The sequence below is a fragment of the Protopterus annectens genome, chromosome 1.part1 (assembly GCF_019279795.1).
Source record: "Protopterus annectens isolate FY-2018-M chromosome 1.part1, PAN1.0, whole genome shotgun sequence".
Classification (NCBI taxonomy): Eukaryota; Metazoa; Chordata; order Ceratodontiformes; family Protopteridae; genus Protopterus; species Protopterus annectens.
Genome location: NC_056726.1, coordinates 348070552 through 348142640, shown reverse-complemented (window position 1 = coordinate 348142640; position 72089 = coordinate 348070552).

Genomic DNA, 72089 nt, shown 5'->3' with positions numbered 1-72089 from the left:
CTGAATATTCATAAGCTTGGGCTTGATAACCTTAATTTACGATTCTGTAACAAGAAACTACAATATTCTTCTAAGATCAGCTCCTGTACACCACTAAGATAATTACAAGGGGTCAGAAAAATGTATAGAATAGAAAAGGATGGTGCGGAATGCCAAGATAATACTTTAAATGCCTCCAATAAATAACTTTAACCACCAAGTCATAGCTAGTTATAGAACACTTTTTATGTCCCCATCTGAGCATTATAACTATCCTAATGCCTTAGCTGAAATACCCATTAAACCTAATACCTTTTTCCTGGGGGGGAGCTTCAACTATCCATCAGTAAACTGGATGACCTGAACCACAATGGTCAATATGTCCAGCACTTCACTGACATTATAAATGCTAATTACCTTGTACAGATAGTTAACCATCCTACTAGGGGCTGCAATACCCTTGATCTTGACCTCACCAATATGGCCACGTCTTGTACAACTCCATATGTACCATCTTTCTTATAGCGGAATACTCACATAAATAAATTATATTACAAGAGAAAGAAATTATTTGGTGCTTATGAGAGGTCTCATTCTACCTACCTTAAGAGTACACTTAAACAAATTAGCAAACAGCTTTTGGAAACCATTAAATAGCTCAAAGCAGAATATGAGCTTAAAATAACCACTAAAATAAAAACGTGTACATTTCATTCTTTATCTTTACCAGGAAGTTAATAACTAACACCCAACAATGTCTGAAGTTAGTCCCAATAATAGTACCTACTCTGACCCACAAGATATAGCCAATATCCTATGATAAAATTAGTGAAGTTTACTCTGCCCATATATTCCACAGATTCCACATTCCCAGCCAGTCTCTTTAATTACTATGGAACAAGTCCTCTCAGACTTCTGAAAAGTTAAGAACACCATCTCCATGCACCCTGTTAAGAACACATCTCTGTGGACACTGAAAACATACCAGGTTGCCTGATTATTAGTGCCAAATATGTCCTGTCTAAACCTCTGTTTAAATTCTTTAATTTAAGCCTCTCAGTAACTATCCCAAAGCCTGTAAAGCAGCCATTGTAAAGACCATTTTAATGTCATTACACAAGGATGGCTCAACCATGGACCTTGGTAACTATAAACCTATTAATCTCACTAGTCTCATATGTAAAGTTATGGGGTCTACTAACTCAGAACTCATTAATATGGAGAGTGAAAAATCCCTTAGCCCTGGACCCTTATCAATTCAGCTTTGTCAAAAGAAGATCCTGACTCTTTAACTGTATGAATTGCTTTAAAAAGTCACAGAAGTAGTGGATAGTGGTTTTGCAGTACATACAGTGTATTAGGACCTGGTCAAGCCCTTTGATCCTATTCCTACTGCAGACATTATTAAAAGATTGTTGTACAGTGGCTAGCTAACCCATGTGGTTAAGAGTCATGGGTGCCACTTTTAAAAGTAAAAAAGGTTATCAGTGGTGTACCACAGGTCTCTGTATTAGGGCCTTTTCTATTTGTCATATAATTCTCAGACCTTTAGTCCAACACTCCTAGCCTATACATAGGTTAGACTATGTTAACAAATGATACAACAGAAATGGTCTCTAATTAAATAAGAAAAAATACAGTAAAGTTAATTTTTGTAAGCAAACATTTCTACATCATGCCATTTAGGTGATACCCCTCAAATCAAACCTTTTTTTTTAAGGGATCGAGACACCCTTTTTGATAATTCCTTATTGCTTGACCATCATGTCTCCTAAGCTTTTTATTTAGCTCATCTTATTTCCAAAGGCGTCTAGATCCAAAGAGGTTTTAATTCACCTTTGCTCATATCTCATCAGACCTATTCCCTTTTGGCATGTATTTGTCTAAACATATCAACTCCACTTGACAGAACTCAGAGAATCCTAATTAAAACGAATAGCGTCTTACGAAATCTTAGCTATGAGGACAGAGTGGCAGCCCTCTTTCTATATTCCACTGGGAGATCTTTGTCTAGCCTTTCAAGGTCCACCTCTCTTTGACCTTATTCTTTCATAGAGCAAATGGTTTCTCAAATACGATGCTAAAGGAACTAAACCTTTCTCAGCACATAAATAGATAAACTAGCATGACAGATTCATATCCTGACAAATCCGCCACCTCTGGAACAAACTTCTACTAGATATCAAGCAAACAGCACCCTTGCTACCTTCAAGGAAAAACCTAAATATTTGGATGGGCAGCTTCAAATTCTCTTTTGCCATATCTTGTGTTGCCCTCCTTGATGCTGGAAAGAACTTCCACACTCACCTATGAGCCAATACATAAAAATGGGAGGGCAAGTATGGAAAATAGTGTTAACAGCAGTATTTCTATCCTCACATTAGGTCCTAAAATGGAGATACTATATAATTCTACTCTGAAATAAAAGTAGTACATATCATTAGCACATAAATTATTCACAACAAACAAAGGTCAAATTTACTGCCTGTGAGGGGTGCCCGAGTATCATGCATTTTCACTATACACAGTGTTTTTTCAACATGCTTCTTTACTATATGCAAAGAGTGTTAAAGTAATATGCATTGATATCTAGTAACATTCATACCTGTGGGGAGTGTTCTAGCAACATGCATTTTCAATCGATCTACTACCAAACCTTGAACATCAACATGCAGAGGAATAAGAACATCAAAATCAAATGCCCAAAACACAGAATGGCAAAAACAATAACTGTAAGTACTTTTTTACAGGGGGAAAACCCCCTGCACCCTGATGTTGGGGGCAAACTCCACCATACCTCCAAAGCTTATATCCACCAACTCCACAGTCACACCAAATTGAAGAAGGCATAAATCTCCCAAAACAAAGGAATCTGCTGGCACACATTTATAAATCACACCAGCAGTGACTTCCTCAGGAGCACATCAGCATTGCATTCCTTGGGTGTCTTGTGCATCGGGCAAACTGACACTTGGTGAATTTCATTTTGGCTACCTTGTAGATATTACCGTTTTCACTACACAGAGCATTTTTGTAATATGTGTCTACATTACCTACAAGGATTGTTGTAGTAATATGCATTTATACTGCCTATAAGACAGTTCTAGTAATATGCATACCTACCTGTAGGGAGGGATTTATACTACACATACAGCCAGTTGTAGTACCATGCACACCTGCGAAGAGTGCTTTAGTAGCATAGATTCATACTACTTACAGGGATTATTCCACTAAAATGTATTTTATACTTTTATCAAGGAATGTTCTAGAAACATAAATTCATACCACTTGTGGTAAACTTCTAGTAAAATGCATTTACACTCCTTACACAAAGTGTTCTAGTGCAACACATTACACATACTTGTAGCATCCAAACTGCTACATGCTTAGAGGACACCTTACCTGTATGCACTCACTATTTCATTCTGTACGCTACTGCTCATGATACATGTCAGTGTGCTGATACCTCAGCATTGCATTTCTTGAATTAAATATTGTAATAATGGAGTAACATATGTTTATGCTAACAGTAGTTACAGATCATGGTAACATGCTTTGCACTGGGAAAATGCAGTATATGTTACCTGGGCTACTGTTATATGGTAGCACTGTAGTTCATGTAGGAATGGCACATAGTATAACACCGCATTGCACTTATGGGACTGTAGTCAGAATGTAACATACACAGTGGTATATAAGGCAGAGTCTGACAGTTCATGACAGCATGTCCTGTCACGGCTTGTCCTGTCACAGCATGTCCTGTCATGGCAAGTCCTGTCACGGCATGTCCTGTCACAGCCTGTCCTGTCACTGCATGTCCTGTTATGGCATGTCCTGTCACTGCATGTCCTGTTTAAGCCTGTTTGGATGACTACACTATGTTGAGTATCAGATTTTGTAAATGCAAGTTCTATGAATCCACATTCAGCATGGAGTGGATTTGCCAAGCATTATTGTGACAGTTTCACACTGACAATGGTGATTTTCCAATTATAATGTGAAGCAAAAGCAATTTTATGGAGATACAGGGGCTTGCCTTCCACATAAAATACAGTTCCTTAGTGTTTGTGTAAAGCAGCTTATCTTTCACATAATGTGTGTGGGTGTGTGTGTGTGTGTGTGTGTGTGTGTGTGTGTGTGTGTGTGTGTCTATATATATATATATATATATATATATATATATATATATATATATGTGTGTGTGTGTGTGTGTGTGTGTGTGTGTGTGTGTGTGTGTGTGTGTGTGTGTGTGGATGCCTGAGTAGAAGTCTTTGGTATATTGTAGGATATATTAAAATGGGTGTAAAAAGGAAGTGTTTTTTAATGACTGTTCCAGCTTCCTGTGACCTCAGACTGGATAAAGTGGGTTTTAAAAAAGGATGGGTGGATAAATAGATGGATGAATGTTTGGATGGATGGATGGATGGATGGATGGTCAAAGACACAAAACTGCAAAGTTTCTGTATGTTATATTCAAACGTATGCTTTGACAAACCTTACCATATTGTAGGAATTAAAAAACAGACATCATTTGTCAGTGTCTATGTTAGTTTGCCCTGGCACTGAAGTATGTAATATATGCTTCAATATGAAAGGCTGGAAATAAACAGTTGTGTGAACTGTGAGGGCTCCCATTTATTCTATTATATAGATAGATATAGATGTAGATATAAATATAGATATAGATATATAGATATGTATACAGAGCAATATGGACTTATCAAGAGGAAACTTTGCCTTTTTAATCTCATGGTATTCTCTGAAAGGTAACAGCAACACTTTATAAAGGAATAACAATGCATGCTGTTTATCTTCAACTTGTTAAGAGCATTTGAAAAAGCTGACCACAAAGGAATAAATGCATTAAATGTCAGTCAGTTTATAAGGAGTTCAGAGTATATAAATGATGCAGCAGTAGGTCAAACAAGCCAGGCTAGTAGATTACATGTCTATTCTGACTGGATTACCAGTGATGTCTAACAGGGTTCTGTATTAAGGACACTTCTTTTTTGGACTAGTCTTCTCAGGGATAAGCTATCAGAAGTGCTTTACCCAAGAGCCGAGGCATTCTCATTTTCCATTTTAAGATCACAACAAAGTTTTTAAATGATTATAGGGATGAAGCTTACAATATTTTGTTCTGATTATAAATTACACTGCTTTCATAAGCTGTCAGAAGTGCTTTACCTGAGCTGAGTTGAAAGGTTTTTGTTTGCAGTTTATTACCATGGCAAAGCATTTTAAAATGATTGCAGCAGAGAAGAGTGTTTTGTTCCAATTAAAAATGACATTCCTCTCACAAGCACTGACAAGTGTTTTCACTGAGCTGAGTTGAGGCGTTGCTTTGTAGTTTAGAGCCTTGAGAAACCATCTTAAAATGCTTGCCGGGAAACAACATATTGCATTTTGCTCTTGATTTAAACAATAAAAAAACTGTTTCCATAAACTGTCAGAAATACCTTACGTGAGCTATGTTGAGATATTGTTTTTAATAGTTTATGATTGTAACAAAGCATTTTAAAATGGTTGCAGGGAAGCAACATACCAACCTTTGCTGCTAATTTAGTCAGAAGTGCTTTACCCTATTTCAACTGATTTAAGCTGCTCTTGTTTCAGACATAGGACCAGTTTCCAACATGTCACATGACTAAAATCTCCAGCTACATTGACAATTATGATATTTTATCACGGTGCGAGCATGGCTTCTGGAACAAATATAGCACCCTCACAGCCATCTATTCATTGAGCCTGGGATTAAAATAATTAAGCAATAACCCATGCCTGGGTGTGGGTAATGCTGGATTTACCTACAGTTGGTGTGGTTTGGTCACGAGGGTGAAGCCTGAGTGACAAAACAAAGACAACTGTGGGTAAATCCAGCATTACCCACACCCAGAAGTGGGTTATTGCTATTATATAATGACATTATTTAAGAAAAAAAAAACTTACTTTTCTTAAATACTTACTTTTCTTAATGCCTCCGTGCTACCTTTCTGCAGCTGTCTGGTATCCTGGGGCAGTTCTGATGTTCTGCGCATGCGTATGCTTACGCAGTACATCAGAGCTGTGTGTAGAGGAAGCAACAGAGAAAGGAAGATCTCCGTTCCCTTTTTCAAAGCTGTCTTGCTATGTTAAATGAGTTTAACATAGCGAGCCAGCTTTAAAAAAAGCAACAGAGAAAGGAAGATCTCCGTTGCTTTTTTTAAGATATCTCGCTATGTTAAACTCATTTAACATAGCAAGATTACAGCAACGGAGCTCTTCCATTCTCCATTGCTGCCTAACACAAAAAAAGTAAAGGCTTATACTAATGGAAAAAGTCTAGGTGACCAGACTTTTTCCATTAGTATAAGTCGGATTTACAATGGGCACGCTGACCAATCAGCGTGCACGTTTTGGAATATTAATGGGGGGGGGGGGTCATTGTATAATTTATGTTAATTGCTCTTCTAGTCACCCACCCTGCCCCTTAATAGGCTGGATAGTCTCTAAGCATATTTTAACTGGGCTAACTCAAACATGGAAAAGAAACCTCTCACTGCAGTATTATTCATAGATCTGAAAGTGTGCTTTTGAAACAGTTGACCACAGATTGCTTATTTAATTACTAACAAGCTGTGGTTTTGATGATGGTTTATTAGATGGTTCACCACTTATCAGGATGGTTCACTAGTTATCTGGAGATAAGTAAATATTTTAGGTCATATCTGGCAGCAGCAAATCAAACATTAACAGATTTTCTTGTGGGTACCTAAAGGATTTGCTCTACTGCTTTCCTCTCTATTTATAAAAACAGTATACCTGGAGTACTTCACACACTGAACTGCATTCTTTATTTTGACAACATTATGATCCTTAGATCTAGCAAAATGGCAAAAGGCTTTCAACTTATCTTATAAAATGCTTAATGCAGAAGTGAATCCATTCTACCAATTTAGTCAGACGTTGTTCAAACTCTAACATTCATGGTCTTTGGAACTTTGCAATGTCTCAGTTGAAAGTGTAGCATTTAAGGTACTGTTCCATTTGATAATCTCTTACCCCAAGTCACAAGTTAGAAATAACTGGATGCTTAGTGTTACCAAAACCTTTCCTTCCATTTTCACACTGAAAACTCAGTGGGTTGAGTCTCAGCTCAATTAAAATATGTTTAGAAACTATCTGGCCTGATAAGAAGTGGGAGAAGGGGGCTAGAAGAGCAATTCACCTAAATTATTTTATTTTCAGACTCAAATATACCTTACCCTTTTCTGTAGTAAACTCATCTTATAACACATCCAATCTCAAAGTAGCTATAATTAATATCTTTCACTTCCTTCCCCTATGCAACGATAGCCGACATCACTGCCAGTCTATTTCTAAAGCCAACTGAGTTCCAATTACACCTAGGATTACCTTTTCTTAAATTCTCTTGCATTCAAACTATTTTTCAACTACTGTTCCATGCCTGTTAAACTGAAAGTTAAAAAGTCCTGCCTGAAATTTATAGAAACACTATAAATGTGTTCCCCTGTCACAGCCTTTCCAGTAACAAAAGATATTTCTCAAAAATCTTTGGTGACTCCTGGAGTTTCTTACTTCCAAGAAATAGTGTGTACCATGTGAAAGGCTCCCCTTTTCTGAAGCAGCTGGGAAAATGACTGTGAGAGATGTTGAGAGAAGGTTAAATAAAAATACAGGAAAAGAAATTAGAAAAAAAGGATATGCTTTAAATGATAATGTCAGAGATAACGTGTCTCATGGGAAGAGAGCAATAGATACTCCTGTAAAGTTTTAGAAACAGTGGATACAGGAGAAACAGTGGCATGAAAGAAAATGAAGGAGTTGTATGCTTCGGAAGATGTGAATGATTTAAATGTGTCCTTGTAGCAAACTATAAAATGGTGAAATGGGATCCACAGGAGAAGGGCCAAGTAAAAGAGATGGTCAACTGGCTGAATGACCTGAGAGGAATTGTTTCATCTCTAAAAATGTTAATTTCTATAATATACAAGCAATAGCAAAAAATGTGAAGCAAGCCAGAGAGTAGTAAGTAGGGTGTAACCATTTGTGAGAATTGGATCCAAATTTCTCATTTCCTGAAATATACATCAAAGGTGAGGTATGTCAGGGTTTTTACATGTGAATGTCTTCATGGGTATTTAGATACCATGGCTAAAATTAATTGTAATAAAGTAGACAGTAGCTATTGCAGATGTGAAGCACTGATGTCTTGGGAATATATGTGAAGGCTTGGATGAGTTTAAAAGTAATCTTGACAATCTGATTTAAGACTTGTTTGAGGAAGAATAAGAATTAATGAAGGAATGATTTTTTTAGGGTACCCAACACTAGGCAGATAGCTAGTATATATATTGTCATTGTTATGTTTAGTTATTATATTTCAAAAAAGTAATGAATAGAAGGTTACTAGTAGACCAGCCCTGAGTGAACTTACAAACCTATTAGATGACTAAGCTAAACTCCATAAACATATGGTTGTAACACAATGATAGGAATTACTGAGGTAAATGTCAAAACTACTAACAAACATGGGTTTTAGGAAGGAAAAGCTGAATTTTTGTCTAATATTTGAATCAATATAGAACAGATAAGAAAATTATGTCACAAAGAATATGACGGCACGTATAATGGTATTGTTTGTTGTCTGCCTTAATGCCTGTATTTAGGAGAGATAAAGTTTGATTGTTTTATGTTGTAAAAAGAAACTATTGTTAGTAGTAAAATTAACTTTGTAATGTTGAGATGTTATATGGATGATGACTATGTTTAATAATGGTGCATTACAATGAAATAAATTGCACCAAAGAATAACACCCATTTTGACAATTACTGAGAAACCATTTTCAGAAACTTATAAAGGTAAAGAATTTCATAATACCCTAATCATTTACTCCATTTATAATTGTGCTTTGTTTTAAAGTCTACCCTTTCTTTATATTCAGTGAGTAATTTTACTCTGCTTACTTTAAAATGTTTGCAAAATATCTTAATAGCTACCATTTTCTATATAATACAGTAACCAAATGTGAAATCATTGTGTTACTTCACCTAAAACCTTTCTCTATGGGAATTTTTGTTGAATGCCAGTGAAATCACCATGTATTTATATTTTATGCTTATTTAACTCTGTTATATATGCTGTGTGCTGTGTTTGCCTTTGGATTTGGGTTGTAGTTGAAAAGGGTACTTAGAAGAGACTCCTTATTAGGTAACAAATGTGAATAAAGTAAAACAAAATATCATGAGAAAGCATTTATTTTTATTTTATTTATTTATTTTACATTTGTTGACCGGGATAGTCCGACTGGATGCATGTCCATTTTCAGCGGAGGCCCGGGGAGAAAAGCTCCAAGGGTAAGCAGATACAGCATTAAAATGATCAGAGAGTAGAAACATATGGCATTATGCTCTTGATTAAAATACTTTACCTGAGTTGAGTTACTAAAGTCTCATTTTTGCATTCCGTGATTTTGAGCATACATTTTAACATAATTGTAAAAGAAGCATCATACAGTGTTTTCTCTTGATTTAAAAATACAGTGTTTTTACAATCTGTTAGATGTGCTTTAGCAGATTTTAGTTGCAACATTCTTGTTTCACAGTTTATGACATTAGAAGGCATTTTAAGATGATCACAGGAAAGCAACATACAGCACTTTTGCTATTTTTAGCAGCTGTTTTCTCTACAGTGAAGCCACCTCCACCAATCCAATCATGCCAAACATAAACCCCATCCCAGTGGATCCTTTTTGTTCCCTTCACTAAGAGGGTCTCCCTATGAGTAGGACTCCTGCTTTGAGGCAGGCCATCCAACACCTCAGGCAAGTTCATCAGGGTAAGATTTTCCACAGAGCAAATGTTGGGATGGGCTGGTGCAAAAGCCGTCATTTGACTGTGTGGAAGTTTTTCTGGCCTAACCCCTCATCCTTTCTGTTGCTGCATTATGCCTGTATATGCTGGGTTGGCAGTGTGTTGGACACTATGAGACATACCCCACCCATAGCCATAGGGTGGGCTCAACTAACTCTGTTCTGTCTGGCTCCAAGACACTTCTGCAGCTCATAGGTTAATACCCCTCTACTCCCTCCCTGTCAGGATAGGAACACCCATCCTCTCTTCCATTTGTCACCTAAGGTGATAATATAACTTAGGTTGCCCTTTGCTGCTCTTAGTTATGCACTGTCCAAATTAAGTTTACCTAAGTTTAGCTAAACCATTCTTAATTTTCAATTTATAATCACAGAGAAGCAATATAGTACAGTTTACTCTAGATCAAAAATATATGTATCTATATCCACATATATATATATATATATATATATATATATATATATATATATATATAAAACATATCTTTCATAGGCATTGTCAAAAGCACTAACAAACAAGTAGTACAGTCTCCCTGAAAACCGTCACATTCTCTTACCCAGCATCTTCTTCATTAAAAAAATTATGTTGTTGAGTAAATAAAATATTACACTTCTTTCTCAAATGTGGTCAAAAATACTAACAGACAAATATGATGGGCTCTCTGCAAGCTGTGTGCATTCTTATCCCGCATGTTTTTCCTTGTAAAAATTACATTATTTATTTTAAAAACAGTGTTTGTTTTACAACTGTTCAAGTACTGACCAACAGTTGAGATGAACCATACAGTCTGAAAATAAAAGACTAATAAAGTGGCCAAAGAAGTGCAACTCATGACAGCTGTGCAGAGCACATGCCCACAAACTGTCAAAACTCTGCACACTTTTTATCTTCCTCTGCAGCTCTCAGCCATGCTGACAGCAAGGGAGCAATAAGGTTAATAAAGTAATGGAATTCATGACAGCTTAGTTGAACACATTCATTTGATGCTGAGGACATGGCCTTCTCCAAACTGACATCACTAAGCAACAGCTCATCACTGCCCATTGGAGCAACAGCACTCGAGTCAGTAGATATGAGTAGCAAACTAGCATTCCAGTTGGTTGAATGTGATTCATAAGGAGGTCAATACTAAACCTTGATGCTGACACTGAAGTACAACAATGTGTTGGCTTCCAGTTACACAAGTCAACACAAAAAATTCAAAAGTTATAAGGGCTTCCCCTGCTGAATATCTTCTTCAGTATAAAAGCATTAAATGGCCAACTGCAGTCCAGGCCACACAAGTGCTGGAGGGGTTGGGCAGGTGAAGAAACCACATTGTTATTGATGTCAGCTCATGGGGAGATGAACACTCATGTGATACACTAGAGCAGGCTTGAACTGTTAAGGGGCACATCATTCCCCACACAGCCAGCTATTGTGAGTCAAACTGATACCTACAAAAAGGAGTTAGGAGGGATGGGACAGATTCCCTCATGAAAATGGAACAATGACCTGCTCCACAGTGCTTAACAGTCAACTCCAGGGGAATGAATGGACTGATCAGGTCCTAAAATGTAAATGAATATACTGGAGTAGTGAAGGCATTGACAAAGCAAGCCATTCTACAAGGTCCCAAGAAGGGCATAAAAAAATTAAACAGTCAAAAGTAGAAAACCAGAATGTTGAAGGCCACACCACAGGTGTCAGACAGAAATGCAACATAGTAGAGACTGACATTTAAAAATACAACCACAAAACTCTACCTGGTGTGATTTGCAGTGATCCGGATTGAGGTCTGTCGGACAATTCTCCTTACTCTAAGGTATAGTGATACTGAAGTTATCATTTACAAGTAGCACAGGTGTCACAGGACAATCCCTCCATGTTCAGGGAGTGGAAAGGGTATGCTTTTAAAATGTTAAAGTACTTAATTGTCAAGGTTAAGGTGAATGGGGACAAGTTTGTTATTGCGCTTTTCAGTGTCAATTGCCACTGCATCACACTTATGTAACAGAGCTCAACATCCTTACATAGGTCCACTAATTACAGCATATACTGTTGCTGTGCTCTGTAACCCCAGACCCCAGTCGCCTACATTTAACTATTTCATAGTTATCAGATGAGCAGTAGCATATGGTAGTACAATGATACTATAATGCCATCATACGTTAGTACAATGATACTATAATGCCATCATACGGTAGTACATTGATACTATAATGCCATCATACGTTAGTACAATGATACTATAATGCCATCATACGGTAGTACAATGATACTATCATACGGTAGTACATTGATACTACAATGCCATCATACATTAGTACAATGATACTACAATGCCATCATATGGTAGTACAATGATACTATAATGCCATCATATGGTAGTGTAATGATACTACAATGCCATCATACGGTAGTACAATGATACTATAATGCCATTATACGGTAGTACAATGATACTACAATTCCATCATACGGTAGTACAATGATACTATAATGCCATCATACGGTAGTACAATGATACTACAATGCCATCATACGTTAGTACAATGATACTACAATACCATCATATGGTAGTGCAATGATAGTATAATGCCATCATACGGTAGTACAATGATACTATAATGCCATCATATGGTAGTACAATGATACTATAATGCCATCATATGGTAGTTCAATGATACTATAATGCCATCATACGGTAGTAGTACAATGATACTACAATGCCATCATACGGTAGTACAATGATACTATAATGCCATCATACGGTAGTACAATGTTACTATAATGCCATCATATGGTAGTACAATGATACTACAATGCCATCATACGGTAGTACAATGATACTATAATGCCATCATACGGTAGTTCAATGATACTATAATGCCATCATAAGGTAGTACAATGATACTACAATGCCATCATACGGTAGTACAATGATACTATAATGCCACTATAATGCCATCATACGGTAGTACAATGATACTACAATGTCATCATACGGTAGTACAATGATACTATAATGCCATCATACGGTAGTACAATGATACTACAATGCCATCATATGGTAGTACAATGATACTACAATGCCATCATACGGTAGTACAATGATACTACAATGCCATCATACGGTAGTACAATGATACTATAATGCCATCATACGGCAGTACAATGATACTACAATGTCATCATACGGTAGTACAATGATACTATAATGCCATCATACGGTAGTACAATGATACTACAATGCCATCATATGGTAGTACAATGATACTACAATGCCATCATACTGTAGTACAATGATACTACAATGCCATCATACGGTAGTACAATGATACTATAATGCCATCATACGGTAGTACAATGATACTACAATGCCATCATACGGTAGTACAATGATACTACAATGCCATCATACGGTAGTACAATGACACCATAATGCCATCATACGGTAGTACAATGATACTATAATGCCATCATATGATAGTACAATGATACTACAATGCCATCATACGTTAGTACAATGATACTACAATGCCATCATACGGTAGTACAATGATACTACAATGCCATCATACGGTAGTACAATGACACCATAATGCCATCATACGGTAGTACAATGATACTATAATGCCATCATATGATAGTACAATGATACTACAATGCCATCATACGTTAGTACAATGATACTACAATGCCATCATACGGTAGTACAATAATACTATAACGCCATCATACGGCAGTACAATGATACTACAATGTCATCATACGGTAGTACAATGATACTATAATGCCATCATACGGTAGTACAATGATACTACAATGACATCATATGGTAGTACAATGATACTACAATGCCATCATACTGTAGTACAATGATACTACAATGCCATCATACGGTAGTACAATGATACTATAATGCCATCATACGGTAGTACAATGATACTACAATGCCATCATACGGTAGTACAATGATACTACAATGCCATCATACGGTAGTACAATGACACCATAATGCCATCATACGGTAGTACAATGATACTATAATGCCATCATATGATAGTACAATGATACTACAATGCCATCATACGTTAGTACAATGATACTACAATGCCATCATACGGTAGTACAATAATACTATAACGCCATCATACGGTAGTACAATGATACTACAATGCCATCATACGGTAGTACAATGACACCATAATGCCATCATACGGTAGTACAATGATACTATAATGCCATCATATGATAGTACAATGATACTACAATGCCATCATACGTTAGTACAATGATACTACAATGCCATCATACGGTAGTACAATAATACTATAACGCCATCATACGGTAGTACAATGATACTACAATGCCATCATACGTTAGTACAATGATAACTACAATGCCATCATATGGTAGTACAATGATACTATAATGCCATCATACGGTAGTACAATTATACTATAATGCCATCATACGGTAGTACAATGATACTACAATGCCATCATACGGTAGTACAATGATAGTACAATGCCATCATACGTTAGTACAATGATACTACAATGCCATCATATGGTAGTACAATGATAGTATAATGCCATCATACGGTAGTACAATGATACTATAATGCCATCATACGGTAGTACAATGATACTACAATGCCATCATATGGTAGTACAATGATACTATAATGCCATCATATGGTAGTACAATGATACTATAATGCCATCATACGGTAGTACAATGATACTTTAATGCCATATTCACTTCTAACTTTTCATTCATTTTTTTCTTAAATGGGTAATTGAACTGCCATTTCTCTGTCCCATTACAGCTATGACCCAGTGTAGAAGAACAAGGGCAATTGCAATATATATGGATAATTTAGAGTGTAATATCAACTAGAATGTTTTGGCAGGTGGGAGGAAAATGGAGTACCCAAATAAAAACAGTGCACATTTAGGCAGAATATGCACATATACGCAGCGATTATAGATCAGGACTGAGATGGAGACCCTGCAAGTGTGAGGCAAAGATCTTCACCACTGAGCCAGTGTGCTAGCTCAACAATTCCATACATACATGCATACATACATACATACAAATATTTCAAGCACAGGCATTAATGCCCTTCTAGCCTGCCAATATACCAAAAGCAGTTGTTCCCATAATAAGTGTCCAGGCTTTTTCTTAAAATATCTAAACTAGTGCTTACTTTAATGTTATTTGGTAGTCTGTATCATACATCAGCTGCTCTCTCAGAGAACCAATTAGTACACTTCTCATTCCTATAGAATCTTCTACATAGGTTATCTGATGATTCTCTATTACTTTTTGATAACCCTAAACATTCCCAAAGGTAGTTGTCTCCAAATGCTCTATATACCTCTCCTCTTAAATATTTACATAAGATACCATGCAAGTTTAGCTATTTTAGCCTTTTATAATAACATAAATTTTCACATCCATGTATGCTTTTGGTATATTTCTGCTGTACTCTTTCCACTTTACTCATGATTGTTTTCTTATAAGGTTCACATATTGTTATTCCATACTCACGTTTGGGTGTAATGTAATTAACAAACAATGACTTCATCATTTCTGATTTCCCAGACTTTATAAATATTTTATACAACCTATAGTTCTAGAAGTATCATTAAGCAATTGGTTGATATAATAAGTACTCATAGCTGGGATTTACCCATATACCCAGGTCCTTAAATGACTCTGCAGTTTCCATCACTGTGTGCTATATTAAATATTCCAAGTAATCTGGTCATTTCTTCAAGGAATGTTTTGCTAATAAGACAATTCACTATACTTAAGTGCAAAGCACTTAAGTATTTTTCTATTGTGAACAAAATGGCTGATCCCCCTGCTTCTTAAAGGCTACATCACATGACCCATGTTTGTTGTTATACTGCTCCAGCTTCATTAGTGTCTTTAGCCTCTGATGAATTATGTGTCTTCATAAGATAACCCCACCAACAACCACTCTGGACCAAGACACCATGTCTCCCAGTAGCCTTTCCATTCTCGTCTGTCTGTTTCAATGCCTAGAAACTGTCACTGGACTCGTGCTACTTGTAAGGCAACTACTGGACACTGGAATACACTTGAAGAGATTGCATGCATACAGTACAGTATTTTTTTTATGACTTTCTTTGTACTCCTTACACGACCACCATATCAGTCACTAATACGAGCTGAAAAAAAGAAGTCACTCATGTATGCACCCATTCATATTACCATTATCTATTACTTTTTACCCATGCATACTACAACTGGGGCAGGAGGCACTTTGGCCCTAACTGATGACTCCTACATACCCACACTGAGAAAAAGAAAAAGGCAACCTGGGTCTTACCCCTTGTATGAATACAGGGGTGTAGTCATGTGATGCATGATACTGATATTCATGTAGGGGCTCTGATACCAGCTTTCTAGACATTGTTTGTCCCCCCTTCTGTTTTTCCACAACACTCTAATTTATGGAGAACTCCGAGTTCGCGACTGCTTGAAGCATGGTCACTGCCAGCTATCCGCTCTTTATGTCATTCTCTCTGTTGCTCCTCCCACTGAACCAAGAGCACTGTCTGACAGGGACATTTTCCTCTGAGGAACATATTCTTATTGGTTGTGAATAGTTGCTGTAATGCTACTTGGAAGTCATCCCAAAGGATAGGGATTGTACCAGTAGAAGAACAGAATTGCAGCCCTACCTTCATATATACAGGTGCCATAAAGCAATATCCTGTAGTGGGAACATTCTCTCATCAAACATGTATGTGTCATGTACCTGTGCTCTGTAGCAGGAAATATCTCCCCTTTACATACATAGTCATGCCTTACACTTATGTTCTGCAGTGGGCATGCTCTCCCTTCAAACATATATGTGTAGTGCTCCTGTATTCTCTCACAGAATATCGCCCCGTTACATGCATATTCATGTTTACACATATGTCCTCTTCTTCAAACATATACATTTCCTGTAATTACAACCCACAGTAGGAATGCCCTTCCCCCTTACTATATTTAAATTCTCTTCATTCTCTGACCTGTAGTGATGGTGCTTGACCAAAGTACCTTGCACTGCAGAAGATACACAAAGAGTAATTGGCTGTCCCTGCACCTTACACTTCATTCCAGTGTGGGAAATAAGCAGAAGGGACCCCATGTTTGGGCTCTGTTCATTCAAAGCTTCACCTCTGAGTGACCTACATGTAAGTAAACATCCATTGCATTGTGTTATGGAAACAATTACTGGTATTTTCTGAAGTCCATAATTCTATAACAGCTTTTCTTTAGCTCATCTGTGCTCCAGATTATTATCACATCTGAGTACAAACAGCGTGACTGCTATATCCTTTCTAAGTAACAGGAACACTTAGAAACATCAAATAAAATAAAAACGCTGCATAAAACTGTACACTGGTGTAACTTAAGGACCATTTGCCTCACTATGCCTTCCTGTTTCCCAGCCTGGTAAACTACTAGTCCTAATTAGCAAACAATAGAGATATCCAAATGCTTCACTAAATCTGTGGCCTGTGAGTTCAAGATACATGCATTCTTCACTTCTCTCAGTGCTTATGAAGTCCTCTGATAATATGACATTCTTGTGCACCACTCTATGTACATAGAAAGGTTTTCACAGATTGATCATCAGCACCTCCCAAACTAATAAAAATGTACCTCTACCAACTTTTTTTACACATATTTTCTGTACAATGTTTCCTTCTTGGCTTTGTTGATTACTTTGAGATACTTAAACATTTCTGTTATACTGCAACCCTTTCCTCACTTTTCTCTAGAACAAGCTGCACTTGGAAGCTTCCTTAGTTTTTAATTTTTTTTATGTATTCATTTTTTCATTTATTTGTTTGTTTCTATGGTTTGAAAATCAGAGTTGCATCGGTTTTCCCCTGTAGATCACACTTCAAAGAGTAATAAAACACTGTTGCATGCAAGCATGAGCCTGTCATTGCAGTATGCACTGATCCTGAGCTGAGCTGGATTCTCCACAGTCCTGAATTCTTACACCAATACCATCCTAGACTAAACAACATTGTGGACTATTTAAAGAGCTGCTGATACCACTATGACAAAATGGAAATACTGCCAGCTCAGCTAGCTGGAATTTTGTAAATAATTCTATGACATATGTGAATATTAATATGATGTACATAGAAATGTAACAGAAGGAGATACTGCCAGCACAGCTATCTGTAATTTTGTAAATAATTCTGTCATTTGTGAATAGTGATATAATTTATTAAGAAGTGTGTATAAAGTATTGAGCTAAAATGTAACCACAGCATGCCCTGCTGGCTTAGAACAGAAATGTATATGAGCAATTGTAATTCTGCAAATGTATGCTTTAACAGTAAAAACTAGAACATAGAGGGTTAACTTGCAAAACTTCAAGAAAATAAGTTGAAATTAAATACGTTTACGATTGTGCTATAAAAGTTCTCTCTCATTTTCAGTTCAGTAGCAGACACATTGTCTAGAGCTAGAAGTTTTTGTATTGTCTTGGAAGAGAAGTAATTACTAGGTTTGATGCAGAAGTGTTTTAATAGGTTCATAGGTTCATAGGTTTATACTAGGCTATCTGCCCTAAGGCATTTATAAGCCTAGCCCAAATTTTTGTGGCTTACGCCACCCCTTAAATGAAAAAATACTGTGCCCATTAGTTTGTTATGCCTCTGTCCAGCAGTGACACAGAGATGATTCCCGGGGTAAACCTACGATCTCCCATCCACAGGTCTAGATTTCTCTTGAACAGAGTCAGCGAGGTGCTCTGCCTCACATGGACCGGGATTTTATTCCACAGCATAGGGAGTCTCTGAGTGATAAATCTATCCCTCCAGCACGTCCTATTTATATCCGTGCTAAGGTTTAAGTCGCTTGCTCTAGTGGTTTTGGTGGATTTGGATTATTTGAGGTGGAGCATGTCCATTAATTCCAGGTTGGACATGGCCTTGTATGTCAGGCACATGTCACCTCTGAGCAGACGGTATGCGACTGAATAGAGCTGGAGTTTCTTCAATCTGGCAGCATATGACAGATTTTGGAGTCCCTTTATCCTTTTGGTGAGGAACTTTTGGGGTCTCTCCAATTGCTGCAGATGTCGGGTGAGATACATCCTGAATGGGGCATTGTACTCGATCATTGGTCTGATAAGTGAAGAGTACAGGGGAACAATAACCTCACTAGATCTGGATGTGAATCCCTTCATGATCAGGTGGGCAATGTAGAAGGTCTTTCTAACCACTTTAGCAATGTGAGTGTCAAAAGAAAGGCCACTGTCAACCTGGGTCCCCAGGTCCCTGATAACCTCTTCTGTGCTTAGTGGATTGCCACCTATATGGTAGCTTGGGGTTACCTTGTTTTTCCCGAAGGGTATGACTATACATTTTTGGCGTTTAACTTCAGGCCATGGCTCTGGCACCAGCTATCTGTTTCCGTGAGTCCCTTCTGAAGGATATCCGTGTCTGATGCACTTTCCACTATGGCCCAGTTTGCAGTCGTCTGCAACCTTTGTCAGCCAAAGTCCTCCTATGTTGGCCTGTACTTCTGAGAAGTAGATGCCAAACAATAGGGGGCCAAGGACCGAGCCCTGTGGGACACCACTTGTGACCGGCTTGGAGTCTGACACAGCGCCAGCAACTCTAACCCTGTGGGTTCTGTCCTTAAGCCAGTTTGCAACCCATCTTGTGACATATGGGTTTACATTTAAGCTGGTAAGTTTTTCTACAATACCCGAGTGGGGTATTGTGTCGAAAGCCTTTGCAAGGTCAAGGCAGGCTGTATGGACTGCCTTTCCCTCATCAATGGCCTTGGTGACTGTTTCGAAGAAGTCGACCAAGTTCAAAAGGCATGATCTTCCCTTGACAAAGCCAAACTGGGTTGGGTCCAATGTCTGCAAGTCCCCTATATCTTTGTTTATGAGCTCCATTATGATCCTCTCCATAGCTTTGCAGACTAGACTTGTTAAGCTTATGGGGCGGTAATTACCAGGGTCCGTAGAGGCGCCGCCTTTGTGGAGTGGGACAACAGTTGCCGTACGCCACTCCATGGGCACGTATCCTGTGGTAAGGCTGAGATTAAACAGCTGCCTTATGTGCGGGTTTAATTCCTCATTTAGCTCGTGTAGCACACAGCCGGGGACACCATCCGGTCCCATTGATGCTGTGTTTTTAGCTTTAGAGAGAGCAGCTTTCACCTGCGCATTTGAGATGTCCGGGAGGCTACACTTGGCTGGGATAGTTATCTCTCCTTTAGGGGAGAGGGGTGAAGTTTGCACTGAACCTGTCTGCCAGTATGTTGGCAATGTCTGTGGGTTCAGTGATTTTGTATCATTTTGGACTAATTCTGAGCATATCTGGGAGTTTCCACCCAGGTTCCTAACATAGCTGAAAAGGCCTTATGATTGTCCTTTGAATCCATGGCAATTTTTCTCTGCACATTGGCCTTAGTTGATTTTATGCGTGCTCGTATTTTTTACTAATAATGATCAGGGGTGACTTCCCTTTTATGGATTTTGTTCTATCATGTAATAGCTTTCTCCTCTTATTGTAAAGTTTGTTAATGGCTGGGGTCCACCAGACTGGACGTTTGCCCTTTGTGGAAAGAGTCTTGGTTTTATTTGGGATTGTCTGATCCATGCAGTCCTGGAGGTGTTCATAGAAGGCATTTGTAAGAGCTTCCCAGCTTGGGTTGTGGTTTCCACTGGCTCAGGGGCCTTGAAGGATACCACAGCAGTCTTGAGTAGTGTGAAGTTTGCTTTAGAGAAGTTCTTCACTATGGTCTTTTTTGTTTGGGGTGGGGGCGGGATGTGGATTTCCAGTGAGATTAGTTTATGATCAGATCTCACCAATGAGGGATATACTTCCAGTGTGGAGCATTTTGTCCCCATGTTTGTGACAATGAGATCTAGTATATTTTCTCCTCTCGTGGGAACAGTGACTAGCTGTTCCATGGCATTTGAATTTATGAACTCCAGGAACCGTTGGGCTAGAAAGTTAGGGCTTGAGTAATGTTCCCAGTCTATATTCGGGTAGTTGAAGTCACCCAATATGATGGTGTTTGGAGATACATTTATACCCTCCAGTGTCTTCAGGAAGGCTGTGTGGGGTTCCTGAGTTTGAGAGGGTGGCCTGTAGCATGCTACAATTTGTAGAGCAGTTTTGCCTATGGTTAGTTGCACCTGGATGGTTTCCAAGCTTCATGCGTTGCCACCAACCTGGAGGTGTGGGTATCCTTTATGAATATGGATACACCCCCTCCTTTTGTGTTGTGGTCCGGGTTTTGGGGCCGGAACGCATGATATGAGGTAAAACCTAATAGTGCCGGGATGCTCTCAGGAGCCTTGAACCAGGTTTCAGTTACAGCACAGACATCGATGTTCTCCATACTGAGAAGGGCCTCGAGTGCGTGCATTTTGAGATTTAGACTTCTGGCATTGAGCAGCATTACCCTCAGTTTCTTCCCATTTTTGTTTTCTAGGGTGGTAGGTTTAGAATTTGAGCCTTGCCTAAAAAAGGCACTATGGGGGTGGCAAGAGCCTTAGCCAATATCCGGAATCCCAGGGGTGACAGGTGCAAGCCGTCCCTTGCGAAGCAGCGTGGCTTGTCAAGCATGTCATCCCAGGCAGACAGACACTGGATCCTTTGAATGACACCAGACATTAAGCCAATTGTTAAAGCTGATCATCTTGTCTCTATATTGTGGCATCATTCTTGGTGAAGGAAGGATACTGCTCAGGGTTAGGGTCATACCTGTCTGGGCTACATAATCAGAGAGCTCCTCTATGTCTCTTTTCATGTAGTCCAGGGAGGTACGTCTCAGGTCGTTCACACCAGCATGGACAATGACTGTGTCATATTTGTACTTGCCGTGGAGTGACCAGTGCTTGTGTTATGTGGCGGATTCTAGCGCCCGATATGCAGCTTACTGTGACCCTCTCCTTGTTCAGCCTGGTGAGCGGGACGTCAGTGTGTCTGACTATGGAGTCACCTATGACAAGTATGTTTGGTGTTGTATTTGGCCTTAAGGGCTGTGACTGCTTTGCACACTGCTTTTGTGGTTTATGTGTTGCTTGTGGGGTGTCTTGAGGTAGCAGTTGTTTGGGTGTCTGCTTTGGAGGCCTCTGCTGTTTAGGTAAATTTTTACTCAGAGCCTCCGAGTATGTCTTTGTGTGTTTATGTGTTTGATTCAGTGGAGTGGTAGCATTATGTGAGGCTGGTTTTGTGGTGTGTGTAGTTGCCTTCTCCTCCTGTCTGGTCTTGCCAGTCCTGAGTTGAGAGAGCTCAGCCTCCAGTTTGGCTAAATAGCTGCATCTCTCGCAAGTATTTGTGTTATGTGGGAGGAGGAGAGGGTTATCTGTGTACATGAGGCAGTTATAACATTGCCTCAAGATTCCCAGATTCACCAGCTGGACCGGAGAGAAGATTGACAACTGACCTTTGGACATGCTAGAATAATATTGGGAATTCCTTAATTGAAAACAAGGGCCAGTGGGGAGTGAGGGTGTAGTGCTTTTAATTTTTAGTGCTGACTTATATAATTGCTTTAGTGAGCAAGTGCCAGGTAACTTGAGTGCAATGTGTTACAAGTAACTAAATGCAAAAACGACAAACAGTAACTTTCTTTCAAGTGAAACAAGGAAATAAGTATAGTAAGCAATGCAGATATCACTAGTGATCCACAGAAGCGCTGAGAAGTTGCATATTAGGTGGAATTAGCTTCCAGGGAAATAACAAGCAAACAAACAACAAGCATATAAACAAAGCTAGATTCAGCAGGCCTGGTCTAGTCTATGCTAGAGCATGCTTTTTGACTTCGTACCAGCTGCACAGCTCTGAACTAACCTCTGAAGGCTATGTATTTTTTCACACAGAAATGTTAAATTCTGTTAGTTTCTAACAAGGGAGGTTTAGCTTGGGAAGTAAAAGTCAGGTGACAGAAAGTGATGTCATCCAAGTTAACCCAGCAGTAATATTTGATAGCAATGTAAGAACTCTCTTAGAGAGAGACTGAGCATTTTGTATCTTGTCTTTGACCTAGAAACATCCACTCATCACCACCTTCTGCACTTGCCTTGCTGTAAGTTTTTAGGGCATGGTAACTCTTTTAGATTCCGATAGGAATATAGTAAAGTATAGCGTAGATGTTTTCTTAATGTATTTGAGATAGCCTGAAATGTTGTTTTAAATATTTCCTTTGATGGTGAACTCAAGTTACTGTGTAGATTTACTGAGTATTGTCTTATTTTATTATTTATTATTAAATATATTTAAACCTATCTTTGTGGCAGTTATTTGTGAGACATATTTATTCTTTATTTATTTATTTACTTATTTTTTGTTTTACATTTGTTGACTGGGTTAGTCCGACTGAGCCAAGTAGCCCTTTTTCAGCAGAGGCTCGGGGAGAAAAGCTCCATACAGATTATACAAAAAAAAGTATAAGGACATAAGAGAAAGGCAAACAGATAGTAGAAGTCTTGAATGCATACATTAACAAATTAATGAAAATAAATTAATGAAAAATAAGGCAGCCAAGTAGACATATAACAATAATTGGCAGTAGGCATAATCTACATATCAACAACACAATAAATAGCAGAAGACTCCCTATACCAAGTTATCTTTAGAGAGTAGTAGAAAGCATGAGGCTATCTGAATATGTCAAAGTAAGGAATTTATGAGATGCAGATAGGGCAGATAGTGGAGATGTACAGTAGTACTTTTGCTTAAGGGGGTGAAAACAGTGGCAAGTCCATTGATTTAGCAGGTATTCTTTAGTAATGACTTTACATTTTTTCAGTTGTTTGTTGGACCTAATTTCAAGAGGGAGGCAGTTCCATGCCTTGGTGGGGTTATAGCTGTAAAGATTACATCCAAACTTATTTTTGTGTTTGTGAGTTAATAGATGGTCTTGGGTGGACCTCCAAAGAGGTTTAGCAGGTGAATAGTAAGAGATTAGAGAAGAAAGAACTGAACAATAGAAAGATTGGTAGAGGATGCAGTGAATGATCTGGAGCTGGGAGAAAAGGAGCAGGTGAGGTAATTCAAACCAGTTTAGCTGTTTCAGAGAGAGGCAGTGATGGGACGTATAGGTTTGCTGGGCAGAAAATCTAGCTTTCTTATTGTAAGTTGATTCCAGTTTGGCAAGGAGAGTTGAGTTTAGATTGGTGAAAATTTGAGAACCATACAGTAGACAGGGTAATAGGTAAGAATGAGAAAGTGATATCTTAGCTTCCCTGGAGAGAAATATTTTGTTGCAATACAGAAGACCTAGTTTCTGATGAGTTTTCCTGATACAGTTCATAGGTTCATAGGTTCATACTAGGCTATCTGCCCTAAGGCATTTATAAGCCTAGCCAGAATGTGTTTGGCTTTCGCCACCCATTTTAAATTTATTTTGCTATGCTAGTTGTTGATCTGTATGTCAAATTTGAACTTGTCATCAATAATAATTCCTAAAAGCTTTGTGTTGGATTCACCCTCAATTAGAGTGTTATTTAGAGACTGTATTGAGAAGAGGATCTGATATGGTTAGGTTTTTGTGGTAGAAAAAGTAGTAACTTGTTTTTTTGGGGGTTAAGGATTAGTTGGTTTGTGCAGAGCCAGTTTTCAGCTGAGTTGAAGTTAGACTGTTTGGCAGAGATGAGCTCAGAGGGTGAGTTAACAATAGTGATGATGGTTGAGTCATCAGCATATTAGACTAGAGATGAGAGAGGACAGAAGGAGTAGAGATAATTTAAGCTCTTAGAGTACTTGCATAACTATATGGTGACAGTGTACAGGCCACTCCAAAACAGCCTTGCTCTTGGTCAGACTAGCATTTGGATTATTAATAACATTACACAGTAGGATTGGACACCCTTTGTTAAGGGCCTTAAGTAGCTGATAAAGAGTTGGCTGGTGGCAGTCGGAACTACTTTATATTCTGGACAGAAAGGGGCATAGCTAATAAACCTGTGCAAGCCTTTTCCAGGTGTGTGTGTGTGTGTGTGTGTGTGTGTGTGTGTGTGTGTGTGTGTGTGTGTGTTTGCATATCAATCAAATCTCAAACTGTGTGTGTAGGTCAGCTACTTGAGCAGGGACACGAAGCACTGGTTGGGCAGAGAAGGTGCTGAAGGTTTTGGCTTGACTACTCAGCTGAGATTGCAACCCTATAGCTGTGCCAGTGGGGAGTCTTATTGGGGATCTGGAGAAAGAGGGAGAAACCAGCCCCATACAGACTGACTGTGATCTCTGTGTGCTCTTAAGGGAAATTGTACTTTACTGTGTGTACGTTTCCCAGTGTTGCCAGTGGTGAGGATTGAGGCTCCTTGATTACTGGGCCAGTGCTGGAGCATCACAACCACAAATAAATCTTTTGGAAGGAATAAAAACTGCGCACGTTGCTGCTTATGCTGCATTTTTAGCTTCTTGTCCTCTTACCATTGTTTAGCTCAAATGTACAATTTCTTTTTTTTTTCATTTTTTTTTTTGCTCTTAGCACTTACTTGTGACAAATTTGTAGTAATAAAAGCACATTCTTTGCATGACAGAGCAGCTACTATGTCACAACACTTTTCTCTGACATCATAAAGCAGCTTAAGTGGGAAATTTAGTCCAGCAATAATGTCCCACTTTTATACAAAACACCTTCTGAAATAAACAGTGGAAGGAACACCTCAGTGTTTATAGGAAATACAAGGTTGAATGAATCTGAACATTATATGAAGATATGCATCCACACAATGTGTGTCTTAGTTTATCTTTGTACCATTACATAGGAGCTTTTCTCTGAAGTCTGCATGTAAAACAAGGACTGCATGCCCAGTTAGACAATCTCATTCAAAAACATAAATGAATAAATGCAAATAGTAAATATATATTATTAACTGAAATGTTCATCTGACCACAACACCACTGTTTAAGTGACTCACTTCGATTAATATTGGTGTCTGCTTATTTTACTGTATAGTATCGCTTTTAGTGGTGATGTATTTTTTTTCTGCACTGTTAGTTACCCTTGTAACGTAACACTGTGTCTTTGTACATCTGCTGACTTTTCTAGCTCTAGTTTTTATAACGCAGTGTAATCTGACATTGGTCATGTGATGCAGTGGGCAACATGCTACTTCATTGCGACATTTTGTACCAAACACTATCCTGCAGCCTTGATATCTTGTTATTCGTATCATATAATAGTTTGCTGTGTTGACCACACTATTATGTCCATCATGTTGTCATTTGTCTAAGGTCATGCTGTTTTATCTATAAAATTCTCTGTTGCAGCTGCTTCACTATATTGTATAAAATTCAGTTTATCTAATGGCATTCAGAGCTGTTTTTGCGATTTACCAGAAAACACAATACCGCAGTGGTTAGTGGTCTCATGCAGTCACCAGCCACTAATTAAGTAATTCACTTTTAGTTACTTAATGTTTAGGATCAGGTGCCATTTACTCACAGCTCTCCTTTCTAGGAATTATCTAGATGCATTTGAAGAAATTCTGTTTCTCATTCATCCAAACAGCATTTAAACACACTGAACAAGCAAAGTTGCCACAACAGCAGCCTTCTTCCTGCTGTGTAGTCAGATGTGATGGATTGGACAGAGCCTTAGTAATACATACAGCTCTGGTGTCAGAAGACAGGGTCCTTTTTTATTACTGTATAGCCCATAGAGTGCCACAGACTGAGGGTTCAAAGCTGAAAATGTGATTCCTCAGTGCAGATGGAAGTGTGCACCAGCAATTTCTGTATAACAGTGCATTGGTTTTATTCTGCATTTAAAATCTGTATTACCTTTTGTTAAATAAAAAAGCACTGCTGTACTATGGGAAAAAGCAACTTGTGCCAAGCAGCTGTGCATGAGATATTCATGTTGCACAATTACTTAGTCATACAGCCTGAAACTTTGTTAAGGTCAGTATGGTAAAACTCACTGTCACATTTTAACTGATTCTGATACTCTTTAGTTTGAAAATAATAGCAACAATTTCACAGCACAGGGAAGGGCACATTTCTACCACCATCCTATACCATTGGAAATCTGAGGCCACAACAGCTAATCAGCATATTTCCTGCTTCTATGTTGATTTTGCTAGAGGTCCAGAAAATGCTTTTTATCCTTGCTGGCTAAGACTGAAAGGGCCTTTTCAACAAATGTGACTGAAACTTGCCTGCTGGGAGGTGTGGTTGGAAAAATATCACCTTTCAGACACCGGAACCATCGCCTCTGCTGGTGCTCTTTGCAGCCTGAAATACTCAGCTACTGACTGCTGTTTGCCAGGAACAGCTTAATACAAATAAGTGTGATGAGTCCCTGTGGAGCTTTTAATACAGTGCTTCACAGTGAGTGAGACAGGCTTCTATATGATCCACTGTTCTCACAGCCTTAAACTGGGGGAGTGTGGGACCTCAAGCCTCACAATTGTGCATTAATAACAGACCAGTATAATCATTGCTATAAAAGGTTGAGCTTCTCAACTACATGACAGGCAGATGGTGGGCATCCTATCTCAGAAGTAGTTACCATATCCTGAAGAAGATAAACTGTCCACGAGCACTGTCCATTTAGGGTCAGCTCTTCCTATACACCCCCTTCATCCCTACCATGCCCTCAGACATCAGGACACCCTAAGAGGTTAGTGTTAAAAAACACTTCTCTGTTTAAGATACTAATGTGTTATGAACAGTAGCAAAGACTTAAAATAACATTGTGATTAACAGTGGTTCACATTAGAAGAAGTGGCTACAAAAAGATAGCACGAATCAAGGGATGTTGTTAGCCCTTTTTGTGATAATTTTCCTTCACTAAATGAATAGTAGCACTTAATCAATTTCTTGCCTCATTATTTAATTACCACATTGTATACTAATTATGTAATTGTATGCCACAGTACTATGACCTATTTGCTGGATTATTTTCTGACTGTCAGAAATATTCCTTTGATTCCAAATTATTCTATTCTCAGAAACAATACAACAGTTACTTTTATGTTTCCAAAAGCTGTCTTTCAAAGTGGTTCAGTAATATACATTTCAAAGCGAGGATCTCATTTCACACAAACACATAACTATTTTTATGACTGCAGACATGCAAGGCTGAAATGAGACTGGGAGAATTAGAAATAGTAACAGCTAGTGAATGCAGAAAAATATCTGCTGGGATGGGTAGAATCGTGATAGCATTACAAAACTTATCTCCTAGTTCTTATGAACATATTGGGCTGTGCAGCATCACAAAAGAGACAGAAAACACTATAAGTTTTTAAATAGGACAGCATTTTTTTCAGTTCTGTCTTAATTTCTGGGTGCATGCAGTCATTCTAATGTACTATCCCTACTTATCGCTTAGCCATGCAGGGCCACACAGGACTGTGCAGAACAATCGCTTTAATTCTTCTTGGTGGGGTGGGGGTCCCGCTATGGGTATAATATATGCAATGTTTTAATATACACTGAAGATAAATTTTGAAATTAGTATTAAAATGTAAACTGACCAGATAATAAGTATGGCAAACCAGACAAAAAACATCAAATGAAAAGACAGGAACATCAAAAGGATGTCCGCAACATTGTAGTTAGTACATAAAACTATGGCTAGTCATTGCACCATTCATAAACATAAAAGAACCATAAATATACCTTACCATAACATCTTGCAGTCTAACATCCATTTAACTACAAAGCATTATCACCTAATTACAGAATACTCAATGTCTACACATCCATGCATTATTCCTAGCATATCAGTTCTCAATTGAGTGATGACTCGTCAAATAAGATTTATTTGCATTTTTTACTATAGCTAGAAACAGTCTTACTATCAGGTACAACAAAAAATCTGCAGTAATTCTATTTAATTATAAAGCTAAGATTGTACATTTATCCAGTTTCCCAACACCTGGTTTTATTTTTATGTATTCATGTTGTAAAGTTATACTGCTTTTATTGTGTTTTGTTGTCCTAACTTGTCTAACTTCCTTATTACTGTTTTTATATTGTAAAATTCTAAGTTTTTGATGTGCAGATTTCTTGTCCCTCTTATTGAATTTAGCTGTATTACTTGTTCTTATTTTCTGGAGACTTTGATCCGTGGAAATCCACTGAAAATAGGACCTTCCAGCTAGACCTCCTAATTAAGAAATATAAAATGAATCTATAAATAAATATAAAAACTAATATAGTTGTAAGAAATTATTATGTTACAAATAGCTGAAATATGCTAGCTTTGATTTTATTTTCACTAATAATGTATCAGAAGGTCAAGAACTGAATCTTTTTTTTAAATGATTATCTGATTTCGGTAGGTGCTGTTTTTCCCCCCTTTCACACAGCCACTCAAGGCTTTTTAAGTTCCTGATTTGTCTGCCAGTCTCACATTATGGGCCAGATTAAATAAAGCCTATACTAAGTGTACACTAAGTGTACAAGATATGCATTCAAGAATATCCGTACCATATTCGTTGTGTTTTCTAAGCCACGGTGGTGCAGCGGTAGCATTGTCGCCTCACAGCAAGAGGTTCTCCCGTTCGATTCTCGGCTGGAGCGCCTTCTTTGTGGAGTCTACATGTCCTCCCCATGGTCAAGAAGCGTTCGAAAGACATGCGTGAATGGGCATGCCTTTGTTGAAGGTTGGGAGTAGAGCTGGCACCTCGGCACCGTAAAAATCTACTGCCAATCATTAGCGGATCGGAGTTCCGCTGTGGCGACCCCTAACCGGGAAAAGCCAAAAGAAAAACAACAACATTCTTTGTGCTTTCTAGTCACTCAGAAAGATTACACTAAGTGTACATGTAGTCTACACTTTGTGGTAACCTTTATGAATCCCTGTCAATATTTAAAGCTGCAAGAATATCAGTAGGAAAACTAAAATTAGGAGGAAGAATGAGTGAGTTATGCCTGTGTTGTCTGTTCACTCAGAACAGTGTATACTTAGTGTAGGTGTTATTGAATCCCTTAGTCTTATCAAATGTGTTTACATGTATCATTACAACACGCCAGTAATGCATTTCATGAGATACAGACCATAAGTGATAGATAAAAATGTCTCTGTGATATCCTCAAGGCATAATAAACATAATATGGAATAGCAGAAGTGGTGTGTTTAAAATAAATGACAAACATCCAGGAATTGTAAGAGGATATAATGAAACTCACCATATTTTGTTATACATTGAAACTTAACTCCAAGGCAGTGTTGTATTGCTTCCTGTTCTGTCTGCCACCTGTTAGACTATACAGCTTAACAAAGTACTGACTATGCTCTGCTGTCAATCACCTCCATTGTAATTTTCATTGCTCATCTGTGTATATAAAAAAAGTTTATTGCACTTATTAATAGAATTGACTATCTTTTCTTTATACACAAACTGAAAAGAAATAGTCGATTCACTCAAAACAGGAAGTAAACCTGTTAACACATATACAGATGAGGAAAGAGAGATACAAAAGGAGGAATAGTGAGGTTTAATAAAATGGATAGAATTCAGCTAGATCCACAGCCCAAAGGAATAAAGGCCTGACTTTTGCCATAACTGATATGGATTCAACTAATGCCCAGGCAATGGAGGGCCGAGTACAGGAGAGATAGATGTTCAACAGTAGATGTCAGCACACCCACCATGGGGGAAGAACCATGGTTGAGCCACTGAGAGGTTATGTGGTAGCTTCATTTTCAGTGTGTCCAAATACTGTTAACTACAGGCTGCATGTTTCGAACTATGCCTGTGCCTATAATGCAAGTCTAATATGGAAGGCACAGTTACAGCAGGGGAGAATGTAAATGCATAAATAAATGGCCCATCCCCGATGTATATGATGGCAGTGGTCCGACTACTCAGCTCTTGCCCCAGAGGACAAGAAATGGGTCAGTGAGAAGCAACCACTCCTAGGGGGGAATTAATGTGTCTGATAGGGATACCAAAACGAACGTGTGATTTATGGTCATGTGGAGCTAGGGACACAAAAACTGGAAAAAATGGATAAAGTTGGTGGAAATGGATCATAAAAACACAGGACTAGTAAATAAATACTTCTCAGCAGTCGCATAAGAAGAGAAGGTTGATTATCATATCAGTACAGAAGTGCCATAGATAGTTAGGTTTATCATAGTCTAATCACATAAGAAGGTTTCATGCAAGAACTCAGGAAATGATGCTGCACAAAGCCATGGGGTACAGTGGGATTTACCCTACAATTCTTAGGAATTAAAGGAAAAACTAGTGGTGCCACTAAGCAGGAAAAGACAGATGAATTTTTCTTCATAGTAGCCGCGGTGGTACGGTGATAGCGTTGTTACCTCACAGCAAGAGGTTCTCCTGTTCGATTATTGGCTGGGCTTGGGAGTGCCTTCTGTGTGGAGTTTGCATGTCCTCCCCACGGTTGGGTAGCGTTCGAAAGACATGCATGCGTAAATGGGTGTGCCTTCGTTGAAGGGTGGGCGTCGAGCTGGCACCTCAGCGTTTCGTAAAAATCTACTACCAATCATTAGCGGACCAGAGTTCCACTGTGGCAACCCCTTACCAGGAAAAGCCGAAAGACAAACAACAACATGGACAGCAATACACAGACAGAAACACCTGACCTGGACCTCAGCTTCAGGGAAATCATTGAGTCACACACCAGGCCTCTCTGTCAAGAACTGATTCCTTTAGCTCTTTCAAATTCATATTCATTATTTCAGTAATGCTGTCCATTCACCTTAGCCTCTGCCCTTCCCTTCTTCTTTTGCTCTGGATGTTTCCCATCACCAGCGTATTTTTTTAATTAATCCTGTCTTCACATTATCTGGCTAAAGTATTTGAGTTTTAGCTTTGCTATCATGTGCTCCAGTCAAAAGTCTGGATTTATTTCTTTAAGTATTAACCTGTTTGACCTTCCTGCAGTCCATATAATTTTCAAAAGTCTTATTAAACACCATTACTTGAAAGCATTAATTTTCTGGGGCATAGCCTTATTTCTTAGTGATTTATTTATTTATTTGTTTTTTGTTTTTGTTGACTGGGAAAGTCTTACTGGGCATAACCCATTTTTCTGTGTCAGTCTGGAGAGAAAAGCTCCAACAAAGTTTTAATTTTGTACAATTAGATTACATGAAGGAAATACAGAGCCTGCTGAACACGTAAAGACAATTAAATTAAATATTTGGTACATTTTAGACGAGACAAAGAAAAAGATAATTTCTTGTGCAGCTATACTCATAGTTTGAATGCAGAGTGATAACTCATTTACTTACAGTCTGACTCTCATAGCCATATGTTAGCACTAGGAAAAACCATAATGTTGACTACACGGACTTTTGGTGATATCTTATCTCTTTAAAAATGTATCCAGATTTGCCATAGCCTTTATTGCAAAATTTTATCACACAAGGTAATTTATTTTTGCTTCTCAAAAGGGAGATGTAAGTTGTGTGTGCTCTTTCTTTAAATTATTGGTGCTACTAGAATTTTGGTCATACAGTGAGCTTTTCTATGTACCTGACAGCTGCAAAAATCACACGTTAAGAGGAAATTCAAAAAATTATGTGAAGGGGTGAAGCAAGCCTAAAAATAGGGACAACCCTTTGCTTTGAGACCATGAAAAAATTAGTCACTGCCCTCCACTTTTTCCTCATCTATCTGCAAAAAATTGATAGGATTAGATGACAGTTTTAGGTTTTTTGTTGTTAAGTAACAAACCAGCTTTTGCATGTTCTACTTTCACTTTCAACAAAGGGCTCTTCAGGTTGTCCTCTTCTTGTGTTGATGCCTTGAATGATGAAATCTGTTGTTTTTACAGTCACACCTACCTATTCAATTTTCTTTTCAAAAGTACTTTACATTTCCATATAACAATAGACTGATTTCTAGGAAGATTTTAACAAGTGTTTTTTAACTGCTTACCAGTGCTGTATCTCAGGCTGGGGTCGGTACTGGAACCATACTCTTCAGTGCTTATATAAATGATACTAATTCAGTTCTGGAAGGAAAATATGCATCTTTTTCTGGTGACACAAATATACATCATTGAAATTATATGCAATAATATGGAGAAAGAATTAACTGGATTTAGCATGATTCGAAGAAGGATCTAACATGCGACCACTTAAATTTACTGAAAATTTCAAAATAATGCACATAGCAAGAAACAACCGACAGAACAAGTACACATTTGGAGGGGAAGTGGTATAAAGAACAGCAGCGAAAAGGGATTTGGGCTACCATATCAGGTGATCAGCAAAGCATGTGAAAATGCAGCACAGAAGGACAGTGGGATGTTGAGACACACTGAAGTGGGCACTGACAGGGGGAAATGAGAATATTTTGTCTGCCTTTATTGACAGTAAACAGACATAATTCAGAGGGCTCGAGTGACGTCTGGTATCCCACCTATGACCCAGAAGATGACAGGACTAACAAGAAACAGAGTATAAAGGATAAGTCCGGATAAATTCATTTTAGCTAGCAGATCTAGGAGACTGTCTTTCTGATACTCTCTCTGTGGGACGAATAAAGACATCTTGTTGAAGTTTCCAGTAGTTTATTCAGTTAAGCAGGTAGATGGACATGTGTTATTGTTCTAATACATGACATTCAACACGCAGTTATATAAAGGCAGTTACAGACAATGGTCGGAGGATCCATTGGAGCTAATTGGAGGAAATTCTGGGAGATGGAAAAACACAGAGCCAATCCCATGCTAGGAGGTTATTCCTTTATTTGAATATTCTTGAAAGACCCATGAGTGTTTACCAGCTCAGCAGCCTATGGAACCTCATTCTTAGTTAAAAGGTTTTATTTTTATTTTTAACTTCTAACAAACAAAACATGACAACACAGTATGAGTTACAACTATAGAACTATATTTAAGAAAACATTTTCAGCTGAGCTTCATCAGGTCCACCTAGTAGAATGGTTTACACTTTGAACATTGAAAATGCCTGCTTTTATAAGGCTATCACCAGACTTATTCTGTTTTGCAACACATGTAATATGAGAAGCTTTGCCCACTTTTACATGGCTCATTAACTTCTGACATATAATATAAAAGGCTAATATTCGTTTGTATAACACAAAGATTTATAGTTCCTGCTTATAAGAGGCTCATATACATGATTAATGTGATCAGTCCACATTCTTCTTCTTCTTGCTGAAGACAGACCTTTTTATGGCAGGGGAGATAGTCACTTAAAGCTACACTAGGTGATTCCCATTTTTTTAGCAGCTTTATTAAAAACATTAATATAATGAACAGATATTTTGAAAAAAGATTGAATAAGTTGATTTTTTTTTTAAATTACAATATTTAAAAAAGAAAATATTAATACAATAACTATAACAGCACAGAAAACTATGTACAATGATGTTCACTATATATCAAACAAGATCAATTCATTTAAGTTTGGCAGAAGAAAAATGAAAATAAAGACTAAAAAGTTAAAAAAAGGAAAGATTATTGCATTAATCATTTATCCAGTTCTTTAACTAATAATTCATGTACATTTTCCCATTTGTAATATAATTTTGTATTCCTTGTAGATTTAGATTTGATAGTTAACATTTCTAGCTTAGATATTTCTAAGAGAAGACCTTTAAACTCTTTAAATGAGGGAATTGATGAGGAATTCCAATTTCTTGTAATTATTTTCCTAGCAATGGATAGTATAGACCAGAGCAAAGAATATTTGTTTTTATTTATACAGTCTGGAACAGGTGCACTGAATAATATAAGTGACTTTGTAAGCATAAAATTGTCTATAAAAATTACCTGTAAAAAAGTGTTAACTTCTTCCCAAAATTTCTTTAATAGTACAGTCATAAAATACATGATTCCAACCAGTGTTTGTTACTGCATTACATCTCCAGCAAACAATATCTTGTTTAGTTATCTTACTCATTTTTAAAATCTCCATGTGAAGATTCTCCATTTAATGGAAGAAGTGGTTTTGCTGGCTGACTGAAGGAAATACATTTTGTTTTTTTTTTCTGAGGGAATAAAACTATTGATTACTGAAAATGAATTCCAGTAGTTATCTGAATATACATCTAGAGCTTGTTTAATTGCTCTATAAATATATGATATACTATTTTTAAATGGTAAAGTATTATAAGTATATAAAATCAAATATTGAATAAGTTTGGGTATCGAATTTTTAGCATTTGAGGGGATTAAAACCAGCTTATCTAGAATATATTTTCTAAACTCTTGCAAATCTGACCAAAGTGTTAAGGTTATATTCATCTATAAGAGCATTAATAGATTTTGCCTAATTTTTATTTAACATCTGATGCCAAAACATTAATTGCGATTCCCATTTTTGAACAGTGCATGAATCCAGAGAAATAACATACAGTGGAAAATAAGTCACAGTGCTCATTTTTATAGAGCGCATAGATGTGCAAAAGCAGAGGGGGAAAGGAAGTAAAGTTTGAGACCTAAGAACCTTTTCTGTACACTTTCTGTGCTAATGGAATAAAAATCCACCAAGTGGTGAACTGCAGAGTATACAAACACTTTTAATAAACATAAGAATCTCAGATGTTCTTTGAGCACAGGCTAATTGTTCCTGTGGTGTATATGTTTGGGATCTGTACCATCCTTACCCAGGAAACAAGCAGACATATGGATGCTACATCACTCTCCATGCTGGTTCCACTTCTTAATGCTCTATGCTTCGTGATGAAGTGAATATCGTGACTTTGCAAGCAGGCATCCTCCTGTTCATTTGTATAGTACTAATTCTAAACTTTATTTATCATTTTTTTTCATTTCTTCTTCATTCAAAACCATTCAAGGAAATACCACAGAGAAGTCATTTTTGTATCCATTACAAATATGTACCTAGTAAAATTTTCAGACCATTAAGCTATTTTTTAAGAACAGCCTTCGGCAGCTATTTAGTGAGTTCAGCAGAGAGCTACAACTTCCTTTTTGCCTTGCCCACTCCTTTTTTTATGCATCTCTGCATTTCATCGATTTATTGTATACTTAATATATCCATGGTAGTGCAGCAGTAGTGTTGTTGCCTCACAGCAAGAGGTTCTCCCGTTCGATTCTCAGTTGGAGTGTGGGGAGTGCCTTTTGTGTGGAGTCTGCATGTCTTCCCCGCAGTTGGGTGAGAGTTCAAAAGACATGCGTGAATGGGCATGCCTTCATTGAAGGTTGAACGTCGAGCTGGCACCTCGGCGTTCATGAAAATCTATTGCCAATCATTAGCGGACCAGAGTTCTGCTGTGGCGACCGCTAACCGGGAAAAGCTGAAAGACAAACAACAACAACAACATTGTATGCTTAATATGCTATGCCAATCAACAGCAAAAATGGAAAGCATATTAACATATAAGAAACTAGAAAAGTGTAGAGCAGTTCCTGAGGTGATGGCTACAAGCAAAAACAGAATGCAACAAAAAACGTACAAATTGTCAGTAAATATAGATGCTTTGTACTTCCTGAGAATGTGTCCCTAGGGTTCAAGGAATTTCTTTCCACCAATGCCAAATGCTCATCTTAGGCTGGTCATCTAGCATGACACTGACAAATTCTGGTTCACAGACATGGTGCAGGTATAATGAGGACAATCTAATTGTTAGATTATTACCATACCTTTGAATTAAACATTGTCCTGTCACATCTGACCTCACTAGAACTTTCCATAACAGCCCACGCATTACATTAGCAAACATACCTCTTATATGCACACAAATGGATGCTTACGCACATGCACACACATGTTCCCACAAATATACCCATATGTACTCATCCACAAATGCTCACACAATCAGTTACACTCATGGAAACACTCACCCATATATACAAATACACACACACACACACACACACACACACACACACACACACACACACACACACACACACACACACACACACACACACACACACACACACACACACACACACACACACACACAAGTTGTGGCATCCCATACATATCTGCTGCAGTATAACCACCCAGACTGACAGACAGACACAGAAACACATTCATTCAGCCTCATTTATGCCCCCTGCAGACAGATGCAAACATGCATACTCACAGAGACACACACACACACACACACACACATACACACATGCACACACGCACACATGCACACACACACACACACACACACACACACACACACACACACACACACACACACACACACACACACAATCAGAGACAATCACATGCATCTAGTTTTGGCATCCCATACCTAATATATTGTAACCAGACAGACAGACACATGCACACACACTCACACACATTCATTCAGCCTCATTCATGTACCCCACAGACACATGCAAACGCACAAACACACACATACACCCCCCCCCCACACACACACACACACACATACATCCAGTTTTGGCATGACATACCTATCTGCCATACCTTAACCACACACACACACACACACACACACACACACACACACACACACACAATATCACACACATCCAGTTTTGGCATCCCATGGCTATTTGGCATACTGTAACCACCCAGACAGATAGACACACGTGTGCACAAACAGACAGACACACACACACACACACACACACACACACACACACACACACACACACACACACAGCTCTGCTATACTTACCAGTGCCATAAGTTCTCCCATAGAAGTGAATGACTGACTGCCATCTTTTGATGAAATTCACTTTTCCTCCCAGAATCCCAGTGTGTTTTCTTGCATTCTACCACAGACTACATTTGTTTACCTGTTTTTGCTCTTTTTCCAGTTCTTTCTACCATCACTTGACATTTGTAAAAATCATACCATTGTTTTTATTTCCTCCTCTTATAATAAAATGTTATTTCATAAACACACTACCTTTCCTCTGAAAAAAATACCGCCAATACTTCTTGCAATGGATTTGACACTAACTCCAGCAAAAAAAAAAAAAAAAACACAGATGGTATGAATACAGCATTTTATTTCAAATTAAATAATAAAAACAAGCTTTCATTACACTGATTTAATCAGATCTAACAACATCAATGAAGATCTTATATTTATAATAAACCATAAGTTATTTAACCAATTAATGAGCTTCAACTAGAAATGTGGTACTTTTGGGTGACATAACTGTAGTATGAGCAAATATATTAAAAGAAAAGATATTCTTATCTAGAACAGAAGCTGTTGTTAAAAAAGACATAATTAATAGAACATATAAAATATTGCGTGATAGCTATAGGAATCAATCACAGGAGGTTAGAAAGAATTGGGAAGAGACTGAATAATAAATTCACAAAGAAACAATGGAGGGGATATATGTATGGCTCCCAAATATGCAACAAAGTTTAAAAGATTTATTCTCTTTGCTTGGTATTTTTATACCCCAAGCAGACTCCAAATAATTTTTCCTCAGGTATATTGGAACTGTTGGAGAGGTGATGGGGAAGAAAGAGATAATTGGGAACATGTTTTTGAGAAGGTAATGAGTTGGCAGACTTTAAAAATTCCCTGCAGACTTCTCTAACAGAGCTACTGGGTGAGCAAATTGGTCTAACTAAATTATTTTTTGAGCTCTGATATAGAATCGGTATTGCCTAGACATAGTAAAGCCTTGCTAAGTTTGGTGGCTGCCAAAAAAGCAATTCCTAGAAAATGATAATCAAAGTCTAAACCATCGGTAGTAGAAGCAACGAATATAGTAACATAGAGAAAAGTACTGGAAGTGGGATCCTGAGAAAAGGATAGGAGGAAATGTCATAGAAAAAATGGGAATTGTAGGAACAATACATGCAGAATAATGTTTTGGAGGAGGAATGAGGTTTAAAGGAAGGCAGGATTTAACTGTGTTTTTTAATGTATGACTGACAATGACTGGAATGATTATAAGTAATGTATAATGTTTGCAACTCAAAATATGTCAATATGATTTGTTTTCAATTACATAAATGTATGATTGTCTATGTCATATGTGATAATTTTATAAAGATGTTTCTTGCTTTAAAAAAAAAGGATATTCTTATATATTCAGTGATAGTGAAGAGATATAAGTCTGCATACTGTTATGATAGTAATACTGGTTGTTATATATTGTGTAGTGTGTGAGGATTGTTCATGTTTTTCTGGAAAATATGAAGTTAAAAGAATGGATAATTCAGGAAACTGTCAGAAGTTAAAAAGGAAAGTGGAGATGAATGCATTATATAAACACATCACAGACAATGCAAAGCATGGTTTTATATTCCAAGTTCCAGAAAATATATCATATAACAAGCAGCACAAATATTAGTATACTGGTGGAAATGAAACAGCTACACTGGCAGATTGTGTTGGATGCAGCAGCACCACCAGGTTTAGATTAATCCATGTCTCTTAAAAGTGTTTTGTAATCAAAAATATTGATTGGGTAAGTAACTGATGGTTTATTACAACTCTGGGTTGTTTTTAGGTGTTGATAGATCTGATGAAGTCAATGAGATGAAAGTCTTCTTTTTACATGAGGGCAGACTTCCCACAGGAGGGCAGATAAAATGGTTCAACTACAGGAGCCAGTCCTCTGTAGACTAAGTAAAACATAGGGAGGAGAAAGGGACCATACTATAAAGTTTCAGACAGTTTAAAGTCATTTAAAAATCAACAGCATGTCTGAGAGAAAAAAAATGCTTAAGTGAGAATAAAAAAGGGTTAAATCTATAATGAAATGTGATGACAGTGCCTGCTGGTGCAAACATCAGGGTTCCTGTCTTTACAGCTCACAAGGGTCCAGTCAGACTGAGGCATTAAACAAAATACCACCTGTACCTCTTTTCACAGGACAGTCATAATATGGGCAAGTGTGTCCTCTGAATAAACATTAAAAATAAGAAACGCTGTGTTATTTTGTACACTTTAATCTAAAGATTGCAGAAATCATTGGCACTTTATTTCAAACACTTTAAAACAACAAGGATAATAAAAATTCTACAAGAGATATTTAATGGTGATAAAGTAAAATAAGTCTTTTGTACTGGTGAAGGGTGTGGTTTGTCCTTCAGAATCGTATACTTCAGTGAGAAATGTCCAACTTCAATCACCACATAAAAAAGCTAAACAGAGAAGGAAGAGTTGAATTCCTAAGGACTGCTGACTTTCCCTGAGACTGGAAGATGGAGGGACTGGGAATTTTCATATAAATACTGACCTCTGCTAAAATCATTATGTTGCCCATTTTAAAGTTTGTGAGGTATTTAACTTTTTCTGTTCTCAGAAAGGGCTAATATTGAAGTTGGAACACATGTATCTATCTATCTATCTATCTATCTATCTATCTATCTATCTATCTATCTATCTATCTATCTGTCTATCTACCTACCTATTTCTTAACCAGGTAGATGAATTGGTCCAGAGACCGTTTTCAGCAAATGCAGCAGACATAAACATTTATCATGTATGAGGTACCTTTTCAATAATCTTGACCTTGCTGATTTCTGTCTAAATATTCTTCAAATGTATTTTTCCATATCTAGCTATTCCTAATTCATTCAGTGCCCCAATTTCTTCCAAGATCTTTGAGGTTTATGTCTCTATTCAGCCACTATATTTTCTCTTGTTGTTACTGCTCTAGATACTCTGTCCAATTTACTTCTCAGTTATCTGCTGTCCCTACTTCGTCCAACTTCCCTTGACATAGACATCTAGTGAGTACATACTCCAAATGAAGTAATACTATCTGTCAGTTAATCAAACACCTTTTCACAGTCCTTAATACTCACTTTACATCTGTTTATTGTAAGTTCTTCATTTGACAGCAGGTTGGTGATTTGATCCCACCAACATTCTTCTGATTATTCTCTTCTTTAATTCTTTTGAAAAATCACTGATATAATAAATTAATGTTTTTTTCTAGCAAACTAACACATCAAAATTATTAAAGCCTACGAATAAACTATACTCCATAGACCTGTGCATAAAGGCCATTGGTTCCACTTCCTTCTGTAAATCTCTGAGTAATTCAGTTAGCCCAAATGGACTGTCAGTGTCACCCCCCCGGAAACAAGCTGCCCATCCCTAGTGCACCTTGTGACATCCCTCCTCTGGGCCAGTGATCAAGTAGCCTCAATCCCACCACTGCCACCAATATGTGATGTCCCTCCTCTGGGTCAGTGATCAAGGGGCCTCAATACTCACCACTGACACCGGTGGGGAATGTTCACTGTGAGAAAAATAGACACACACAGTATTTTCAGATGCAGCTCTCTGCACCAAGTACAAGTTCCCGTAAGAGCACACAGAGACTGCACACTCCAGTCCTGGGGCTGGGCTTCCTGTCCAGGCCCCAAATAGGACTCCCCACTGACCACTATTGAGCTGAGTCCTTAGCCGGGTGTTCCAAGCCAAGTCCTCCACCACCCTCTCAGTGAAATCAGTGCTCTCAGTGCTCCTGTTCTAAGTAGCTATCACATACACTCTCTTTGAGATTTGATGTTCACACACACACACACACACACACACACACACACACACACACAGAAACACATGTGAAAGCTGGCACAGATTACCCACTCTTCTACCTCCATTCAGACTATAAGGTAGGTTTACTGCACAAGAACTCCTGAAGCTAGCTACTTTAAGGATCTTACCAGGGTACCCAATTACACTTATTCAAATTAATACTTATACAAATTGTAGTGCTTAACCAAGCAGCAAGACATTTAGGAACATGGAGCCACAGTTCCACTAAATAAATGCAAGTACTCTCAAAGGTTAAATATTTTCTAAAAGACCAGTCACAATGAAAGGCTTAGATATATTTAATAACAAATAAAAAACATGAAACTACTGAATTTCTTTTTACAATAAACACCAGCATTTCAGCACAGGAAATATAAAAATAACACAGATGGAAAGACTCAGACAAATGCAGAAAAAAAATGGAAAACTTTAAAGGTAACAAAATCCAAAAAGCAAGGAACAGGCTGGATATCGTCAAATAACCCTTTAATACGTGAGCGCTTTCGGTAAGGAAATTTTCCCCACCTTCTTCAGACAAAAATGAAACAACAGTGAAATTTCATTACCATGTTAAATAGTATAATTGGCAATGACATCACAATGATTTTCCAACATTTAAAGAAATACACGGTTTTTGCTTTAAAACCTATTTACATGAAAAAGTTGGCTTTATAACAAAAGCCAATCAATGTATAAAAGATACACTTCTGTACAAAGAACCCCTCATTAAATTAGAATTGGTTATAAACCTACTAACTTAATAAAAAGAAGAACTAAGTCATGACAAAAGGACAAAGCAAGCAGGAATCAAGATTAGAAATAAATAAATAGTAAAAAAAACTACATTTAGATAATCTCATTATATTTTTTGACTTAATAATTACTGTTCCCTATTTACTTACTAAAGCAAGGCAAGATAAACGAGGATGAGTGTCTTGTCAGATCAAAAAACAGAGTGTTCACCTCACTTCTCTCACTAGTATTCTAATACAATTTCAGTGCTGGCTACAGAATATCAATCTGGTCACCTGCCTCTGTGGCTCCCACACTACCCTCACACTAGAATCTGAGTCAGACTCTAGCACTGATGTTCAAATACACACATAGAACTTTCAGTAAGGGTTATTACAGCATCTGGAAACTGTAAAACAATTCCAACACTTTCACCCTTCCTGCAGAAACTAGCAAGTCATTCTGTGGCACCCCAGGGTAGCAATTAGTTCACCACTAAGGACAACAGAGCAGGATCCCAGCCCATGATTTTCACAGATATTGCGTCTCTGGCTACATTCAGACCTGACATAAAATGTTTATGGCCTAAACCAAGTCATTTCAGTTTAAGCTATTTTCCTTAAGGTTAGCTGAGCTGAGCTTAACCCCTTCCCTTCCAGTATCCTCTGTTAAAATATATATATATCATCAGCTCAACAATACAGTCTGATATACATGTATATTTCTTTTCTGTCCAGTAGGACCCACTGTTGATACATTTTTAACACAAGTAACTCTACAAATACATTTTTAACATAAGCATCTATACAAATCAGTTTGATAATCAAATGATATATAATTCTTTATAAAACTCCAGCTAGCTATGCTGGCATATGTTACACATACACTGCCCTACTCCCCCTGGCACAGCTGGCACTACTTCATGCCATCACACACTTTACCAAGGTACTAACTACAAATAAATAAAATGCTGCATCCTCAATTACCTTGTCTTTTCTCTACAGTACTGGAACAGCTTGTCTCATTGCCCATTCCAGTACTGGAACAGCTTGTCTGAGTAACTATTGGGGCAGCACTGTGGATTCCATTTTCTAAATCTAGGTCACACTTGTCTCAGACATCAAGGCTGGTATCAGCAGCAGGCATTTTTGAATTTAGTGGAATGCTCTTGTTCTTCCACATTGGTACATGACATATGAGTATTACTACCACTGGTTTGAGGGATGAATACACATGGTCTGTGGATTCTGTCATCATGCATTAACAAGACCATGCAGTACTGTCTCACCTTGTCCTCCATCTGTTCCAAGGGTTACATAAAACATAGCTTAAAAACACAACACCAAACAATATAATATTAAACACAACAGCCTTCATGCTATACTCTAGGTTACTAAAAAGAGAAAATGTTAACACTCCCAAACCACCATCAAATTATAATAGCGCTGAGATTGTTATACCTTGGATAAAGTGGTATTTCATTGGTGCGGTAAAATTTCAGGTCAGGATTTGTGTCTGGGCTGGTGTAGGTGGGATTACGTGATTTATCACAATGTTGTTCGATCACTTGTAGTGCCATTATCTCAGGCAACCTTGAGCTGTTCTCTTCCTGGCAATGCATTTTTTCTTTCTATATGAATAGCACTTTTTCATAAGTTAGTTTTCAGTCATCACACTTGAAGGCGTTAGCCATCACCTCTGCACTTCCTTTTCTATCATGTCACTTACTTTTATACTAAAATTCAGCCATAATGTAACACCATTGCCTTGTCTCTTTCCAGTGTACAAACATCTAATGCCCTGAGTCAATAACTTTATTCCAGCCTATTGTTTCCAATTATGACTTTGGTGACTCTCCATTTTATGCTCTTAAGATACCTAATCCTTTCTTGATCTCTTTCTCGTTATGTTTGTCTCTCACTCTCTCTCTGTTTATGCATCACTTTTACAACTGATGTTACATTACAAGATTCAGACTTATTGACTTCAAGCAGAGTCTTAGGATAACATGACCATGTTTTGAGTATACACAACCAATGGTGTAGCCTATCTCAGTATTACAAATCACCACTGCCCACTCATACTGCATTGTTTAATTTAGCCTAGGAGGAGTAACTATAACCTCCCCCAGTCCTCTTCCACATTGGTCATCTTTAAGGCCACCACCACCCTAGGATGCATATTATCACTAAATACCAGTATTAAGTAATAATGTTGCACTGCTTTTCACTAAATCAGCAGTGTCAGATATTGGAATGCCCTACTAGTACAGGTCTCAGTGAAGCATGCCCATGCAAATCTTGCCTTCATGACTGAATGTCTTTCTTTTATTTACCAAATTCCAGCATATTGTTAAGATGGGTCTATATTATATAGTCAAACTTTCTAAACTTCGAATCCCATATGTTCAACAACATATGATCAAAGTTTAAAAGTTTGAATACATAATAAAACAAATAAAAAAAAACTTACCTTAATGGTACAGGCAGGGGGGCAAGCCCCCATGCACCTCCCACACCCCGCTACTTAAATATACTAACTCCGAGATCGCACTTCAGTGCAGAAAAGGGAAATTCTCCCATTCTGCACTGAACGGCACCGTTACATTTAGCCTTCAAACTCTTGAAATGTCGATCATATGACATTCGACATTTCAAGCAATCGGAGTTCTAATAGGAACCCATTAAGATATGTCAAGCTGCACTGACCATCATACCTCTCAAATGTCCAGATTTTCACCTCATAATTTTGGTCTCTTCCTCATAAAATATGTGTTTTCTGGCAAATCAGTGAGGATTGAAGTCATTAAATAAGGATGTACATTTCAGTTTGAAACCTTATATCCTTCAGAAAATGCATACTAATACAAATTCGGTTAACCTAGCAACATTCTAAATTTATAAGAGCAATATTTAAAATGTGTTCCTATTTTTGGGCTTTTGTGTTAACCTAGCTACATTCTAAATTAATAAGAGCAATATTTAAAATTTGTTCCTATTTTTGGGCTTTTGTTGTCCCATTATTTTAGGCTTTGTCTAGATTTTTTGTACTAAGAGGTTGAAAGGTATGCTGACCATATAACTGAACAGTGTGGCATTCAACTCATTACTGATATTTATCTATATTTGATCCATCAAGAATACATCGCTATTTACTACTTGACAATCAATGGATTCCCTCTCAAGATTTTGATCCATACCTTGCCTATCAATATCCCAGAATGCACAGTGTCAAAGTCATTGCTCTAACTAAGACAGACCAAATCCACTAGCAGCTGTGCGATCTGTCTGTCTGTCTGTCTCTGTAGTGATCCATCCATAAAAGATGGACCACTTGACCTGATAAGACCCTTGTTGTGTGAAACCATGATCTTGTTACTCCATTGCAAAACAGTTGGGATTCAGAAACTTGATCCACTCATAAAAGATGGACCGATTGGCCTGATAAGACCCTTGTTGTGTGACACCATGATCTTGCTACTCCTATGCAAAACAGTTAGGATTCAGAAACTTGTCCATGCCTATTCTCAGAACTTTCTCTATAGGCTTACCAGAGTGGAATTATATATAACAGTTAGCCAATCTAGGTGCAGAAAAATATTGCTACCACCATCCACTCCTTAGTGTTGTAAGTGGCACCCAGACAGTGCAGGAAGGGTGGCATGAAGCAATATGAAAAATGCTTAATAATAATCCTAAAACTGAAGAATTACTCTTATCAAGTTATGCCTAATGTTTAGAGATACCAAAGCTTTTATAGAAAAATAGCAGTCTGTAAGTTAAATTTTCTGATGGAAGTTGCTAATTCAAGGCTATGGGTTCAGTAACACTATTAGTTGCTGATTTAATATATTTTTTTTATATACCAATATAAAGAAGTACAGCATCTCCATTCCGCTATACAAAGAAGTACAGAAATGTTGTAGCTATTTGAAAATAATTCCTGTCCATTCTTGTTTATATTCATCACAACCACTTCAGTGGTACCATTACAGTACTACCTTTAAGCACTTGAACCAGTGCTATCCTGTTTGTAAAGTTCCTGGCATTCCCACTATACTTTCCCCCTGATGTTTTCCTCATTTGTCTGCATCTCTGACAGTAGCCTTCACTCTTTTCCTGAAGGGGTCTTTTCTCTTCTAGGGTGGCCATGGTAGTGCAGCGGATAGCTTTGTCACCTCACAGCAAGAGGTTCTCCGGTTCGATCCTTGGCTGGGGTGCCTTCTGTGCGGAGTCTCCCTGTGGCCGCGTGGGTTTCCGCCAGGTGCTCCGGTTTCCTCCCACATCCCAAAGACATGCTGTAGGTGGATTGGACACTCTAAATTGGCCCTAGGTGTGAGTGTGTGCATGTGTGTGCCTTCTGTGGAAGGTTGGGCACTGGGCTGGCAACTTGACACTGTAAAAAAAACTCCACTGCCAATCATGAGCGGACAACTGATCCTCTGTGGCGACCCCTAACTGGGAAAAAGCTGAAAGAAGAAGAAGCAGAAGAAGAAGTTCAGCAGCCCTAAGAAAGACTGAGGAAATGTACAAGTGGCAATGTAATGGCTGGATCCTTCACCTATCCCTTGACATGAGGAAACTCATGTATGGGTATTGAAAGTCTTACATGGTTATGTTTAGTGAGAGGGACTCATTGACAAAAGAAGTAGAAGAGGTCCTCAGACTGCTCTATGATGATGGTCATCTTCTCACCACTGCCTTTTATTTTTACCCCATGTGGGAAATGAGTGACAGAATTAGGAATATGCATTTGCACCCAAGGGCCAAATCCTGGTACTGGGGGAAGCAAATATAAAATAAATAGCATTACATTCTGCATGCATATTTGTTTATAAAATGGGAGAATAAGTAATTCAGCATTTCTAATTGAACTCCTTAACATCCAGTTTGATTTTTCAGTAAGACAATGGCAAGTCAAGTCCTCATGCAATTGTCTGTGTAGCTTCCAGGTCCTTATGTCTGCATTCCCTACCCTCACTCCTAGACACACACACACTAAATAAGCTACAAATTACTACAGCACTCAACTTTCCTTACTTGTCTAGAGGAAAACAGTTTTTAATACTTAATAAATAAGCACCTATTCAGGCATGTCTAAGGGTCAGCTCCCGGTGTTTTCTCCTGTCTACCTGATGAATCTGGGCATCTTGGGACAATGCAGCAATTGCCTCATGTACACATACAACCCTCTCCTCCTACCACCCATCACTACAACCTGTGAGAGATGCACTTATGTAGCCAAACTGGAAGCAAAGCTCTCTTCACACAAGACTGGACTAGACAGTCAAGAGAAGGTAAACACTTGCACCACACCACACTCATCACATAGTCCCTCAAAACCTACACCACAAACACACACACACATAGAAACATGAAACACAAACCTACATTCCCAGAGGCTCTCAATAAAAATCTGCTCAAGCAACAGGAACCTCCAAAGCAGAAACGCAAGCAACCTCCACCCCCAATGCAACCCAAATGACACATAGCCCACAAATTCAGTGTGCCACTCAACCACGGCCATAAGGCATAAAAATGTACCCAACACTCTAGTCATAGGTAGCTCTATAGTCAGGCACACTGATGTTCCACTCACCAGGCTAAACAAGGAGAAAGTTACTGTCAGCTGCCTGTCAGGTGCCAGGATCCATCACATAAAACACGCACTCAGGTCACTCCATAACAAGTACAAATATGACTCTGTCATTGTCCATGTTGGTGTGAATGACCTGAGATATACCTCCCTGGACTACATGAAAAGAGACATGGAGGAGCTCCGATCTTGTAGCCCAGGCAGGTATGACCCTAGCCCTGAGGAGCATCCTGCCATCATCCAGGATGATACCACAGTACAAGGACAAAATGATTGACTTCAAGAATTGGCTAAGCTTCTGGTGTCATTCTAAGGGGATCCAGTATCTGTCTGCCTCAGATGACATGATCGACAGACCACGATGCTTTGCCAGAGATGGCCTGCACCTGTCACCGTTGGGATTCTGGATACTGGCTAAGGCTCTTGCCAGCCCTATAGTGCCTTTTTTATGCAAGGTTCAAATGACAAATTCACCACCTTAACAGGTACAAGCAAGCAAAATCTAAGGGTAATGCTACTCAATGCTAGAAGTCTAAACCTCAAAATGCATTCACTTGAGGCACTCCTTAAAATGGAGAACATCGATATCTGTGCAGTGACAGAGACCTGGTTCAAGGCTCCAGACAGCACTCCTGCATTACCAGGCTATAATTCATACCACACCTTTCGGCCACCTAACCTGGACCAAAACACTAAAGGCGGAGGCATGTCCATATTCATTAAGGATATCCACATCTCCAGGCTAGTTGCTCAGCATAATGCATCCGAGATTATCCAAGTGCAGCTAACTCTAGGCAAGACCGCAACCCAAATTATAACTTGCTACAGATCTCCCACCATGCCCCAGGATTACCACTCCTCATTTCTTGATACGCTGGAAAATATTAGGGTACAGCCCAACACCCTAATAATGGGTGATTTCAACTACCCCACCATTAGCTGGGAAAACTACTCATGTACCAACTCTTTTGCTCAACTTTTTCTGGAATTCATAAATTCCAGCTCCTTGGATCAACTTATCCACACCCCCAACAGGGGCAGCAATATCCTAGGCCTGGTCATTACCAACATGAACGACTGGTGTTCCACACCAGAGGTCAATTCCTCGTTGGTCAGATCCGACCAAAAGCTAATCACCCTAGACATCCACATCCTGCCCCCACCACCCATTAGGGAAACCACCATAAAAAATTTCTCCAAAGCCAACTTCACACTTTTTAAGACAGAAGTGGCAAACTTAAAGACACCCATGCAGATGGACAATAGAGGTATGACTGCTGAATCCTACACAAATGCACTTTATAAGCACTTACACGAGTGCATGGATTGTGCTATCCCTAACAGAACCAAGATGCTATCCTCCAAAAAAAAGGAAGGCAATCTGGTGGTCCCCTACCATAAACAAACTCTACAACAGAAGAAAGAAACTGTTGCAAAAAAGAGTAAAATCCCATGATTGGAGAAACTCCCTGGTCAGCCTCAGTAAGAAGCTGAGATCCCTCATAAAATCCTCCAAAGCTAGTTATGAAAATAAAATCGCCACTGATTCTAAAGACAATCACAAAGCATTCTATAGCTATGTCAAGAATCCCAATGGCAACACTCAGATCTGCTCTGAGTTACAGCACAATGGCACTAAATATACAGAACCAACTGATATTGCCAACATTCTGGCAGATAGGTTCAGTGCTAACTTTAGCCCCCTTTCACCCCTAAAGGGCCCATCTCTATACCAGAAGAATGCAAAGTTCCTGTAATCACGGCTGCACAGGTAAAAACCACACTCTCCAAAGCCAAGAACACAGCATCCATGGGACCTGACAACATCCCAGGCTGCGCTCTACATGAACTGCAAAATGAACTGGCACCCTACCTAAGCACAATGTTCAGTCATAGCCTCACCTCAGGCTTTGTGTCCACTGAATGGCGCACAACAACGGTTATCCCACTCCACAAAGAGGGAGCCACCATGGACCCCAGAAACTAATGCCCCATTAGCCTAACAAGCCTGGTCTTGCAAGGCCATGGAACATATCATCATGGATCTTATACACAAAGACACTGGTAATCTCCAAACTCTAGACCCCACCCAGTCCGGATTTGTAAAAGGCAGATCATGTCTCCTAAACCTAATAGACTTCTTTGAAGCAGTCACCAAAGCCGTAGAAGAGGGTAAGGTGGTTCACACAGCCTATCTAGATCTGGCCAAGGCTTTTGACACCATCCCCCACTCTGGAATTATAGATAAACTCATGAAACTAGGTATAAATCCCTATGTCACAAGATGGGTTGCCAACTGGCTCACTGACAAAACCCACACTGTGAAAGTAGCAGACTCCAAATCCGACTTCAGACCAGTGACAAGTGGAGTACTACAGGGTTCAGTCCTGGGTCCTCTCCTGTTTGGTATCTACTTTTCTGAAGTACAGGCTAACACAGAAGGTCTTTGGCTAATGAAGTTCGCAGATGACTGCAAACTAGGAGCCATAATTGAAACTCCTAACAATGTGGACATCCTACAAAAGGGCCTCACGGAGACAGATGCCTGGCGTCAAAGCCATGGCCTCAAGCTCAATGCCAAAAAGTGCATTGTCACCCCTTTGGTAAAAACTCTGTACCCATGAGCTACTACATAGGTGGTAGTCTACTTAACATCGAAAGTGTGATAAGAAACCTTGGGACACAGGTGGACAGTAGTCTCCCCTTTAATAATCACATTGCCACAGTAGTCAGGAAATCCTTCTACGTGGCACACCTCATCACGAAAGGTTTCTCATCCAGGAAAAAAGAGGTCATTGTTCCCCTCTACTCATCACTCATTAGACCCATTATAGAGTACAGTGCCCCTTTTGGTATGTACCTCACAAGACATCTACAACAACTGGAAAGGCCGCAGAAATATCTCACAAAGAGGATTACTGGCCTCAAACAGATGCCCTACGCAGACTGTCTCAAAAAACTCCAGCTTTACTCCATCACATATCGCCTGCTCAGAGGGGATCTCTGCCTAACATGCAAAGCTATGTCAAACCCAGAGCTGTTGGACATGCTACACTTAAAGAAATCCCAATCCCTCCTAGCTACATGCTCTAGAGACTTAAACCTTGTCACCACAATAAACAGAACATGCTGGAGGGATAGATTCCTGTCCCAGATACTTCCCATACTCTGAAACAAACTACCTATCTATATCAAAGAAAACTCCTCATTAGCACTCTTCAAGAAAAATCTTGATGATTGGATGGGAAATAGGAAATTCACTCCGGGGATCACCTCTGTGGCTCTGCTCAACAGGAGCACAGGAAAATAATTTTCTTGGGTGGAAAAAGCCAGGGTACTTTTTTGGCTAGGCTTATATAGGCCCTAGGGCCAATAGCCTAGTACCTACCTATGAACCTATGAACACACACACACACACACACACACACACACACACACACACACACACACACACACACACAGTTTTTTTATCCTTTTTATGGCTCTGTCTCTTCCCTCCTTCTTTAGCCACTCTATTATTTTACACTTCCTTCTTCTGAAAGAGGATGATGCGCATTACTTAGTTTCTCTTTAATTCCCACCATAGCTCTCCTGCTATTTTCGTCTCCTCACAGCCCTTCTTATTAATCCCCACTTCATTCCCAACGAACTAAACATTTATATTCGTTTAGACACAGACCTCCATCTGTTGGCCTGTCAGCCTTCATATTTCTGTGTTATGTCTTACACACCAGCCAGTGACATTGTAACTCCTTACTCATTATCATCATCATCATCCCTGCTGTAGTCTTCCATTCTGGTTATGAACAAGTTAAGCATGTTCTGCTACCCCCCCCCCCACTAATAAAAATCCCATCTTTTGTACTCTGTGTTATGTCTGCTGTATCATGTATATGTCCAAAGCTCTAGCCTCATGATTACCTACAAATAACAAGTCAAAAGATTTCTTCCCTGTCAGCTCTAGAATATGGAATGTTCTACAGTCGCTCAGTCTACCTGCATATTTGTGAACACTCAGTTATCATAATCCCTTCCAAGCTTAGTGATGCCTACACTGCTGTGGTAAATATTTTAAAATGATCCTGTGTATCTCCAATAAATATTCTTGGAAGAACATAATGGTTAGATAGTGGTTATTTTTCAGTGGTTTGACACCAAGGCAATTCTTACATTTACCTATACCATTATTAACAAACATGTCATTTTATTGTCCTATGCACAGAGGCTATTTGACTGTACATTTACCCCTGCCCATCTATCCTATCTTTGCCTTCTCAGCCACCCCTCCTCCTACAGCTATCCTGTCCATTCATGACTGTCTGTTCGGCACTGTATTCCATCACCTAAGGAGATGGTGAAGGTATTCCATTTATCCACTATTTTTCCATTTAAGTCAAATATCCACTTCTTAGACATGAAAACAGATCCACATAATCTATAAGACGCAGGTCCTATCAGTTTCTCTACAAGTCTCTGAGTGCAGTGTGAATGAGTTTAAACTTGTTGATTTCTGTCGCTACAGTTTCAAACTCCCCTGTAACCTTTCTCATAGGAAATCATTAGTGGGAAAGTTTCTGTTTGTGAACTGGCAATGATTCACAGACTTTGAGATTTTCCTTTCCTTCTTCCACTGTTGTGATATCATGGAGTTAGTATTCATACCTAAGGGAGACAAAACCCCATGGGGTTTTCGGGATGGAGGATTACCTCCTACAAAAACATTTTTTTGTCACTGTTTTCACTGAGTTGAAGCTGCAACTGTATTTGTTCCCAAAGAAACAAATGGGGAATTAGCCCCTTACCTCAACTACAGCACTTAGTGCTATGTCTGATGGCATGCAGTAGCTACTGTTTGCATAATTCCCCCTGCAGTGCCATATGTAAGGTTACACAGTAATTACTGCTTCCCAGATGACCCCTGCAGTGCTATATCTAAGGGTATAAAGTAACTACAGCTTACCAGATGCCCATATAGTGCCTTCTGTGAGGGTACATGGTAATTATTGCTAACTAGATGCCCCTGTAGTGCTGTCTCTGATGGTATACAGTAATTATTGCTTAAAAGTGTCCCTGCAGTACTATATGTGAGGTTACACAGTAATCATTGCTTACCAGATGCCCCTATAGTGCTATGTCTGACAGTTCGCAGTAAGCACTGCATAACAGATATTCCTACAGTGCTATACATAAGGTTAACACAGTAATTACTGCTTACCAAATGTCCCATGTAGTGTTATATCTTAGAAGACACAGTAACTACTGCTAATCAGATGCTCCCACAATGCCATGTCTGATGGTTTACAGAAATCACTGCTTACCAGATGTCCCTATAGTGTTATGTCTGAGAGTGCACAGTAATTATTGCTAACTAAATGCCACAGTAGTGCAGTCTGTAAGGGTACACAGTAATTTCTGCTTACAAAATGTCCCCTGCAGTGTTCTATGTGAGGTTACACAGTAATTACTGCCTACCTGATGTGTCTATAGTGCTATGTCTGAAGGTATGCAGTAATTACTGAATTACAGATATCCCTGCAGTACTATGCTGAGGGTACACAGTAATTACTGCTTACCACTTGCCCCTGTGGGCTATATCTGAGGGTACACATGAATCACTGTTTACCAGATGCCCCTGCAGAGTTATGTTTGAGTGTACACAGTAATTACTACTTACCAAATGTCCCCTGTAGTGCTTTGTGTAAGGATACACAGTAATTACTACTTACCAAATGTCCCCTGTAGTACTTTGTGTAAGGACACACAGTAATTAGTACTTACCAAATGTCCCCTGTAGTGCTTTGTGTAAGGATACACAGTAATTACTACTTACCAAATGTCCCCTGTAGTGCTTTGTGTAAGGATACACAGTAATTACTACTTACCAAATGTCCCCTGTAGTACTTTGTGTAAGGACACACAGTAATTAGTACTTACCAAATGTCCCCTGTAGTGCTTTGTGTAAGGATACACAGTAATTACTACTTACCAAATGTCCACTGTAGTGCTTTGTGTAAGGATACACAGTAATTACTGTTTACCAAATGCTCGTGGCAGTGTTGTGCCTGAGGGTACACAGTAATTACTGCTTACCTGATGCCCCTGAACTGCTATGTCTGAGGGTATACAGTCATTAGTGCTTACCAAAGGCCCCACACCTTGATTTCTACTACCCTGCTAACTTTGGTGGGAGTCAGGTCTGGCATTGCCCTATCGGGAATATATTCTCTAGTTTCTATCCTATTAAAAATCTAAATAGTGAATCTAGACTGCTGAGGATTCCATCATACACACTTAAATCTTTTTCAGGTGACATCTTACTCTTTCTGTAGCGCTGCCTGTAACTTCTTACCAACCGATCTAGTACTTCTGTTAATAATAACGAGTTTTAAATGATATAACGCCACCCTTACTTTGCTCAGTTTTATACACTAGTAATTGGTCCTATAAAACACATTCCCTACATTCCCACTGCCATGCTGTACCTGTGTATTTTAATTACCCATACCCATTTGCTTTCTATCCAGCCATCCCAGAACTGAGCACACCCAAGCAAAGCTATATTCTGGTCATCTCCTCACTGTGTAACAACTCCATATTTATTTACATCAAAAACAGCATCCATGTTATTTGGTACTTCCAATAAGCTAGGCCACACAGATATAAGAGCAGATAACACTGGCATACACATTAGAACCTGGCCTAGCAATCGGTGTTTTCAAACCTCATCTGAAAAAATCCCTTCCCATTGTACCATAATCCAGCTATCCACAACCCCCTTTCCCATTTTTACACGAGGTCAGATTGTCACTTCATCAGTGACAATCATCTAGAACCAGTGTTCACACTACCAGTTCTGCTCACAAAATACTGAGAATTCAAGCCACTATAAACATTACCTGTTGATGCATACATCTCACCCCAGGAAATGAATATCATTGCACCCCCCTTGAAAATTCATATTGGTTACATTCTACCTTACTACTCTTAACATTTATATTCAGAATTTTGTATGAAATGTAACACATTCTTCCCTTAAAAATAATGTGAAAGTAAACACTTCCCTATACTACCTCTGACCCCAGGAAGACAGCCCAGTTGCTGCCCACAGACTTCCCTTTTGCACTGCTATACAGAAAAGAGCTTTTGCAAGATTGTGTTAGCTAACAGGAACCATCAATCTAAGACCTAAAAAAGCGAACTAAATGCACTGCACTTAGGAAAAGTGATTGTTTACCTAAATGAGGCATATGGGGTGCACCTGTTTTCTTTTCAAAGGTTACTAATCTTTCATCCTTATAATCGCAACGTTACTTATACAAACTAACAGGTGTCTTCCTTAAAATTAAACTAAAATAAATTTTGTAAATATATAACTAATAGTTTTCTTTTTCTTAAACTGTAAATAGTAAATGACAGTAAATAACTAGTTTGTTTTTCAGTGATCTTACTTGATGAATATAACTGTCAATATTACATTTTTGTGAAACTGATTGCTTACCTGTGAGTTTATATAAAACTCCATGCATTATACTGCAAGGTGCTTGTCAGCAGTTTATATCTTTCATTCTGTGTTACTTTCATTGTTTGTGGTTGTCATTCTGCGTAGGTCATGGCAGAAATTGGCCCAGACACTAGCCCACACGCCCATTACCAAAATAAATAAATAAATAAACATAGATATAAATTTATTGTCTTGTAACTAAGGTAGTGAAATGATGCCAGAGGATCCACGTCAGCTACAGCATGGAAAAATAATTCATATAGTCAGCAAACTGTGGCAGTATGTTCAAACACTTACAAAAGCAATATAAATTCAGTTGTATGCAGAGATAATACACCCCACAACTATTTATAACATTCGATCAGTCATTCCAAACATTCAGTAATCCTTTGGAAAAAATTAGTAACTAAGCAATGGCACAATATGAGTAATGCAAGCAGAGATACAGTATAAATACTGAATGTAGTTTCAGTATTAATTGATTGTAGTAAGCAAGGTGTACAATGGAAACACTGAATGGAAAGTCAGTTACACATGAGTATGAAACAAGATAACATGAAAAGATGCTCCATCAAGATTAAGGTTAAATACTAGGATAATGCAATATAAAAGGTTTTCCTTCCAGATTTAGTACAGGAGAAGTAATCCCATTACTGTATTCAGCTATGAAAGGAATGGATAAATTGGTTATGCAAAGTGTAAATTAGTTGTTAGGAGAGAGAAATAGAGGGAGAGTATGCAGTTAAGAGTATTGCATATATAGTTTGTACAGAAGTAGAAAATAAATAATTAGAGAAGTGGAAATGCTTATTTTGTCTTACTTATTTACATTCGCTCATGGCACATTCGGCATTTTGGGGCAGATTGCACTATAGTGGGGATTGGGAAATGGTCCCTTTCCCCACTGTAGTGCGATCTCGGAGTTAGAATTGTAAAGTAGGGGGTTGTGGGGTATGCAGCCCCCCACATGAGGGGTGCAGGGTGGCTTGCCCCCCTGCTTTACACTTCATTAAATTTTTTTCTCGACATTTATGTTCGAAAATCAGCGAATCTGCTTTTCGATGTGCTGATTTTTGAACATTTAAAACTGTCATATGAGCAATCGCACCACTGTGTTTTGTTGTTATAAAGGTAAACCTATATCAATATATATATATATATATATATATATATATATATATATATATATATATATATATATAGGAACGGGTGACTCATCTTTAAAAAGTTGTGTCAATTTAGATGCACATTCATAGATATTTTCAGTATTTCTAAAGCTTCTTGGAATATCACACACCGGTCCAAGTAATGAGAATGTCCAGTCACAGGACACCAAAGAGTCAGAAACTCGCTGCAGAATAGGGGGTATTTTCAAAGTCAGACCTGAGCAAGTAGACAGCCGAGGCTGGAAGAAAACTGCAGGATGAGATCAAAGTTAAGCATTTTGAAAATAAGGTTCAGGGGTACAAGGTCAGAGTGCTGTTTTATGGCAAGCCAGTTAGACTGAGAGAAGATGGCACTGTGATGGTCATATTTATGGGACAGAAGGAAGAAGTCTATCTACTCTGTTGGATAGAACTTGAAATTATGAAGATTTGTTTTAGAACCACAGTCTAGCAGGGGAATTATTGCTTGGAAGATGCCTTTTCCTATGGGAGCCCTAGCTTCAGCAGTGAGGAAGATGGATATTTTATGTACCAAAAAGAATAATTCTCATTTGGATCTTTCAGTGATCATTGTAGTGTGACACTAAATGGGAGGGTACAAAAAATGTCTTGGTGCTTCAAGAAGGGAATGAGCTCTATATTGTTTTAGTAGGAGGGAAGCTGGCTGAACGTAGAAAGAAGTTTAGGTCTAGCTGTTGGACTGAAGAACATTCTTTTCCCCTTTTCCCTTTTTTAAAATCACTGCTTGCTATTCAGATAGTATAGTAGATTTTGAGAACTTTGAAGAAGATTATGATTTATTGCTGCATAACATGCAGAAGCCCTAAAGAGACTGAGGTTATCTGCATAAAGGATATAATTAGAGAGATGAACACTGGAAGGTAGAGAATTAATGAAAACACTGAATGGAAGTGGGTCAAGTGCAGGGGCCTCAGGGACCTCAGATCTTAGGGCAGAGAAGAAGTAGAGGTATTGCGCCAGTGAGGTACTGTGTCAAATGTCACCACCTCCTGTACTTTCAACCTCTTGTACAAGAAATCTAGGAGACGTGTTGTGCCATTGAGGTGCTGTGTCAAATGTCACCACCTCCCGTACCTTTCAACCTCTTGTACAAGAAATCTAGGAGACGTGTTGTGCCATTGAGGTGCTGTGTCAACTGTCACCACCTCCCATACCTCTCAACCTCTCTCTGTAAGAAATCTGGACAAAGCCCAAATTAATAGGGGGGGGATCAAAAGCCCAAAAATAGGGACAGATTTTGGATATTGTTCTTATAAACTTGGAAACTTACTGGAATAACAGAGTTTGTGTTAACATACTTTTTCTAAAGGATATGAAATCTGAACCTCAAATGTATGTCATTATTTAGTGACTTCAGTCTTCAGTGATTTTCCAGAAAACCACAAATTTTATGAGGAAAAGACTAAAAATATGAGGCAAAAATCTGGACAGTTCAGAGGTATGCCACCTCGCTAAACCTTCTTCGACTGTCATACATGATTGTTGCAAGTCTTCTCTTAGCTGAACACCTTTGTTTCTTCCTTACACATGTGATGAAACCATCTAAATCTGTTTTTCTTAATCTTCCCTGCAAAATGGGGCTACTTCAGTTTTATCTCTGATGTCTTCACTTCTACATGTGTCCCACAGTGTACATCCTACTACTCAACTCAGGCACTTCAAAACGTCAACTCTATCACCTCAAGATTCCTTGGCTGCTGTGAAGACAGGGGTGATGCCAGGCTGGAAAGAATGTCAGTGAAATCTGTTGATGTCACGTGATCAGATGTGTTGATGTCAGGCTGTGGTTTTCTTTTCAGTCACATTTATCTAAACTTGGATGTTTCCACCATACCTCTCAACCTCTTAGCAAAATAAATCTGGACAAAACCAAAAATAATGGGGACAAAGGCAGAAAAATAGGGACAAATTTTAAATATTGCTCTTATAAACTTAGAAAGTTGCCAGAATAAAAAGTGTTGTGTTAGCACACATCTTGTGAATGATATGAATTCTGAAATTCAAATGTCTGTCATTATTTAGTGAGTTCAACCCTCAATGATTTGCCAGAAAACTACAAATTTTATGGGAAATAGATCAAAAATATGAGGCAAACATCTGGACATTCTGTGAAAATTTAGAGAGTTGAGAGGCATGGTTCCCACAGTAAAAGGAGACACTTTTGTTCATCCACATGGCAAAGAACAGGGAGATGTGCTGATTTTTTAGCCAGGCTTGCACCTTCTTCTAATATAACAAACAAGAGTAAAGCAGCAGTGGAATGTAATGGCTATCTAAACTTTTTAAAACCCAACTGAGATTTAATTAAAGATGAAAAACATGTGCTTTATCAAACTCTGGTGACTGTATCCACCAAATGTGATAATAACACTGAATTTCTAAATATAGTCTGTCAAGGATTGTATCCCCTGCCACAGACGTCTGCAGACTCTTAGATCTGAGAAGTGACTCTATTTTTTTGGCAATAGGCATGCTTGGCCTTATTTATTCCTCAGGTTCAATCTGGTCTCCCTGAGGGTATCCTTGTCTCCCTTCTTAAAGGCAGCATTGCATGCTCTTAGGAGCTCATATACTTCACTTGTTAACCAGGGTTTTTGGTTGGCCCTTATGGTGATGGTTTTGATGGTTGTCACATCGTCCACACATTTGGATATGTATGCCATCACAGATTCTATGTACTCATCTAGCTTGATTAGTTGGTTCTCCATAGCCGCAACCTTAAACATGTTCCAGTCCATGTTCTCAAAGCAGTCCTGGAGTGCTGAGACCTCTTTCTCTGGCCATATACTTGTTTGCTTCTTAGTTGGTGTGTCTCTTATTAATAGTGGTTTATACGCAGGGATGAGCATGATGGCCAGATGGTCCAAGATTCCCATGTGTGGGTGTAGTACCACCTTATAAGCCAGCTTGACGTTGTCATATACTCTGTCCAGTGTGTTCTCTCCCATCGTGGTGAAGGCCACATGTTGATGATAGTTATGTAGAGCTGACTTCAGGTATGCTTGATTGAAGTCACCAGCTATTATGTGAGTGAATTCTGGATTATGATTCTGCAGCGCACTGATTGCCTGGTGAAGTGTGGCAAGTGCCTCATGGGATATAAACAGCTGTGATGCTCACACCATTAAACTCCCTTGGCAGGTAGAAAGGTCTACATCATAGCGTCATGAACTCAATGTTTTATGAGCAATGAGTGGTCATTGCCTCACAGCTGGTACACCATCTGTTACTGACATATATATAGACACCTCCTCCTCTAGATTTGCCACTAAGGATCTGTTTCCTATCAGCTCTAAATAATGTCAGCCCTTCCACTTGCACAGCATTATCACTGATATTAGAGTTTAACCAAGTCTCTGTAAACATGAGCACACAACTATTTCTCACCTTGTTATTTTTAGTTAGTTCTAGCCTTATGTAGTCCATCTTGTTTTCCAGGGAGTGAACATTGGCCAGTAACATAGATGGAAGTGCAGGCCTGTGTGGGTTGGCCTTTAGGGTTGCAGATATTTCTGCTCTTGTTCCTCTTTTCCTCTGTCATTCACATCTTTTCCTTCTTCTTCTACTTTTAGATGTGTTAAAAGTTATCTCTGCTTGTACAAGACATCTTGGGCCATGTTTGAGTATAATTCATTGTTCTTGGAATCCCTGTAGTTCCTGCAGTGTAGTAGGCCTTCCAGGCCCTGCAGACAGCAGTTGATCAAGCCTGCAACACAGCTGGAGTTCCTGGAGTGTAGTAGGTCTTATAGGCCGTGCAGACAGCAGCTGATCGAGCCTGTAGCATAGTGTGCTTGAAGATCGAATTTCTAGGAGTTTCTCTCTACTATAGCTTAGTTTACCTTCAGTACTTCCCATTAATTCTGGATTTTTCATTGTTTAAGGTGCAAAGCAAGACAAATAATGCATGTTTACCAGTCGAGCCAAAGCAGCCACAGCTTCACAGGGTGCTTCCATTTTTTTTCCACCAGTGGAAGAGATATTAATTGGTGAAATAAGAAGAGACAAGTAACTGGAAGTCCCCAAACAAATCATCCAGAATGGTAATAGTACTACCCAGCCACGATGAAAGCTGTGGGCAACTGGTCAGTTCTGCTAAACTTCCCTGGGATGTGTGTGCATGAGAGAGTGTGTGTGTGTGTGTGTATGTGTGTGTGTGTGTGTGTGTGTGTGTGTGTGTGTGTGTGTGTGTGTGTGTGTGTGTGTGTGTGTGTGTGTGTGTGTGTGTGTGTGTGTGTGTGTGTACATGTGAAAAGCATTTACCATGGATAGAGGGGAGCTGGGTGCATTGGTCGATACAGAGAGAACAGAGCGGCTCTAACTGAATATTTGGTTGTCTAATTTGGGTGTGGTGGTTTGAGAGAGTTGTCTAATTTGGGTGTGGTGGTTTGAGACCCATACCCAGGACAGTGCATAATCCCTCTATGCTATTAGTGCCTGTTTGCATTTTGTTGACAAATCACTGAAACATGCTCATGTGAATTTTCTTATTATTACATCAGCCTTTGTGCAAACAGTGGTATTGCCTCATTCTTTGTCTTGGTTGACAATGGTCCCACTTCATCCTTTGTCCTTGGTGGCAATTGTCCCACCTCATCCTATACCCTGGGTGGCAGTGATGCCGTCTCATACTTCACCCTGGCTAGCAGTGGTGCCACCTCATCCTTTGTCCTCTGTGGCAGAGGTGACACCTCATTCTTTGGCTTGGGTGGCAGTGGTGCTACCTCATCCTTCACCCAGTGTGGCAGTTGCACCACCTCATCTTTTGTCCTGGGTGGCAGTGGTGCCATATCATTCTTCACCTTGGGTGGCAGTGGTGCCATCTCGTCCTACACCCTGGGTGGCCTGGATGGCAGTGGTGCCACCTCAACCTATGCCCTAGGTAGAAGTGGTGCCACCTCAACCTATGCCCTGAGTGGCAGTTGTGCCACCTCATCCTTCATCCTGGGTGGAAGTTGTGCCAACTCATCCTTTGTCCTGTGTGGCAGAGGTGCCACCTCATCCTTTGCCTTGGGTGGCAGTGGAGCCACCTCATCCTTTTTCCTGGGTAGCTCTGGTGCCACCTCATCCTACACCCTGGATGGCAGTGGAGCCACCTCATCCTTTGTCCGGGGTAGCTGTGGTACCACCTCATCCTACACCCTGGGTAGCAGTGTTGCCACCTCATCCTTACTCCTGGATGGCATTGGTGCCACCTCAACCCTTAGGGTTTAATGCTGCAGACAACTGTAACCTCCTCACAAGATCCTGCTGCAGACAGTTCCTCTCGACAGCCTCATTATGGGGTAGAAACATGCTGTAATTATGTGCCATCTGATAAAGTGGTCTTAAAGACCCCGGATTATCATTCTTAAATCCAACTTTTTTTCTACCTGACATTTTGTGAAGTGCAGCTGACAGTCCCTCAATGAAAAGCAGGTGACATTTTGTTCAACATGATATAACATAGTATAACGTGCACCAAATAGCAAAGTAACATAATAGAACATGCAGTGACCATGTCTCACTTTATTATGTGAGCAGAGCTCCTGGCAAGGTGGTCTTTATGAAAACTGCAACCTTGTACCATTGAATATTCACTTACATTTCCAGATTTTGATTTGTATTCTTCTAGATGTATTTTATGAAGTTTCTAGTTTTCTTGCTCGTCTACATTAGATCACTTCTATGAAAGCCTTTCTCCTCCCTCTCTCTCTCTTTGCAAAGTCTTCTTACTCTCATCTGGAATACTACATCTCTCTCTTAGTCGCACTTTAACCTAACATTTGACAATCATGCTGTGCATCAGCATTGCCTGCTACACAGTGTTGATGTCCTTGCTTCAGGCAGTCACTGCTGCCTCCTTCTGCCTGATGCCTGCTAGTTAATGCCCAGACATGCCTGTCTGCAGCTCTACTCACATCAAAAGACCATGCCTCAGGCAGTCACTTTTTCCTTCAGCCTGATGCCTGCTAGTTAGTGCCCAGACATGCCTGTCTGCAGCTCCACTCACATCGAATGTCCATGCCTCAGGCAGTCACTTCTTCCTTCAGCCTGATGCCTGCTATTTAGTGCCCAGACATGCCTATCTGCACTTGTTTTTCATTTATTTGGTGGGACAAAAATAAAAAATGAGAATGCATGTTGAGTAAGATGTTAACTATTATCCCCTTCCACACGAGCACACACATAATATATACATACACCGATCGAGTCTATATGTGACTTCTGTTTCATGTTCTGAAAACAAGGCGTCTGCTCAGAAAGAGGAAAGGGATGAAACATTTCATAGAACACCTTCTGTTGATTTAAGGAATGACATTGCCCTCACTTATAAAAATAAGTGTGAATCTCCCCTTTCAACAGGAAGAACTGTTGTTACAGCAGCTCTGTTTGTTGCTGCTGGTAAGGGATCAAAAGAAACTGTTTGACATTAGAAAATATTTCAAAAGAAATTACAAGAGACTAGCAAGTCAAACCAGAATAAACAAGGTTAAATTGAATGTCTGGGAATGTTGGCAGCCTCCTCGTGGACAGCACAGAAATTCGAGTGTGTGTGTGTGTGTGTGTGTGTGTGTGTGTGTGTGTGTGTGTGTGTGTGTGTGTGTGTGTGTGTGTGTATTGCATTGTGAGACTGCTTTGTGTACATAAGAGCTACTTGGCACAGCTCCATTACTGTGTAGCTATTTCTGGAAAATGATGTCATGCAGAGAAGTAGGCTCTGAGCTCAGTAGAAGATGACTCAGTGTTTGGACTAATTCAGGGCTGCGTGTGGCACTAAACCAGGATCTGATTTAGGACTGTAGCTGAATGCACTAGGTTACAGTAAATGGTAAACAATCCAACAGCAATTAGGTAATGAATTGCAGGCATATGCAGATTGTCATTAGTAAAGAAGCATAAAAATGGAGCTGGCTGGTGAGTATGACAGACGGTAGAGACCTGGCAGTAAACCAGAGGTGATTAAACAGTTGCTGTCCAGGAAAATTATGATGTGCCCCTCCCTCTTCGCTTTTCAGGAAAAAGTACAAGGTGGTAAACTAGCATAAATACAGGGAAAGGTTTAGGGGAAGAGCTGAAAAGGTTGAGAAATAGTCTGGTATTCAGTAATCATAAAGGTACAGCTTCCTTGCTGAACAGTGTGAGCTATCTGATGGAACACAAATAATCAGCAAGGGAGTGGGGCAGTGTAATGGGGAGTACAGGAGCACAATGAGGGAGTGCCTGGTTGTAACAGGGGAGTGCTGCTATATGAAGGGGGAGTGTTGGGACATAACGGAGATGTGCTGCGTTCTAATGAAGGAGTGCTGGGATGTAATAGGGTAATGCTGGAATATAATGGGGCATAGAGTGATGTAATGGGAGAGTGCTGTGATGTAAAAAGGGAGTACTGAGATATAACAGGTGAAGTGCTGAGGTGCAAAGGAACATGCTGTAGTATAAAGGGAAGAGATTAGATGCAATGGGAGCACTACAATATAACAGTTGAGTGCTTTGATATAAAGAGGGAGTGCTGCTGCAATGGAGAAAGAGAGTGTTAGGATGTAACAAGGGAGTATTGTATTCTAATGAGTGAGCATTGGGATGTAACAGAGAAGTACTGGAATATAATGGGGAAGTGCTAAAATGTAAATGGGGTTTTGGAATGTAATGGTGGAGGGCTAGGATGTAAAGAGGGTGCTGGCATGTAATGGTGGAGGGTGGGAATGTAAAAAGCGTGTTGCAATGTAATAAGAGAAGTGCTCAGAAGTAATGTAGAAGTGCTGTGTTCTAATGAGGGACTGCTGGGATGTAATGGGAAATGTTGTGATATAAATGGGGCAGTGCATGGATGTGCAAGCAGAGGGTTAGAATGTAATGGTTAAAGTCTTGAATGTAAAGGGGGGTGCTGCGGTGTAATAGGGAATGCTGGGATGTAATGAGGGAGTGTTGTGTTATGATGAGAGTGCTCAGATATAATGGGGAATGCTGGTGTATAACAGTGAAGAACTTAGACATAACAGAGGAGTGCTGAGATGTAATGGGGGAGTATTGTGCTGTGATGAGAGTGTACTGGGATATAATGAGGTGTGCTGAGGTGAAACAGGGGAGTAATAGGATGTAATGGCAGAGTGCTGGGATATACATGACAAGTGCTGGAATGTAATCACGAGTGCTGTGTTCTAATGTGGTGTACTGGAATATGGAAACAAGTGCTTGGGTGTAATAGGGAATACTGAAATGTAATGGGATGAAACGTAATGGGACTGAAGTTTTGGGATGTAACAGGGAAGTGCTGTGTTTTAATGTGGAAGTGCTGAGATGTAACATGGGAGTGCTGTGTTTTAGTGCGGAAGAGCTGGGATGTAACAGGGGAGTGCTGTGCTTTAATGTGGAAGGGCTGGGATGTAACAGAAGTGTACTGTGTTTTAGTGCGGAAGTGCTGGGATGTAACAGGGGAGTGCTGTCTTTTAATGTGGAAGTGCTGGGATGTAACAGGGGAGTCCTGTGTTTTAATGTGGAAGGGCTGGGATGTAACAGAGGAGTGCTGCGTTATAATGCAAAAGTGGTGGGATGTAACAAGGGAGTACTGGGTTTTAAAGGAGGAGTGCTGTGATGTAATGGGGAGTGGTCCAATGAGAGTGGTATAATGAGGGAATACCGGGGAATAACACAGGAGTGCTGGATGAAAAAGGGAAGTACTGAGGTGTAATTGTGGAGTGCTTAGATGTAATGCAGAGCCATGGGATGAGTGTAATACAAATTACTGGGAAGCGAAGAGGGAGTATGTGGGATGCAGCAAGAGACTGATGGGAAGTCATGGAAGTAAAGAGAGAGTGGGATGTAATGGGATAGTCCTGGAAAGTAAATCACAAGTACTAGGATATAGTGAAAGCAGGTTGTGATCTGACATAATATAGCTGGGATGTAATGTGAGAGAGTGCTGGGAAATAAGGTAATGTTGGAATGTAATGAAAGGGAGTTATGATTTAATGGGATATAGCTGGGATGTAACAGGGTGGTGGAGGACATATTGCAATACTGCTGATATATAATACAAGAGTGCAAAAATGTAATAGGAGAGACTTATGAAACACCCAAGGTGGGAGGGTTGTACTATATCAATATAAATTCCACAAGAGAATAACACCAAGGCACAAAATCTGAAACTGTGTATAAAGGAGAAAAGTTAAAACAAAACTAACAGTCTCTGTTTTATTTATTTCATTTTTTAATAACCAAGAATGGTGGATTAAATAATACTGTCAGATATAGGGGTACAAATACAAATCCCCTAAATATGAATCTTATAAAGATTCCTGTGATATTATCTTTGGTAGTGCAATGAATGCTTGGACATAACTTTACAAGATAAACCTCTCCCCCAAATGAAAGCATGGTCACAGATATTCCTCTCCTGTCTTTTCACATTTCATCCTTGAGGTTCAACAATAAAAGAAAACTTTGTAGCTGTTAAATCAGCTACCTCGCTCTCTCTCATCTCTCACTCTCTCTCTCTGTCTCTCTCTCTCTATATATATATGTCTCTCTCACTCTCTCTCTCTTTCCCTCTCAGTCTTTGTTTGCCCTGTTAAATTAGTCCCTGCAGAACACTTACATTGCTTGCACAGTAGCGGAAGTTAGTGACCTTCCTACCTCTAAACTTTTTAGTACAGGAATTCTGAACAAAGCTTAAACTAATTGGGGAAGGGGAAAGACCCAAAATTAGGGATAGATTTTAATTAATGCTCTTTTAAACTTAGGAAGCTGATAAAATAACAGATTTTTGCATTAGTATGCATTTTCTATAGGCTATAAAGCCAGTAACTCAAATATCTTTCACTGTCTAATCAATAAAAACTGTCTTTCGGCTTTTCCCGGTTAGGGGTCACCACAGCGGAACTCCGGTCCGCTAATGATTGTCAGTAGATTTCTACGTGCTGGCTTGCTGGGCCTAACGCACAACCTTCAACGAAGGAACGCCCATTCATGCATGTCAACACACAGAAGACACTCTGAGAATCGAACGTGCAACGTCTAACTGTGAGGCGACAACGCTACCGCAGCACCACCACCGCAGTTCACTGTCTAAATGTGTTGTTTTATAGAAAATCATTCACTGTCTAATCAATGATTTTCTATAAAACAACACATTTTATGCAGAATGCAAGAACAACGTCAGACAAAAATCTGGACATTCTGCAAAATTCTGGACAGTTGAGAGATATGGACCTGAATGTCTCTTTTTGGCCTGCCCATCCTCAGGGTCATCAATACTGAGCTGGTTTGAGCTTTAGAGCAGATGGTGGTAAACATTCAGTCCAGACAGGGTTCCTACTGGATATTTAATTCCTACTCAATGCCAGAACTCAAGAAGTGCTTTTCATGGGCTCATTCTGATGTTGCTTTGTGCTGCATTTATTTACGTTATAAATAGTACTGGCAGGAATAAACTGAGAAACAGTTGGAGTACCAAGTGCTTCAAAATAGTTACTGCTAAACAAAGACACCACTTATCCATGACAGAATCCTTCTTCAGCTGCGTTCATCCCTCATACTCTCTCTGCTTCTCATATTTTCCATCTGAAGTGATTTATTTTAGCTATCTGTCTATCTATAGTTAAAATGGTACGTAAACCAGATGAATCAACAAAAGTTTTTTACAGGCGGGATAAGCTCCTTCAGGGAGTACTTTACAGAAAACTGATATACTTAATTTGACCTTAACAACACTCAATCACTGGTCTCATGCATTGTATGGCCATATACAGTACAAAGAAATCTGATAATGAACTTGTTGCGCCTTATTATATGCTGTATCCAGCTGTATAACTGACACTTAAAATGCAGGCAGTGCTTCAGACATTCAGAGAACCATTCTAACCATCTCCCAGTGTCAGAAATGATGCTGGAGTTAACTGAGACTAATGGAGTAGGGGCAAGCCTCCCTGCACCCCCTGCAAATTATATATATATATATATATATATATATATATATATATATATATATATATATATATATATATATATATATATATATGTATATATATATATATATATATATATATATATATATATATATACCAACTCCGAGATCGCACTACAGTGAGGAAAAGGGTAAATTTCCTGATCCTCACTGTACTGCTATCTCCATTCAAAAGCTTCCAGTAAAACTCGATCATGTGGTCTTGAACATATGGAGTTTGAGTTTCTGAAAACTCGATCAACTGACAGGGACCCATAACTGCAATATAATTTATGGAGTTATCCTCTTTCTTCACAGATGTGCAACTATTGAATTAGTATATTTAATTTTGGGGTTTGTGTAGGTGTAGTTCCCGACTTAAAAGTATTTGTTTCATTTAAATCATTTTATTTAGTTGTTTTTGTGTTTTGATGAAAGACATGACTGATAAAACTTTCACGACGTATCTCATGTTGATTAAAGTCCATCTGCAATGTAAAGGAATATGCCATATATGTATATCTACGGTTCCCCTTCATAATATTGAATTACTAAATGCTCAAAAGTCAGTAACTCGAAATTATAAAGTCCAACCAACAAAAATCCCAAAACCCAGAAGCATGAAAACAAAAAACCCGGAACATACAGAACACATACACCACACAATACGCACACCATACAACCCACATAGCATAAACTACAAGCCCTGCACTACATGCATGCAGGGGGGCAAGCCCCCCCTGCACCCCCCACACACCCCTACTTATGTATTCTAACTCCGAGATTGCACTAATACACAAAACAAAAAAAAAACACAGACGTTTTAAACTGCCTCGCACACACACAAACACATCACACATAAACAGACACATCCAGCACTCACACTCATACTCCCTCCTCCCTACCCTAACTCACACGCACAACTTACAAAACACACACATACACTTACTTACCTTCACTTCCATAAAACATCCCAACTCACACACTTCCCGTCCTGTAGCTGACGTGCATAAGCGCAAATTTGAGATATTTGAATTCGCGCTTATGCAGATTTGCGCTTCTGCATTTTCAACTTTACAGTCTCGAGTTACTGAATTTTGAGCATTCAGTAATTCAGGATTGTGAAGGGGAACCATGTATACATACATACACACACACACACACACACACACACACACACACACACACACACACACACACACACAGACAAATATTTATGGGTGGGTGTCTATGGATGCAAATAAACAGGTAGTTGCGCACACTGGAAATCAGCAGAGCAACACTGGAGTAGAAATAAATAAATAAATATATTTTTATATATATATATATATATATATATATATACATGCACACAGACACACACACACGCGCATGCATGTGTGTGCATCTGTCAGTAGGTATGCATGTAAATGAACAGGCAGCTGAGCACATTGGAATTGAGCATAACAACTCTTGGCAATTAGCACAGAGGATAAATGCTATGAGCTGTTAATAAGCTGCTTCCAATGATACAGGGTTTGACTCCTTTGCCTGCTGTGTGACTTTCAACAATTTATTTAACCAGATATTGCTTTGGAGTAATTAGGAATTTGGGCTGCACTTCTTAATGGTCTTGTCAGTTGTATGTCTAGTAACCTAACCCACCTATGAATACACACACACACACACACACACACACACACACACACACACACACACACACACACACACAGCTTTATGTGTAGGGAGCACCACAAGTGACTGGGGAATAGAGATGAGTGAGCAGCTAATGGTCTGATTTTTTTTTCTGTGATAGTGGAGCAGCATATCATGATGTCAATGAAAAAGCAGATATGCAAACAGATGGACAGGCAAACACCTACAGTATAGAACTGCAGATAACAGCCAAAGCTAATCTCCAACAAGAAACAGAAGAATAAATTCAACATCTTGGAAAGACATTTCTGCTAATAACTGTATATTTAGTAGTATATTTAGTAACGAGTGAAGAAATTTAGAATGGAGTGGGGACATGATGTATAGTAGGTTTTACTAATGAGCAAAATGTACTTTGAGAATTGCAAATAGCAATGTGTTTTCTGTTATTAAAGGTCAAGCAAGAGCAAAAAAAAAACATACATTTTTGTAACTAATTACTGACTAGAAGAGGAAAAGTTTGAAAATGTGTACATTTATTTTTTATAGGTGACAAAAACACTGCTGTAGTAGAGGTCTCATTGTTTGCTGAGTTTACTCAGCCATGCAAAGTGGAATAAATAATTTATATTACTCTTAGGTGTGTATTCAGATGTTATTTCTACTTCAAACAAATCAAAAAAGAGCTTCTACTAATAAAAGCAGCTGAGTCCAAACAATAGATGGTGATGCCATAATCACCCATGCTTTGTTTAAAAGTGCTGTAAAATCACACAGAAAGAAAAGCAAGTCATTTAAACAATTATTCTGAAGAAAGAGCCTTGCCATGATGTAAATTAAATATGCCACTTGATAAAATGTCAAATTTATGTTCTGACTCTAGAGTTTGAGTACGACTGACCTCATTTTGACTATTTCATAAAGACATTTGTAGTCTCCAAGCTGAGCTGTATCCTGCTCAACCCATCTGTGAATAAAAGATGACCCACACCAGTGAGAAGTTTCATGATGTTTACTGTTGTCTGAAGTACACTGTATCCTGCTCAACCCATTTGTGAATAAAAGACGATCCACAACAGAGAGAAGTTTCATGATGTTTACTGTTGCCTGAAGTACACAAAGAGGTTGTAACGCCCAATAATCAAGGACCCACAATCCTCACCACTAACACCAGTGAGGGATGTCCACATTGGGAAGGATAACAAATACACACACAGTAAAATGCAATTTCCCTTAAGAGCACACAGAAATCACAGTCAGTCTGGGGCTGGTTTCTCCCTTTCTCTCCAGATCCCCAATAAAACTCCCCAATGGCACAGCTATAGGGTGCAAATATCAGCCTAGTGATCAAGCTAAAACATCCAGCACCCTCTCTGTCCAACCAGTGCTTCATGTCCCTGCCCAAGTAGCTGACACTCACACACACACACACACACACACACACACACACACACACACACACACACACACACACACACACACACACACACACATTTTAAGATATAAGTTATATACAAACACGCAGACACTCCTGGGGAAGGCTGGCACATGTTCTCCAGCTATGCCCCTTTCTGCCAGTCTATAAGGTAGTACCAGCTGCCACCAACCACTAATATCAGCTACTAAAAAGGCTCTTACCAAAGGGTGTCCAATTATTACTGTGCAATATCATTATTCAATTAGTAAGTGTGACGAACAGCAAGGCTTATTTGGAGTGGCTTTGTACAGTATCATTATATACATGCAATGTACTCTTGAGTTTAGATTATCTCTACACAAAACAGCCACAGTTGAAATTTTTAAAAATATTTAATAATAAATAATAAAAACACAAGACAAATCTTCTCAATTCAACACAGTGCTAGTCAAATAGTCTGACATAAATATAAAAAACAGCTAGACTAAATCTGACTAAATTCCTATTTAACTCTAAGAGCAATTACAGTTCTAAATATATATATATATATATATGTGTGTGTGTGTGTGTGTGTGTGTGTGTGTGTATATATATATATATATATATATATATATATATATATATATATATTTACCAAATTCACCTACCAAATTCAGCTTCCTAATACTTGATAAAGTCACTAGTTTCAGCGAGGAGTCCAGTACCCCACTAGAAGTAAGGGAACTAAAATGGCAGATAGACCTGGGGATGGACTCACACCCAGAACTAAATGGCAACTTGAATATTAAATGGTTACTGAGATGGATCCTATGAAAAAAGCCAACTAACCCTTGGTCCCTCCTCTAACCAGGTACACAATAGCTAAGCTAACCAGCAAAGCAATAAAGTATGACATCAACTGTTTAATTTAAATATCTGTACAAATAGACCAAAAAATGCCTCCTCTAACAGATTTCTGAAGAAGTTCAACATGTAATAATAAACAAGCGAACAAAAGCGTTCAAATCTGAAAACAGGCTCTTGTGTGGTTCTTCATACTTGATCACCCAGGTTTTTTCATCGTGCATTAGTTATTTTTATTCCAGGGAGATAGCAACTCAACCAATATATATATATATATATATATATATATATATATATATATATATATACACACACACACACACACACACACACACACACACACACACATATACATGTATATGTGTGTGTGTGTGTGTGTGTGTGTGTGTGTGTGTGTGTGTGTGTGTGTGTGTGTGTGTGTGTGTGTGTGTGTCTGTATACTGTGGCAAAGGGAGATACTGCTGGCACAGCTATCTGGAATTTTGTAAATAATTATATGTCATTGGTGAACATCGAAATGATTTGTGTAAGATGTTTGTGTTACACCTGTTTTAGAACTGTATATTATGTGTATATCAAACTTGTTTGTAGAGATGTGTGTGTTGAAAAGGGTTTGAAAAGTACTGAGCTTAAAAATGTGTCCACAGTGTGCCCTGGTGGAAGAGAACAGAAATGTACTTTATTGTAACTGTTTAAATGTATATATTTTAACAGTGGAAACTGAAGCCCAGAAGGTTAACCTCAGTCTAGTAAATTTCAGAAACATAGCTTAAATTCAATTACTTTATGGCAGCAATGAGACACAATGTCTGTGCTGAGAAGGTTTCTGTATTGTCTTGGAAGTGTTTTATTGTTTTATGACTTCCAGCATCTATCAAAGATCGAGGAAATGCCCTTGTCTATGTATTTTCACAGGTAGATGCTAAATACTGCCAGATTCCAGCAGTGGGAGTTTCAGTGGTGAGATGGTCAGA